General features: G+C 41.8%; 1 protein-coding gene across 3 annotated transcripts; it reads right to left on the reverse strand.

The window, feature by feature from the left end:
• Window positions 1–32,888: 32,888 nt before the first annotated feature.
• ZFX (zinc finger protein X-linked) lies at window positions 32,889–60,686 on the reverse strand. 3 transcript variants are annotated; one of them, XM_054005945.1, is made up of 8 exons: window positions 60,591–60,686; window positions 54,739–54,827; window positions 53,645–54,208; window positions 43,926–44,075; window positions 43,570–43,713; window positions 43,339–43,473; window positions 38,685–38,825; window positions 32,889–36,702 (listed from the first exon to the last, which is right to left on the reverse strand). In XM_054005945.1, the coding sequence occupies exons 2-8, from the start codon at window positions 54,797–54,799 to the stop codon at window positions 35,516–35,518; spliced, it is 2,382 nt and encodes a 793-aa protein (XP_053861920.1). In that variant the 5' UTR covers window positions 54,800–54,827; window positions 60,591–60,686; the 3' UTR covers window positions 32,889–35,515. The 3 variants fall into 3 exon arrangements, with proteins under 3 accessions (XP_053861920.1, XP_053861921.1, XP_053861922.1); XM_054005946.1 differs by lacking the exon at window positions 60,591–60,686 and adding an exon at window positions 59,413–59,677; XM_054005947.1 differs by lacking the exon at window positions 43,570–43,713.
• Between the last annotated feature and the right edge of the window lie 262 nt (window positions 60,687–60,948).

Here is a 60,948-nt window from a genome sequence, read left to right on the forward strand (position 1 = left end):
TTTATCGAAGTCTGTGGTCATTGGGGGTTCTCTCAGGGTCTGCTGTGCCAGCGATCTGCAGAGCCGGGGCAGCACACAGAGGGAACACACGCATGTAGCCGACTGTTATCAACATTGAACAGAGCAGAGCACCAAACCGGTAGCATCTGACGACACGGGTGCAGGGCAGAAAAACGAGAATAGACTAAAAGAATAGACCAGAGGGTCAGAGTTTTCCCTCAAGATGTGACCAGCTGGCACATGTGGCACACCCAAACTGAGGAGGCTGACAAAAGCGTAACAGAGAAAAAGGAACTGGGTTGTCACCGGGGGTTCTTTAACTCCTGGGGGAATCTTTTTTGTTGTCTGTATTGTTACAGATATACTTGCTGACACATATTTTCAAATAAATTACCAAAATAATTGAAACTGGTGTGATTATATTGTGTTAGTTTGACAAATAAAATATGCAGAATTTAAAAATATTATGTGCAGATTTATTTATTTTTGGACACAGAATTTTTTATTTTTGGAACAGAATTTCCCCAGGAGTAACACATACTTGGATTGCAGTGCCTTTCACAGCGAGGAGACTTTTTTCAGTGGAGCAGGGGGGATGAGCAGTAGGACAAATATGTCTGGAGGGAATATGGAGTTTAATTTTTTTAAATGTTCTTTCCCAGAGATTCCTCTCCAGCTGCTGAGTAACTGTTCATATCTGCTCCTCCCTCCCTGCCCTGCACTTTCAAGACCCTGCATTACAGCCACTCTCTTCCTGGCTAAGGACAAAATCGAACTCTCTTCCAAAGCCCTTAGCATTGCTCCTTAATTGGCTGAAACAGTTGTTGTCAAGCACACTCTGATTAGGGGCTAAGTCTGCTGCTTCCACAGCACTCAGCGCCCTTGAGAGGTAACTCATTAAATGAATGTTCTATCTTCCCAAGGATTTCAGCAAGACAGGTATGGCTTTTCAGCTCCCGCTGCCCCCCGCCCAGGGGGAGGGGGAGAGAGAACACACCTGAGTGCAACTTCTAATACAATTTAAGGGGGAAAAAACAGATAAACCAAGCATGTAGCTACCACATCTAGAATGACGATCCTCTCAAGGACAGCCAGACCAAACATTAGGTATTTGACACATCAGTATGGAGCAGAAGAGTCACATATACTTAAGTATAATAGGACTTGTCAACACTGGTGTTTTAGCCCCTAGTGTAACTACATCAGCAAAAGAACTTCAGTAGCTAAAAACCCCTGCATTGACAAAGTCTTAGATACATACACACAAAACCAAAGCCACATCCCTCAGAATCTGCCTGCCAACTCCACGCAAAGTTGATTTTGGTGGATTTAATGTGCCTGTAGCCACGGGCTGTGAACTTCTGAGAGTCCTTATCAAACCCACTTTGTCCATTGTACAAGCAAGATGTAGCCATCACACAGGATGGAAGGTGGTCGGTGGGTTGGAGGGGAGTCCAGGTTGTTTGGGGGAGTTTAACTGTGTGTTTCCTTTTTTTGACTACCACCCCGGCAAAGTGAAATTAACTGACTTCCTATGCAACATTTGGAAAAGATATAATCGTCTTAAGGATTTTTCCCCCTGAAGTGACCAATAGATAACAAATAAAGACAATTCCCACTTATAAAACATTATTAGAGTTTGATTTATTCATCTCCAAGCCTGAAACTGTCTTTAAGTGCATGAGAAATTTAACTATTTTGGCAACATATTTAAAACCCACAGACAATGTATGAGTTTGAAGTGAACAGTGGATTTTTGAGTTAGCTCAAATACAATTCATTTATAAATCTATGGCTTGCAATTCATACACAATCTGAACCAACAGGAACAGCAGCAAGCGATCTAGCAGAAAAAAGCAAAAAAAGAACCAATGACTGGAAGTTAAAGCCAGACAAATTCAAATTAGTAACAGTGCGGATGATTAATTACTGGAACAAACTACCAAGGGAAAGGGTGGATTCTCCAACTCAAAGGGTACGTCTGCACTTACCTCCGGGTCCGGCGGCAGGCAATCGATGTTCTGGGATTGATCCCGGAAGTTCTCGCCGTCGACGCCGGTACTCCAGCTCGGCGAGAGGAGTACGCGGCATCGACGGGGGAGCCTCCCTGCCGTGTCTGGACCCGCGGTAAGTTCGGACTAAGGTACTTCGAATTCAGCTACGTTATTAACATAGCTGAATTTGCGTACCTTAGTCCGAAGTGGGGGGTTAGTGTGGACCAGGCCAAAGTCTTCTAATCAAGACTGGATGCCTTTCTAGAAGTTTAGTCAAACAAGTTGTTGGACTCACTACAAGGGTAACAGGCTAGCTGAAATTCTATGGTCTGTGTTCTACAGGAGGGCAGACTAGAGATGATCTAAAGGACAGGGGATGTATCAGTCAACTGCCCAGTTCTGTTATTTCCTCTGAAGCATCTGGCACTGGCCACTGTCAGAAGACAGGATACTGGGCGAGATGGCCCATTGGTCTGACCTAGTGTGGTCATTTTTATGTCCACCCGGCCTTAAAAAAAAAATTTATGAAAAGTCACAAAATGCTGTATTGAATATAATGGGGAAGATTTGTGTAGCTTTACCCACAACTCTCATTGTCCTCAGTGCAAATTGTGTACACACATCAGAGAGTATGATTTATAGACTCATAGACTTTAAGGTCAGAAGGGACCATTATGATCATCTAGTCTGACCTCCCGCATGATGCAGGCCACAAAAGTTGACCCAACCCCTTTCCTTTGACTCTGTTGTTGAAGTCCCCAAATCCTGTGGTTTAGAGACTTCAAGTAGCAGAGAATCCTCCAGCTAGTGACCCCTGCCCCATGCTGCAGAGGAAGGCGATTGGCTGGGTTTGGTGGCACTTCTGCCAGTCCGGGGGGAAAAAAAACAGAGACTAAGACCAGGGTAAAATGTTTTAAACATTGCCTGCACTTGACAGCTGTGTGTCATTCACAGCTCTTGGAGCCAAAGGTTCTGTGTGGGGACAGTGGATTCCAGTAGCGGGCTCCAAAGCTGATCAAGCAGCTGGCCAAGGCTCTGAGCAGCACTGTTAAAATGCCTTATGAATGAGTCCCCGAGCAGCTAAGGTGAGTTACAAAGCCCTCTGTGAAGTTCTGATTTAAGCGGGGCCATTTGATTAGGTTCCTGGCTAATAACCTTCCTTAGTGCTTGACAGAGGTGGCTGGTGTTCTCATCCTCACTGAAGAAGTCAGGAAACAGAGGCTCAGCGAGGTGAAATGACTTGCCCAAGAACACACAGTAAATCAGTGGTAGAGCTAGGACCTAACCCCAGATCTTCTGTCTCGGTGATCTGGTGCCCATCTAGCTGCTCAGGGGGATTGCTTTGCTTGGTTTTGGGTAGGCCCTCCTTCAGCACTCATGGGGCTGTTGGTCAGACTTGCACACACACCCTTTTTATTTCTGAACAGACACTACAGTGTCAGGAAAAACAACAAGGAGTCTGGTGGCACCGTAAAGACTAACAGATTTATTTGGGCATAAGCTTTCGTGGGTAAAAACCTCACTTCTTCGGATGCATAGAGTGAAAGGAACATTGGGGGAGGGGGAACACCAGGTAACGGTTAAACTTGGGCAACAAAGCCACTGACTAAATTTAAATTGCTCAGGACACAGCAAAGCCTTTGATAAGAGAACAGGAGTACTTGTGGCACCTTAGAGACTAACAAATTTATTAGAGCATAAGCTTTCGTGGACTACAGCCCACTTCTTCGGATGCATCCGAAGAAGTGGGCTGTAGTCCATGAAAGCTAAATTTGTTAGTCTCTAAGGTGCCACAAGTACTCCTGTTCTTCTTTTTGCGGATACAGACTAACACGGCTGCTACTCTGAAACCTTTGATAAGAGAATAACTTTCTAAGCAAGCCCATTCGCAGCCCAGCTCCTCATGCAAAAGCTAATCACATAGTCTGACTGCCATGGAAAGTCCCAAAGGAAGGCATTAGGCTCCAGCTGTTACTGACAAAGGGCATATGGGAGCTGCTTCCCTGTTAGAAAAGGCCTAAACAGCTGGATTTCCAAAGGAAGCTGTTATTCCACATCAGGATTTTAAACCTCAGAGAAGCAGCCTAAGCTGTTTTGCAGAGCTAATGAAGGATCCATGCTCCAGATGACTCGGATCATCCTGTACTTTTAAAAAACAATACATGGCCAGGGTGGGGAGGAGGAGGAAATTAGTTATTACTGTGTTCTCAGTATTACACAGTCAAGCTGTGTGCCTTTAAGTATTTGCTGTAAAATTATAGAAGTAAGCAATTTTACAGCTAGTCAAAGCAGCAAGAACAGACAATACTACAATAGACATGTTAGGATGCAGGCAATGGTAATAAAATAGGAAAAGACATACACGAATATGGAGAGGAGGGGACTAGCAGGAGGGGAAAAGCAGAGGGGTTAGGTGGACTAGCAGTTTGGCATTCTTTGAGCCATCTCACTATTTGTATCTGTGAAGGGGTCCCATTCACCACAGGTGTACCGCCTCATGGTTGGGTCTGGGAATTAGCTTTTGCTCCGTATGGTGCCCCGTTCCATCAGTTGCTCATACTGATGCCCTGTCTCTCTCTCAGTGGCTCGGGGCGTACCCTCATCATGATCTAGCCCTCTAGGCCTATGTGGGGTGGAAACCTTATCATAGCATCCATATGCATCTAGAAATGGGGTCCCAATTTCTTCAAATTCATATACAGTAATTGCTCTCTAAAGTGATAAGTTGTTCTTTCTTTGGCTGCTAACTGAAGCATGCAGTAGTTGGAAACACAGAAGCTGTAAGTCATTTATCGTCTTATACTTTTCATTGTCTTTTTTATGAAAATCAATAAAAATAATTTAAGAAATAAAGTAATGTGTTATTAGATGACTTGTCAGTCAGTAACTTTCTGTTGGGAAAGAAGCTCTCGGTTATAGCCTCCAGTCCTGTGTCTCTACTGTATCTGCAAGTATTCGGAGATGAAGGATGCTCTTGTGATTACAGTGCAGGCCTAAGTGTCAGAATATTTATGTTGTGTTTCTGGTTCTGCCAAATGACTTCCTACCTAACCTTGCACAAGTCATGTAATTTCGTTGTGCCTCAGTTTCCAATAATACTTGCCTACACTGCAGAGGTATTGCAAGGTTCAATTCATCAATGTTTGCAAAGCTTTGCAAATAGAATGTGCTATTAATAAATGAATGTTTCTTTGTGGCAAGAAGTAGACATGGATTTTCTATAGCTATTCAAATGAACTTGTATCCCTCACAGGCTAATATATGTTTTCCCCAAGAAATGTGTTGGACATACAGTTTACAGGAAATAGTTTTTTTTAGATTTGGTTCCCAGGTGGGGAAAGTTGGCTTTATAATTTATTCTGAAGTATACTACTTGAAACGTTATTTACACCATCTCCAAGAGACAATGCCAGTATGTGATCCTGGGTTGATGCTGGTTAAGGGATGGGCTCAGATCAGATCACTTCTTGCACACTTAGATGCCAGACCCTGCAGCTACAAAGCAGTCTAGACGGCGTGAAAGGCAAGAAGAGATGCAAAAATTCATTACCTAATAACTAAAAGATTAGACTAATACCAACTCTTTGAAAAATAAATAGAGCTAGTGCATCAAGTACAGCTTCTACATTTACAGGTTTCATTTTCCTCTGGTCTCCCCCACAAAGATATAACTGGCAATTCATTTCTGGTGGTTTCAGTAAATATGCCACAAAGATGCCACCTTCTCTCCTAATGTAGCTCTGTCTAGGGAAGTCTTTCTCAACCTTTTTAATACCAGGGACCAGCTTGCTGCCTTCCTAAACTGTCAGGGATCTCCCAGGGACCAGCGCCGGTCCATGGACTGGTTGTTGAGAAACACTGCCTAGGGAACCCTGACATTATACTGTTAGCAGCATTAGTACTCAGAGTCCCTTAACATTGAAGATTATGCATTGATTAAATTAGAGAAGACCTGCCAAAAATGACAGGCATTTGAAGTGGAATAAATGGAACTGCTATTGTCTCCTACATGAATATCTGGGCTGGCCTTTAAATTCTGTTTTACTTTAAAGCATTTTAGTTCCGCAGTTCACATATGTTAATTCTGTTGATTTTAGTTAAAAATTTTAATTCAACATTCTCTTTCAATACACACACCCCAATCATTTGTGGGACTGAAACGCGCAGTCTTGTGAACAGCTGCTTGGTGAAGACGGTTTAGAAAGACTGTTGTATGCAGGATCCTTAGGGAGCCAGCACCAAAACTAAACAGGGCTTTATAGACCTTGGCTTGTAGCTAAACTGTTTTAACTTAGGGTACGTCTATACTTACCTCCGGGTCCGGTGGTAAGCAATCGATCTTCTGGGATTGATTTATCGTGTCTTGTCTAGACGCAATAAATCAATCCCGGATCGATCCCGGAAGTGCTTGCCGTCGACGCCGGTACTCCTGCTCTGCGAGAGGAGTACGCGCAGTCGACGGGGGAGCCTGCTTGCCAAGTCTGGACCCACGGTAAGTTCAAACTATGGTACTTCGACTTCAGCTACGTTATTCACGTAGCTGAAGTTGCGTATCTTAGTTCGAAGTGGGGGGTTAGTGTGGACCAGCCCTAAGACCTGGTTTCTTGAACAAGGAACTGATGACCACTTACTTGGGGATGCTGGCACCTTCCCTTCCACAAGGAAGTAATCAGTTTCCAACACCAGGCCAGAGGACTCAGCCACCCCCTACTAGGTTTTACTAGCCATAAACATCAGTTGTCCAATGTGCAGAATGCAGCCACACTAGCACTTCCCAAATAGGGTGACCAGACAGCAAGTGTGAAAAATTGGGATGGGGGTTGGGGGTAATAGGAGCCTATATAAGAAAAAGACCCAAAAATCGGGACTATCCCTATAAAATCGGGACATCTGGTCATCCTATTCCCGAACTTCCACAATTTAAATAGACTGCTCTTGGGAAAGGGCAAATAGCTGATTTTCATATTTGACATACTTTGAAAGTTACATGTTCTGGGCGTGGGCCTGCACTTTGAACAAAGGTTGGGCTCACTATTTTGAGAAAGAGTAACCCTCCCATGGTAATAAATCCTAGCCCTACTCTGCATTCTGGATATAATGTTCAGATATTTTAATGGGAGTATATAGGTAGGGTTCAAATTACGTGCAAGCTACAAACTAGGGAGAGCATTTCTACTGCCGATGCATGTGATGCATTTTACACTAATCACTAACCCCAAATCTGGGGCTGATTTCTAGTTACAGCTCCCTGAGTAACAAGCTAGAAAGGTTCCTTTTGTCTCAGGTAGCATGTGCAGCAGTGCACTCATTGATTACAGGGATACACCTACTAAACCCCATCAAAACCACAAAGCAATCTGAAATGATGGCGTGGTGGGGGATAAAGCAGGGAAATATGCTCTGTGGTGCTCCCTCTGCAGTGTCTGGACATTTGCGGGCAGAATAGCGAGCTGAAGTGAGCCTTGCTTGAACTCAAGAAAGGAGGTAAGTGGTGTTTGTTTGACTCTGGTTATAAAAGATGGCTGATGATGATCACGCTGCTGCTGCCCAAGGTTTAGTGGAAAGATATTTTTCCAAGCCACATTTATGAGAGACAAGGTGGGTGAGATAATATCTTTTATTGGACCAACTTCTGTTGGTGAGAGAGACATGCTTTCAAGCTTCGCAGAACTCTTCTTCAGGTCAGTTGTGCAAGCTCAAAAGTCTCTCTCACCAACGGAAGTTGGTCCAATAAAAAGTACTACCTCACCCACCCTATCTAGTATTGTGAGACCAACATGGCTACAAGAAAACTGCAAATCACATTTATGTCTTTCCAAGCTTACTCCTTTTTCACACTACTGGTGTTGTAGCAATGGAAAGGAGGTGTGAGCTCATTCAATTCCACAGGATTTTTGCCTGAGTAAGATCTGCAGGAACAGGCTCTCAGGGAGAAAGTACATCCAGGATGTGGAGTTTACTTTCAGCATCTGCAAAGCCAGTCTGAGCCCTGCTCAGGAGTACAGTTCCTCCGTCCTTTCACTGAAACGCTGCTTAACCCTGGAACTGGATATGATTAAACTTCTGTGTTTCTTTTAGTCTCGCTTTCAGGACAAATTTGTCCAGTTCAAGATCTCCTCCTGGGCAGCAGGGAATTGATAGATTCATAGGTTCCAAGGTCAGAAGAGACCATTATGATCATCTATCGGACCTCTTGTATTACACAGGCCACAGAGCTTCCCCCAAAATAATTCCTAGTGCAGATCTTTTAGAAAAACATCCAATCTTCATTTAAAAATGGTCAATGATGGAGAATCCACCATGACCCTTGGTAAATTGTTCCAAAGGTTCCTTACTGTCACTGTTAAAAACGTATGCCTTACTTCCAGCAATCTGATTTTGTCCAGCTTCACCTTCCAGCCACTGGACTGTGTTATACTTTTCAATGCTAGATTGAAGAGGCCACTATTAAATATTTGTTTCCCATGTAGGTACTTACAGACTGTGATCTAATCACCCTTTAATCTTCACTTTAAGGTAAATAGGTTAAGCTCCTTGAGTCTATCCCTAAGGCATGTTTTCTAATCCTTTAATTATTCTTGTGGCTCATCTTTGAATCCTCTCCAATTTATCAACATCAGTTCTGGTGTTCACAGTTCAGGAAGGAACACAATATTCTAGCAATGATCTCACCGGTGCCAAATACAGAGATAAAATCACTTCTCTACTCCTATAGAAGATTCCCCTGTTTATATATCCAAGGATCACATTCACCCTTTTGGCCACAACAGGACATTGAAAGAAGAACAGGAGTACTTGTGGCATCTTGGAGACTAACAAATTTATTAGAGCATAAGCTTTCGTGGGCTACAGCCCACTTCTTTGGATGCATAAAACATAAAGCAAAAAAAACATCACATTGGGAGCTCATGTTCAGCTGATTATCCACCACAACCCCCAACTCTTTTTCAGAGTCACTGCTTCCCAGGATAGGGTCCCCCATTGTGTAAGTATGGCCTACATTCATTATACTTTTCAGCTGCTATAAAATGTACTGTTGGCAGCTTTGATTTTCATGAACCATTTTCAAAACAGCTGTTAGGCATTCCTCCTACATCTCATCATCTAATTTCAGTGAAATTTATAGCAGCAGCATCTTCATCTGTTGCTACTAGAATTCCTGAGAAAAGAAATGCTTTAAAAAAAAACCCCACAACAGATGTATTGTGTGCTAGTGACATTTTAATGGTTACATTTCTTTTCCCAAGAAAGTTTGCAGCTCAGATGCAGCAAGGAAGGGCCTGCTTTTTACGCACATCATTCATATTCCCAATGTCGTGGCTCCCTAATCCTTTATTTTATTAAAATCTTTTCATTCTATGGGATCAACCATTGTTTTCATGTTTAACTTGCGCCTGAGATACAGCTCAGACCCAAGCATGCTGTTTGTCTGTTAGTTCCCATGGTAGCATCTATTAGCTCTCAACTACTCAAACACCTTATTTTTCATTTACCTCCTCTAGCCACTTATATTATCTCCTCCTGCCACCAATTTCCTCTCTCCTTGCATTTGACAAGCCATCTGGCAGCTTCACATAGCTGTACACACCAATCTCGCAGCTCTTCCAGCATGCCTCACTTCTTCTTGATGGTTGGATAATATGCTATACATCTAGCCTTCAGAAATGTAGACCCAAGGGAATAATTTAGAGACAATCATTTACTGAATGGTATTTGCTTCTTTTTTCTGTCCTCAAATTGTCCGCAAGCAGTTTACAGTTTTCTCATATTTACTTAATGGCATTTAATTCTCACTTTGCAGATTGTGAGCAATTAGTTGAACGGATGCAAATTTTTAATCACATGGTATTTTTATTGGACATACAGGTCACATGGTATGTTTTGGTTTCCTGACAGGATGAGTGCAGTTCTCATAGCCAGATTTCCTATGCAAATACTCTCACAAATTCTAAAGTTACTTTCCACAAATATTATTCAATATTTGCTTTGACGTTACTGTTGCTAAAAATATTCCTGTCCATAAAACCCGTTGCATAGAATAATTACAGTAAACCGTATTACCAGCTCTCACGATCTTATCGGAAGTCTTGTGATACTTGACGTTTTTCTTAAAGCCCCAGTTCCTGAAGTAATGAGATTCAAAAATCAGAGGGCAAATAAAAAGAACCCAATTTTTAAAAAATCATTTGGTTGCAGGTGCTGAGTCATGATTTTTGAACACTTGGGGCTGGCAATACTGAGAAAAAATGCCATAGAAGCACATTTTTTTTAAAGAGTTGGAATATTTTTGCTTTAAATATTCAACCTGTTCTTTTTTTAAAATTGTATAATGCATCCCCTGTTTAAAAACTTGGGGTTATATTGTCCCAAAACACAACATTGGGCCTTATTAACATTATTATTAATTTATTACAGCCTCAGCCTGTATTAACTTGCTCTGATTTCCCCTCCAAGTCTGGGACCGATTGAATCCAAAACAGGGATGTTTTGATGCAGCTATTTGCATGCTGCCTGCAGTTCACATTGGATAAGGCATTCTATATCCAGGTTTTTTTTCACTCCAGAAGTGGCTGCATTTCAGTGCAGAATAAAATTATTTCTATATACAAAGGTCACAGAGCAATTTGGGATCCTGTGAGATGAAAGATTCTATTATAGTCTGTGATTCTGTAAGGAAGTCAATGGGATGCTCTACTGACACGTTTGAAGTTAGACACATGCTTAGGCACCTTGCTGAACTGGTTTCAGAGTAGCAGCCGTGTTAGTCTGTATCCGCAAAAAGAAGAACAGGAGTACTTGTGGCACCTTAGAGACTAACAAATTTATTAGAGCATAAGCTTTCGTGGACTACAGCCCACTTCTTCGGATGCATCCGAAGAAGTGGGCTGTAGTCCACGAAAGCTTATGCTCTAATAAATTTGTTAGTCTCTAAGGTGCCACAAGTACTCCTGTTCTTCTTTTTGCTGAACTGGGGCCATAGTGAGCACAGGTAGCATCTGCTAAGGTTAAGGTGGAGTTCCAATACCTGTTCTTCTCTCTCCCCCCCGGCAGTTCTCCCCCATACAACAAAAACAATTGTATTGTATTGTATTAGAGAAATAATACATGATCACATAGTTGAAGACTATCATACCACATACAGTGTAATATACAAGGAGACAAAAATAATTTTGCATGTTAAACCATAAAATTGGAATATCTTGACGTTTGAGTGCTTAGCTGTCATGGTGGATAACCAGCTGAACATGAGCTGTGGCCACAAAGGCTAATACGATCCTGAGATGCACAAACATGGGAATCTCCAGTAGGAGAGAGACCTCTGTATTTAGCACTGGTGAGACCACTGCTGGAATACTGGCTCCAGTTCTGGGGTCCACAATTCAAGAAGGATAAATTGGAGAGGGTTCAGCAAAGAGCCACAAGAATGATTAAAGGATTAGAGAACCAGGGCTGGCTCTAGCATTTTTGCCGCACGAAGCAGAAAAAAAAAAAAAAAGCCGTGATCGCACGCGGCGGCAGCTCTACCGCCACTTCATTCTACGGGCAATTCAGCGGCAGGTCCTTCGCTCCTAGAGGGACTGACAGCCCTGCCGCCGAACAGCCGGACATGCTGCCCCCCCTCTTCATTGGCCACCCCAGGCACCTGCTTGCTAGGCTGATGCCTGGAGCCGGCCCTGTAGAGAACATGCCTTGCAGTGATTGAACTCCTTGAGTCTATCTATTTATCTTAATGAAGAGAGGATTAAGGGGTGACTAGATCACAGTCTATAAGGAACAAATATTTAATACTTATTTTTCAGCCTACCAGAGAAAGGTAGACACAATCCAATGGTTGGAATTGAAGCTATACAAATTCAGATTGGAAATAAGGCCTAATTAACAGTGAGAGTAATCAACCATTGGAACAACTTACCAAGAGTCATGGTGGATTCTCTATCACTGACCATTTTTCAATCAAGATTCTAAATGATCTTTTAGGAATTATTTGAGGGAAGTTCTGTGGCCTGTGCTATACAGACGGTCAGATTAGATGATCACAATGGTCCCTTTTGGCCTTGGAAGCTATGAATCTATGGACCTTGACAGTGCCTCAGTATAGTTTTTTGCATGCCTGTGTATCCATGTATATCGTATATACACAATCATTCAAATAGCCATCTATATGCCTACAGGCACATGTGCATATAAATATAACTATATTCAGATATATACTAATCAATAAGAATAAAAATACAGAACAATAGAAATGTAGGGCTTGAAGGGACCTTCAGAAGTCATCAAGTCCAGCCCCCTGCACTGTGGGAGGACCAAGAAAACCTAGACAATCCCTGACATGTTTATCCAACCTGTTTTTAAAAACGTCCAGTGATGTGGAATCCACAACTTCCCTTGGAAGCCTATTCCAAAGCTTAACTACCTTTATAGTTAGAACATTTTTCCTAATATCTACCCAAATCTCCCTTGCAGCAGATTATGCCCAATTATTTCTTGTCCTACCTTCAGTGGAAGTGGAGAACAATTGATCGCCATCCTCTTTTTAGCAGCCATTAACATATTTGAAGATTGTTATCAGGCCCCCCCTTCAGTCTTCTTTTCTCAAGACTTAACTTACCCAGTTTTTTAACCTTTCCTCATGGGTCAGGTTTTCTAAACCTTTTATCATTTTTGTTGCTCTACTCTGGCCTCTTTCCAATTTGTCCACATCTTTCCTATGGCGTGCACTCAGAACTGCACTCAGTACTCCAGCTGAAGCTTCACCAGTGCCAAGTAGAGCAGGACAATTACCTGTTAATACACCCCAGAATATTAGCCTTTTTTGCAGCTGTATCACATTGTTGACTCATATTCAATTTTGATCCATTATAACCCCAGATCCTTTTCAGCAGTACTACCACCTTGCCAGTTGTTCCCTATTTTGTAGTTGTGCATTTGATTTTTTTCCTTCCTAAGGGAAGTACGTTGCACTTGTCTGTTATTGAATTTCATCTTGTTGGATTCAAACCAATTCTCCAATTTGTCAACGTGATTTTGAATTCTAATAGTGTCCTCCAAAGTGCTAGCAACCCCTCCCATCTTGGTGTCATCTGCAAATTTTATAATCATTCTCTCCACTCCGCTATGCAAGTCAATAATAAAAATATTGAATAAAACCAGACCCAGGACTCACCCCCGTGGGACACCACTAGACACACCCTCCCAGTTTGACAGTGAACCATTGATACCTACTCTTTCAGTAGGTTGTGCATCCACCTTATAGCAGCCATCTTGATCACATTTCCCTAGTTTGCTTATGAGAATGTCCTGTGGGACTCTGCCAAAAGCCTTACTAAAATCAAGATATATTATAAGAACATACGAACGGCCACATTGATTCAGACCAATGGTCCATCTAGCCCAATATTCTGTCTTCTGACAGTGGCTGGAGCCAGATGCTTCACAGGAAATGAACAGAACAGGGCAATTACTGAATGATCTATCCTCTGTCATCCAATGCCAGCTTCTGGCTGTCAAGGTTTAGGAACACCCAGAACATGCAGTTGTATCCCTGGTCATCTTGACTAATAGTCATTGATGGAGCTATCCTTTATGAACTGACATAATTCTGTTTTGAACCCAGTTATACTTTTGGCTTTCACAGCATCCCTGGCAATAAGTTTCACAGGTTGACTATGCGCTGTGTGAAGAAGTACTTCCTTATGTTTCTTTTAAACCTGGTGACTATTAATTTCATTGGGTAACCCCTGGTTCTTGTGTTATGTGAAGGGGTAAATAATACTTCCTTATTCACTTTGTCTATACCATTCATGATTTTATAGCCCTCTATTATATCCCCTTTTTGCCATCTCTTTTCCAAGCTGAACAGTCCCCATCTTTTTAATCTCTCCTTATGTGGAAGCTGTTCCATATCCCTCATTATTTTTGCTTCCCTTCGCTGTACTTTTCCAATTCTAATTTATCTTTTTGAGATGGAACAACCAGAACAGCACGCAGTATTCAAGGTGTAGGCGGACCATGGATTTATATAGTGGCATTGCTGATATTTACTGTCTTATTATCTATCCCTTGCGTAATGGTACCTAACATTCTGTTAGCTTTTTTGACTGCCACGGCACATTGAGCAGATGTTGTTAGAGAACTATACACAATGACTCCAAGATCTCTTTCTTAAGTAGTAACAGCTAATTTTATATGTATGGTTGGGATTATGTTTTCCAATGTGCATTTCTTTGCATCTATCAACATTGAATTTCATCTGCCATTTTGTGCGATCCCTTTGTAACTTCTCACAGTCAGCTTTGGACTTAACTACCTTCACTAATTTTGTATCATCTGCAAACTTTGCCACTTCACTGTTTACCCCTTTTTCCAAATCATTTATGAGTATGTGGAACAGCACTGGTCCTAGTCCAGATCCTTGGGGGACCCTGCTTTTTAACCTCTCTCCATTGTGGCCACTGTGACTGACCATTTATTCTTACTCTTTGTTTCCTGTCTTTAAACCAGTTACTGAGCCATGAGAGGACCTTCCCTCTTATCCCATGACTTCACTTGCTTTGGTGAAGGACCTTGTCAAAAGCTTTCTGAAAGTCCAAGTATGCTATATGCATTGGATCACCCTGTCCACATGTTTGTTAATCTCTTCAAAAAATTCTATTACATTTCTGAAACATGATTTCCCTTTACAAAAAATATGTAGACTCTTTCTCAACAAGTCATGTTCATCTATGTGTCTGGTAATTCCTTTCTTTACTATAGTTTCAACCAGTTTGCCCGGTACTGAAGTTAGTCTTATGTTCCTGTAATTGCCAGAATTGCCTCTGGAGCCATTTTTAAAAAATCGTTGTCATATTAGCTATCCTCCAGTCATCTGGTACAGGGGTTGATTTAAGTGATAGGTTACACACAAAACTTAGTAGTTCTGCATTTTCATATTTGAGTTTCTTCAGAACTCTTGGGTGAATAAGTCCTGGTTACTTATTACTGTTTAATTTATCCTTTTGTTCCAAAACCTTCTCTACTGACACCTCAATCTGGGACAGTTCCTCAGATTTGTTACCTGAAAAGAATGGCTCAGGTGTTGGAATCTCCCTCACATCCTCTGGAATGAAGACCAATGCAAAGAATTAATTTAGTTTCTCCTCAACGGCTTTGTCTTCCTTGAGTGCTCATTTAGCACCTTAATGTCCAGTGGCCTCACTGACTGTTTGGTAGGCTTCCTGCTTCTTATATACTTAAAAATAATATTATGCTGTTAGTTTGTGTCTCTTTTGCTAGTTGCTCTTCAAATCCTTTTTGGCCTGACTACTTATACTTTTACACTTGACATGCCAGAGTTTATGCTCCTTTCTATTTTCCTCAGCAGGATTTGACTTCCAGTTTTTAAAGTATGCCTTTTTACCTCCAACCACCTCTTTTATTCTATTGTTTAGCCATGGTGGCATTTTTTGGTCCTCTTATTTTTTTATTTTTTATTTGGGGTATACCTTTAATTTGAGCCTCTATTATGTTGGTGATTTTTAAAAGTTTCCATGCAGCTTGCAGGCATTTCGCTCTTGTGACTTCCTTTTAATTTCCGTTTAACTAGCTTTTTCATTTTTGTGCAGTTCTCCTTGTTGAACTTAAATGCTTTGTGGTGGGCTTCATCCCACACAAGGATGTTAAATTCAATTACATTATGCATAGGGGCCCACTCTGTGGTTGTTAGCTGAGCACCCACCAGCAGCCCCTCTATCGGCTTCCCCCCCCAACCCACTAGAGGGCCCCGTGGATCAGTGCCTCCCGCGAACAGCTGTTTTGCGACATGCAGGAGGCTGGGAGGGAGGACGCAGCGTGCTTGGGGGAGGGGGCGGGACCTTGGGGGAAGGGGTGGAGTTGGGAACCCCTTTGTTCCCTTGTAGCCCACTTGGCCATGCAGTTAGTCCTCTTTTGTCTTATTTGTTCCCAGATTACTGGGGAGGTGTGTTTGGTTGGTTTTCCAGAAAGGGGAAAATAGCAAAGAGAAAATGTTCATAATTCTGTAAAGAAAATGAATTTCGATCCTCATCCCTTGCATATTATTCTTGTAAGGGTGAGATATGAATCAATCTCCATTGCTGCATTTGTTCATAGCAGTAAAGTGATAAAATGTGGAGTGCTCTGAGATTAGAAATGTAATTGTGTAGACATAAAAATCCCATCCATAACCATCATATAGACACTTATCTCAAGATGACTATCTGTGTCCTTCAGAGCAATAACTGTAACAACTGTGAATGTAACAGAGGGAGCTTAAATATTATGACTCATTTCTCTCTAGCAAGTCTAATACACTGCAGAGAAAGCATATTGGACATGACATAAGGGACTCTCAAGATATACTGGCAAAACTTAAAGGCCATTAAAATAAAATACCCACCATTACTGCTGTTCAGATATTCTTCAACTTCTAATTTAAGGCATAAACACCAAAGATTGCAATTGTGTGATTCTCTCTGCTATGTAGTATCTATCTAAGAAAAATGTCTATATTTTCCACACTATTTGTGCTAGAGGAGTAAGGGAAATAAACCAGGCTGATAAAACATGTTATTTTTATTGTCATGGATAATATTAATATTTTGTATACCATTGAAGCTGTTAAATGTATTCTTTACACATAAACACATGTGAAATTTCTTCCCTGATTGTACCAGAAGAACTTAAAATACACTTACCCCAAAAGGCAAAACACAGTAAGTTTGTTAGAGCAGGGGAGTGGGAGTTTGGAATCCTGGATTCTGTTTTCCACTTTGCCACTGGTTTGGTGTGTGACCTTGGAATTGTTGCTTAATCTTTGTGCTGCCACCTATAAAATAATACTCATTGTAAAGCACTTTATGATCCTTAGATCAAAAGTACTTAATACATTAACATTATTGTTATTAAAATACATAGTATGTACCATATGTGGCATATTTCTAAAATTTAAAAGGCAATAGATATAACTACAGATACAAAATGAAAAATATATCAAATAAATTGTTATTACAAACTGTTCTGGGTACAGGGGAGAATACAATTAAGAAGAGTTCTGTAGGAATACGGAAAATATATTTTTACAGGTACATCTTGAGATAATGAATTTTCATTATTTACGTTTGTACTGAAGAAAAGGGGGCTTTCAAAGACTGCTAGATTCCCTTGGCACGTTCCCTGCTTGAAGTCTGTTACAGGGATAATTGAAACTGTCACACAGTATGAAAAAAAAAAAGACCCAAATCAGGTATTATTCTTCAGTCGAAAGCTATACTATAGTTTAAATTAGCGAGGTGCTGCTGAACCCTTATTTAAAATGTGGTTGCACTGACATCCCAAGAAAAGAGTTTCTTTGTTTAATTGCACTGTCAGTGCAGCACGCTTTCAGCTAAAACCATTTGGAGTTAGACCTTTTAATAGAAAGTGACAATTTAAATTGCCACAATAGCAGCATACATGGTGCTTAAAGTCACTACTAAACTGTCATTGCAGTTGGCTCCAGCCCAGTTTGTTAAAGCTAAAGAAAAGGTGGAGGGAGTGAAAAGGAAATTAAGTGATGAATCATTATTAATTCATTTGGTATTCGCTGTAATAACATTAGCTGTGATGAACTCGGCTGGCTGTACGATGGATGCAACATGTAATTCCGTTCTAGCTTTGCACTTGTGAACATTCATTGCTAGTGAACTGGGAGCATTGACGTGCACTTGTTTTTCCATAGATTGATATTCTGCTGTCATCTTTCGCTTCCATAGCCCATGGAGTGGGCAGATTTTACCCAGTGTGCTTACCTGAGCTCAGTTAAATACCATCTATGATACTTCTAACCTTCCCCCTGAATTATGAATGATATTTCTAAGGTGCTCATCTCTTGGAATTTGGTTGAGGGGTTTTTTCCCAAGGTTCTATCACTGCATCATACCTCACTACTACTCTGGATGCATTTTATGTTCCTTGTGTTCATTCACTTCTTTCTGAGCACTAGTATAACTAGGGCATCTAGGGGATGACACTGCCACGTTTCTTACGAGCTAAGCCATCTGCTAACAAGGTCATATAAAAGTTTCAAGGTTAACTTGCAATCATCTCTTCCTAAATAGACCAGGTACTATGAGACGTTTGTGTAAGGTAACTGTCATTGTACTATGATCTGTGCAGCTGTTCAAATATTAATAAAAATAATACATAGTGCCCCAAATTTACACAGCACATTACACATTTTGAGCCAAAAAACACATTTGCCTCATGCAAGTAGTCCCATTGGCTTTAATAAGAATATTCATGGGAGCGAGGTGAGTGGAATTTGGCTCATAGTGCAAGACATATGGGACAAAATTCTCATCTGCACCCAGTAAGTGCGGGGCACAACAAAGAGAGGGGATACAAAAGAGCCTTTCATGCCCTCAGATCCTAGAGCCAGTTCTGTGCCAGTCTGGGACGTGGAGTTCTTTAGAGCAGCCTGACAGGCTGTTCTGGCAGCTGAAGATTGCTCCATCCTTCTCTCCCCTTTGGAGGCAGGTAGCATAGAGCCACTGTCACTGGAGAATAAGGTAGCCTAGAGACAGCTATCCTGCTGAGGAAGAGACAGAGCTCAGAGAACACTGAATGGGGCTTCTACCCCACGGGGATTTCCTGAAAACCATGGGATTGCAGCCAGCACTACTCACAGATTCCCCAGTTCACTAAGTGGCCCTCACTAACCAAACAGTAACTGCTCCTACCTGAGGGAAGTTGGAGTCAGAAACTTTCAAGTATAAACTTGCAGAATATCTTTTGTCCAAAGGGAGCTGTGAGTCTTAAGTCTCACAGTTCAGGGCAACTGCACCTGGATTCCCCCGTAGTGGCTCAGCTAGGGCACCCCACTCTGAGACTTCCAGCTCCCCAGCCATTGCCTTTCTTAGGTAGAGACCTGTCTCTCTCTTCCTTCTGAGCAGGGTATCTCTAGGCTGAACAGTTCCCTGCCTTCACTGTGTTATTCCCAGAAAAAGACAGTCTACCTCAGAGGTCGGCAACGTTCGGCATGTGGCTCGCCAGGGTAAGCACCCTAGCGGGCTGGGCCAGTTTATTTACCTACTGACGCGGCAGGTTCAGCCGATTGCGGTTCCCACTGGCCGCAGTTCGCCGTCCCGGGCCAATGGGGGCAGCGAGAAGCCGCGGCCAGCACATCGCTCGCCCACGCCACTTCCCGCCGCCCCCATTGGCCCGGGACAGCGAACCGCGGCCAGTGGGGACCGCGATCGGCCGAACCTGCCGCGTCAGCAGATAAATAAATTGGCCCAGCTTACCCAGGGTGCTTACCCTGGCGAGCCGCGTGCCAAACGTTGTCGACCCCTGGTCTACCTCAACAGACCGTCTTGTTTTCTTTTCAAAGACTAATCACAGTGTAACTGCCCACATTTAAGTTACCACCTAATTATTCTAAGCAGGAATTTTATTCTTAAAGCACTATAGAGAAACTATTAAACCATTAAAGGAACCTACACGCATGCTAATAAGCTCACCAGACATCACCCCCTCCAACATGAGCACTGGCAGCTGCAGTCCTTCAAAACCACACCAAGGGCTTTCCCTGTGATTCATCACTGTCTTTACTCGGAATGAGAACAACCCATGACTCTGGGAGTCTCTCGCTTATCCAGTTGGGATGTTTGAAAAGCCTGGGAATAGATAATCAGCCAATGGGTCTCTCCTCAAAGTGCAGTATCAAAGGGATGGATTCCAGGTAGATCGTTTGCATTTCCCTCATCCCCCAAATATTTCCTAGGAAATCCACTTCTCCCATGTATTGCCCCCAAAGTCCATTGAAGTTCTTAATATCCTCCAGAGATTGATTAATCACGTTCTTCCTCCTAAAGAAGTTCCAGACCATCCCACAACAGTATATAAGCATTTGCATGTTCAATACAATGGACTCCCAAAATACTTATTTAATTCAATAAGGTTTAACTTAATTCCATCAGATTTCTCCAGGAAAATTGTTATATTTGTCACACTAAGAAGCACCTCTGAAAAACAGGGCCTTAGGTGGCTTATGTTGGACTTCCAGAAACTGAAGGACACACAATTGTCATCACTTCTTTTATTCTGTTTTTTTAACTTTTTCCATACCATGTACCTTTGAGTGTGTGTGGGGTAAACTTTTCTATTAAGATCCAAATGATCTCCCATGCCAGATCCCGGACAATGACAAAGGTGTTCAATAAAACCAGGCCTAACGATCCCTCAGCACAGTTTCCACACACCCCCACCCACTTCAATACCTTTTCATATATCACAGAGGTGGCCAACCTGAGCCTGAGAAGGAGCCAGAATTTACCAATGTACATTGCCAAAGAGCCACAGTAATACGTCAGCAGCCCCCCATCAGCTCCCCCAACCCGCTCCCAGCACCTCCCACCCGCTGGCAGCCCCATTGATCAGCACCTCCCCCTCCCTCCCAATCAGCTGTTTTGTGGCATGCAGAAGGCTCTGGGAGGGGAGGGGGAAGGAGCGAGGGCATGGCAGGCTCAGGGGAGGGGGCGGGAAGGGGTGGAGTGGGGACAGGGCCTGTGGCAGAGCCAGGGGTTGAGTAGGGTTACCATATTTTAATTTAAAAAAAGGAGGACACTCCACAGGGCCCCGGCCCCGCCCCAACTCCACCCCGCCCCCGCCCCTTCCCCAAAGACCCCACCCCAACTCTGTCCCCTCCCCTGAACACTCCGCCCCCTGCTCCTCCCCCTCCCCTGCTTCCCGCGAATCAAATGTTCGCGGGAAGCCTGAAACAGGGAGGCAGCAGGTAAGCTGGGACTGGGGCTGGGGCGCGAGGAGGCGCGGCCCAGTCCGGCCCCCCCGGCCGAGCGGCTCCCTCCGGCGGCCGGCCGGCTCCGGCCAAGAGGCTCTGGCCCCGGCATCTCCCGCCCAGCTTGGCTCGGGCCCTGGGGCGCCAGCCCTGGTTCCGGCCGAGCGGCTCCGGCCCGCCCTGGCCCCGGCGGCTCCGACCTAGCTCGGCTCGGGCCCCGGTTCTGGCCGAGCGGCTCCGGCCCGGCACCGGCCCTGGCCGAGCACCGGCAGCTCCGGCCCGGCACCGGCCCTGGCCAAACACCGCCGGCCCCAGCAGCCCGGGCACCGCCGGCACCAGCGGCTCGGGCACCGCCGGCCCTGGTTCCAGCTGAGCACCGCCGGCACCAGTGGCTTGGGCACCCCCAGCCCCGGTCCCAGCGGCTCTGGCCCAGCTCGTCTCGGGCCCCGGTTCCGACCAAGCGGCTCCGGCGCAGCACCGGCCGGCGGCCAAGCACCGCCGGCCCCAGCGGCTCCAGCCCGGCCCCAAGCCCCACGACCCCTCCCTCCCTATTTTCCCAGACATGTCTGGCTTTTGGGGATTTCCTCCCGGATGGGGATTTGAGGACCAAAAAGCCGGACATGTCCGGGAAAATCCGGACGTATGGTAACCCTAGGGTTGAGCAGTGAGCACCCCCAGCACATTGGAAAGTTGGCGCCTGTAGCTCCAGCCCTGGAGTCGGTGCCTATACAAGGAGCTGCATATTAACTTCTGAAGAGCCTCATGTGGCTCCGGAGCCACAGGTTGGCCACCCCTGATATATCACCAGGCTTGGCTTGTGCTTCAATCCGACAGTTTAAATCGACCCGATGGGCTTCAGATCCGCACCCCTCCGAATGAACTTTTCATGACATGATGACAATATTCTATTGTTATATCCTATGAGACGCCCACAATTTGTGAGAAGACACATATAGCCTGAAGTCCCACTTTCAGAGACCAATCTTCCATCCAATTAAACACATCATGATGTGATTCTTCTTCTTCTTTTCTGAGTGTTGAATTTAAATACCAATTTAATAATTCTTTGGATTTCTATACAATACCTCTAAACCAAGGATCTCAAAACATTTCACAAATAATCCTCTCCTGCTCTACCTCTACAAGATAGGTAAGTATTATCTAGGGCTGTTGATTAATCGCAGTTAACGCACACAATTAACTCAAAAACATTCATTGTGATTAATTGCACTGTTAAACAAAAGAATAACAATTAAAATTTATTAAATATTTTTGGATGTTTTTCTACATTTTCAAATATATTGATTTCTATTAAAAACACAGAATACAAAGTGTAAGTGCTCACTTTATATTATTTTTATTACAAATATTTGCACTGTAAAAATGATAAACAAAATAAATTGTATTTTTCAATTTAACTCATACAGGTACTGTAATGCAATCTATTTATTGTGAAAGTGTAACTTACAAATGGAGATTTTTTTTTTGTTACATAACTGCACTCAAAACCAAAACAATGTAAAACTTTAGAGCCTACAACTCCACTCAGTCCTACTTCTTGTTCAGCCAATCGCTAAGACAAACAAGTTTATTTACATTTATGGGAGATAATGCTGCCCACTTCTTATTTACAATGTCACCTGAAAGTGAAATCAGGCTTTCATATGGCACTTTTGTAGCTCGTGTTGCAAGGTATTTATATGCCAGATATGCTAAACATTCATATGCCCCTTCATGCTTTGGCCACCATTCCAGAGGTCACGCATCCACGCTCATGATGCTCATTAAAAAAAAAATGCATTAATTAAATTTGTGACTGAACTCCTTGGGAGGAGAATTGTATATCTCCTGCTCTGTTTTACCTGCATTCTGCCATATACTTCATGTTATAGCAGTCTCGCATGATGACCCAGCACATGTTCGTTTTAAGCACACTTTCACAGCAGATTTGACAAAATGCAAAGAAGATACTGATGTGAGATTTCTAAAAACAGCTACAGCACTTGACCCAAGGTTTAAGAATCTGAAGTGCCAATTTCCAAAATCTGAGAGGGACGAGGTGTGGAGCATGCTTTTAGAAGTCTTAAAAGAGCAACATTCAGATATGGAAACTACAGAACCTGAACCACAAGGTTCTGCTGGTGGCATCTGACTCAGATGATGAAAATGAACATGCATTGGTCCGCTCTGCTTTGGATTGTTATCAAGCAGAACCCATCATCAGCATGGACGCATGTCTTCTGGAATGATGGCTGACGCATGAAGGGACATATGCATTTTTAGCACATCTGGCACATACACTTCTTGTGACGCTGGCAACAACGCCATGCAAACACCTTACTTTCAGGTAACACTGTAAACAAGAAGCGGGCAGCATCATCTCCTGCAAATTGCAACCAAACTTGTTTGTCTGAGCGACTGGCTGAAGTAGGACTGAGTGGACTTGTAGGCTCTAAAGTTTTACATTGGTTTATTTTTGAATGCAGTTATTTTTTGTACATAATTCTAAATTTGTAAGTTCAACTTTCATGATAAAGAGATTGCACTACAGTACTTAGATTAGGTGAATTGAAAAATACTATTTCTTTTGTTTTTACAGTGCAAATATTTGTAATCAAAAATATAAAGTGAGCACTGTACACTTCGTATTCTGTGTTGTAATTGAAATCAATATATTTGAAAATCTAGGAAACATCCACAAATATTTAAATGGTATTTTATTATTAACAGCGTGATTTATTTTTTGAATTGCGTGATTAATCACAATCTATTTTATTAATTACGATTAATTTATCATTTGACAGCCCTAGTATCATTTTTTACAGAGATGGGGAAACTGAGATACAGGGCACTCAGATGATTTATCCAAGGCCACACAGCAAGTTTGTTGCAGACACAAGATTAGAGGTCTCCTGAGTCATAGTTCAATATACCAATCACTACACCATGTCCACTGACAAGAAAGAGAGAAAGACGAAATTTAAAAGCATTTGTTGGGAAGTAAAAAATATTTGAAATTAGCCTTCTGGCAATTTCTGCCTCTCTAGGAAGTACACCATAAAAAATAAGTACCCTTGAGCAAACAGGGTATCAAATATCAGCTCCATTGGATCCTCTAAATAAAGAGAGATTAAATCATCCGCTTCCTGTATTTTTGGCTGGGCCAGTTGGTAAACTAATGCCATCCACCTATTAAGAAACAAAACTACTATATAGCTGTTTGCGTGTGGTTTTATACTGTATTGCCACCTAGTGGAAAAGACTTTCAGATTTCTACAATCTATCAGATTAAATTAAGGATCCTTACTTGGTCTTTCATCCTCCACTTACTTAATAAAATAATTATTGTTTACACATACTTGAGCACATTAATTTATTTTAAGAAACAATCCACATGAACCTGTCTGAGATCAAAATTTCATAATTCAGCTTTTGGCAAAACTGCATAAGCCATGCATAAGATTTTGGCTAATGGAGTTTAAGATTCTTTGTTTTTAAAGAGAGTACTTCCTCTGAAACAAGTGTTTACTGACAACATTTTGATAAATTTCTGAGGAGAAAAAATATTTAACATTAAGCACAAGCTCCTCTTCTACAGAAAGAAGTAAATTTAGGATTTATTGCTGCTGACCCTGTTAACACTAACTCCAATTACTGGACTGTGAGCTGGTTTGATTTCATAAATGAAAAAGGATCAGGCCTGGTCAGGAGTTAGATATGTGATTTTCCTCAGCCCTGGGATCAGGGGACCGGCTACTAGAAATTGTGCTACTTTATGGCACTCTTCTCATTGCATCAGGACTTAATCAACTTTCTGACCCCCAGCATAGTGTCGTAGGGCTCTGTACTGCAAGGGTCCTTCTGGGTAAACTGAAATAATTTTATATTCTAGGAGTGCAATCCACTCAGGTGCTTAGGTGCCTAACTTCCATTTTTGGGCACCACTGCGATCCACAAAACTCCCACTCCGCTGCTCCTAATGCTGTTGGCTCCTCAACTCACTTGGTGCCTAAGTTATTGCCTCTGCTCACCGCTGCCTGGACATCTAAGTCCCACTTAAGCCGCAGAGCGATTCATAGGTGTTCAGCTGCCTAAGTTATTTGCGGGGGCCGGATCCTGTGGGCATGCTCAAAGTTCACAAAAGACAACTGGAGGAGGATGTGTTCCCTTGTAACCCTTAGGCTAGTGGTTAGGACAATAACCCAGGATGCAGGACCACCATCACCTCTCCCCAGTTCAAGTCCCCCCTGCCTGATAAGGACTTGGTATCTGAACAGCGAACTACCACCTCTCAGGTAAGTGCCTGAATCACTAGGCTATAGTCATTCTAACTCTAGCTGTGGCCCAATTAATATTTAATGAAAGTGGAACTGGTTAAATAGGAGAGATTATGGGGGAGACACCTCAGAATCCTCCATATCCTAGCGGTTAGGGCACTCACCAGATAGGTGACCAGGACACTAAGCTCCCTGTAGTCACACCTTACACACTACTGGAACAATCTTTTACAAAATATGCCTTGTCAGGTGTTATTTGAAAACTAACAACTCACTGATTGGTAATATTCTTGCATGATGTATGTATGCAATGGGTATTAAGTTATGGAAATATGTTAGAATTCTAACTAAAGTGTGTGTAAACCAGGTATGTCAGGGGGAAAGTTTTAAACAGGTCTGTCCTAAACAAAGGAATGGTTTTGCCCACCTGGGAGTTATTTCCAAAGTATGTTGAAAGACAATGAGAATCTATATACATATCACGTAAACACACCCATCAAGCCACAAGGGGGAGAGGCAAACCTCTCACTAACAGTGTGGGGAAAGACAGCCTGGCGTCTACATCAAGCAGGGGAGAGAGGCTTGGTCTGGGATTTACTTTGCAGAAGTATCCATTTAAAAGGTTTACTAGTGATAAGCAACTGAATCAACTGATTGTATATAACATTGCTGTACTATCAGTTTGTGCAGAGTGAGGTCTTTTCCGAAAGCCTATGATGCTGGTGATTAATGTCATTGTGAATGGTATATATTAACCCTCTAAAAGGAATTATGGATACTCATTGATATTAGGCTGTTCAATCTGCCTAGACAAAAAGGGAACGTCACAGCTGTCTCCCTATGTTATTTAAGGATGGTAGGATTAAAACAATGGAAGCCCCAGGAAGGGAAAAACAGCATGAAGTCATCCTGCCTCTTGAAACAAAGTCACTCAACTTTGGAAGATACAAACAAGCACAGAAGACATCTTTGGCATCCATCACTAGACAGACACAAGGGAATAGAGTTCTTGCAAGCTGAGAAAGGTGGGTCCTTCAACCAAAAAGGGGGTTTGAAGTTTCTGGGAGCTGAATATAGGTGAGAAACACACCTAGGCAGAGATCTTTCACCTAAAAAGAAAAGTTAAGCAAGCACCTTGTACTTCTGTGGAAGGTCCTGACAGAGGGAAAGTCAGCCCTGGTTGGGAAGGAGGAAGATTGGCGAGATAAACCAGTTTGAATGAAGCCTGTACTTTGCTAAATTAAGTTTTAGACTTTTAGATGCACATTTTCACTTTTATTTGTTTGTAACCCTTGGTAACTTTATTCCTTTTACTTGGAATCACTTAACCTATTGTTAATCCATTTGTTCACTAGTAATCTAAACCACCAGTGCTGTGTTTCAATTTAAGTAAATATTAACTCCAGTTAATGTGGCAAGCTCTTGGGTTCTGTCTCTTTAGAGGAACAAATGGACTTTAGCGTTTGTCTGGACTGTGCAGGAGAGGGCTGGACATTGTAGAGTACACTATTTGGGGAAAGTTCAGGACGGTAAGTGTGTTGGGGTCACCTTGCTGGTTGTAACTAAGCCTGGTGGAAGCCAGAGTGGGGCTTTGGGGCTGTATACAGGCTACTGGAGTCAGAGCTGCTGAACCAAGGCTAAGCACACAGATGCATCACAGCAGTGGTGGATTAGCCACCAGGGTCTGTGCCACGGGGCCCTGGCCGACTGGGGGGCCCCAGAGCCCCAGGCGGACAGTAAAAGCCCCCACACCCTGAGTCTCTTCCTGGGCAGCAGTGCCAGGTGGATGTGGCAGCCTTGTGCAGCAGCAGCAGGGGAACCCCAGTGCCCCCGCCCCCCGGCAGGTGCAGCAGTGTGGGAAGCCCCCCCCTTGCCCCAACACCATTCCCTGGCGGCCGTGCCAGGTGCAGCAGTGGGGGAACCCCCACAATCCCAGACCCTGCTCCCCAACAACAGTGCCAGGCACGGTGGCAGGGAAAGCCCCCAGCACCCCCCAACCCCATCCCTGGCAGAAGCTGAGGGGCAGTAGGGGAATCCCTAGCCCTGGGATCCCTGCTGCAGCCCCAGGACCGGAGAAGCTCTCGTTATCGCTGCGGCCTCAGGACTGAGGGAGCTCTCACTCCCCGTTGTGGCCTGGGGCCACAGCGGGAGGATAGAGCTTCTCCAGTGTTGGAGCTGCAGTGGGGGGGGCTCTGGGTGGAAGGGAGCAGAAAGGGATGGGGCCGTAGGCATAGTCACATGTGGAGGGGGCGGAACCACAGGTGGAAGGGATAGGGAGGGCCCCCCGGGAAGGAGCCCCCCCCACTTGCTCTGGCCCAGAGCCCCAGGAAACCTTAATCCGCCTCTGCTTCAGAGTGTGACCTACATGCTTAGTGGCTGGTTGTGAGCATCCCAGGCTTGGAGCTACAACACCAAAGCATTGTGAGACAGCCAGGGCTGCAGGGCAAGTGATGACACAACCTCTTACTGAATTCCATCACCGAGACCAAAAACTGTTCAAATCCCTTCTCCTACTCAGAAGGAACAGGGCCTCACACAAGGGGTCTCACACATCCTGTACCTGAGTACCTATCCACTAGTCTGAAGGCTATAAGGGAGGCTATAATGAGAAGGTCTTCCTTCTCCTCCTCCTCCAGAACACTATCCACTTAGACCCCCCCTCACATGACTTGGATGGCCAAGCATCTATTTTCTCTCAGTTTGTGAATTGTTTGCAGAGATACATGCCTCTCTGCAGCCCAAACTTAGCCCTAATTAAGGGCTAAACCAGTGACTGTATAGTGTGTCACGTCTGCAGCTAAGTTAAGAGAAGAGGTTTTTAGTAAAAAGGGGAGTCTTACTTTAGCCTTTTTCTTCTTCCACTCATGATGATAGAAACTCTCATACCTGCCAAGCAGGCAGCTGTTCCTTTTCTCCAACTTGATCCAGAGGAAGGAAGACAATCTGTCAGCTGCTTCCCTCCAATTATGTCATTAGGTCCTCACAAACTCAGCTGTAGTTACTTTAAGAAGTCAAAGGTGCAACAGCCACCAGGAAGTGAGGCAATCTGAATAATCCTGCTTTGTAACAGAACTGCAGCAGCTCATTTCTAGAGAAGCTTTAGGCTCACATTTTCCAATGAATATTGCCTAACTTAGCAATTCAACACCACTGCCTCCCCCACTCCATTATTCCTGCCAGACATTTTTATTTTTAGAGAAATCCAAATTCAGTTGTCCTGTGAGCAGATACTACTTACCATGTCATAGTGGTCGGTTCCTCCTACTCGATATCCATAGATCTTGATCAGATATATTTACCCTAGCACCAATAAATGAGCCAAGCCTACAAAACAGGAACATACTGAAGAACACGTCAGGAGTAGGGAAGGAGTACTTTTGGCTCAAGAACTGTGAAGAGCCATCTTCAGTATCAATATCCCTATAAATCACTAAACTCTGCTTCTTCAAAAGGTATATGCTGTGATATAAATAGCTGCTGCTGAATGGCAACATAGTGGAAATTTTTGCTTAGGCTGTAGTATTGTGCAGTTAGATTTATTGTAGGAGTTTCATGCTTTCCATTGAGGTGTCTGCTATTGATCCCTGTCAGAGAGGATACTGGAGGTGATAGATAATTCTGTCCTAGTACTTCTCTATGCCCAAAATATGATCTGTCCTAAAGAATCCAAGCTGTGCTTTAGCAGTGGCTTACCACAGTCAGCCCCAATTTATTATTAAGGACAAATCAAGGAATGGAGGATTGATTGAGTTCTGAATCAGTGCAGTAGGATTTCTTTTGACGAGAAGATTGGATGCCAGAAGTGGACCTGAAACCTAATTCAGATGTGGAAGGGAGGGGGCGCTGGCTTTGGGTCTGGGGTGTCCGTCAGGGCACATGGTGCTGATTGTATCAGAGAGGCTAGTAAAAGACATACTTCTCTGAAGTGCTTTCTTGTCATAGTGTCAGTCATTATCTTCAGGGACAAGGTCAGGAGCAAGAGAGGCAATTCTGAAGTAAAATACCAGGCAGTGGCCCACGTTAATAACTACCAGTTCTTCAAGTCACTCAGTGTGTGAGGTGGGCAGAACTTGAGATTTGCAGCTGGGAGCCAGCAAGGAGCCCATTCAGGTCCAACTAGGCCTCTAGAACCTTGGCATGTGACCAGTTTTACCTCACTGCAAAGCAACTAGCCCCATGAACATTCTGGTGTGTGTTGAGGAATTTACTCAACTCCACTTGAGAGCAGGTGTGCACCCTCTTAGATTTTGACTTATTTCCCAACTGCATACCATATACTGTGGTATAGCGGATACACCACGAGCTGGCATCACATGTATTTCGGGTTGTTTATTGAGCAGTCCACTTTACAGAAAAATACCAATTACCAGAAGCCTGGTAATGGGTTTTAGTTAGACTATTAGAGGGATGGTCTCTATCACAGCAATTAAAGGGTCAGCAAGGGAGGATTCAGATAGAGTTTGGAAGTTTAGGAGTCTACAAAGAGGTTGTATGGGGGGAAAGAGCCATGAAGGATTTAGGCACCTACATCCAAAATTTAGATCCTCAAAACCCCTCTTTAGCAGCTAACCCCACAGGCACCCACATTCCCTAAGTGTATCAGTTTCCACGTCCCCATAGAGGCCTAAATTTCCGCTGGTGAGCATGCAAGCCAACTCAGTTCTGATGCCCAGCACCTAGCATCTGCCTAAGTAGGCATTTGCCTCACCTATCTTGGCTGACGTGCTAGGCATGCTCTGAGCATGCTTACCAGATTGAGCCCCCACACAAAATGATGGTGGTGTCCCTGCTCCCTTTATGTGTGATCACCCAATGCTTAAAGCTCTCATGCAGGCTATGAGAAACTCAGGTTCAAATCCCCCTCGGCCTGATGTGAAGCAGGAACTTGAACCTAGGTTTTCTATGTCCCAACCACTAGGCCATACTGGGCTTCTACTGCTCACCTGTGGAAAGCTGTTCCAATTTTTTATCAACTACATAGTCATTGGACCAGAGCATGCATGAGAATGACTCTATAGCCCAGGGGTTGGGGCACTCCCCATGGAGGTGGGAAATCCAAGTTTCAACCTGTTTCACTATTTAATTATTTATACAAAGTGGAACAGCTTCAACAGGAGAGACTGAGGGAGCCCCACCTAAGAATGCCCCATAGGACAGAAACTCCAGGAGGGCACATGGCTATGAATCACAAGTGGAAGAAAGTGTCCGCTTAACTCTCTGAGGGTTGGAGCTTAGGTCATACTCCTTTCCTCAGGATTTTTTATTGGCTAGCTTATTAGCTGTTCAGTTTATTGGCTTTTGTGAATCCCATTCTTAGGCATCCAATTATCCCCATGCCTTGTATGGGGAGCCTGGGCACCTAACTCAGGGTTTTGGATTCTAGTAGGCTGCAGGGCACCTAAAAGAAAGATGTTGCAATGCCTATGACTTGTTTGTGGATCTTACCCTGAGTGTCAAAAGACCATAGTGATTTATACTACCAGAGTGTAAGGAAGCTGGGATTGGCCTAGTCAAAGCAGTACAGACTAGCATAGTGCAGAAACTTGTTTGTCAGGCCATTCTTTCTTCACAGGAAGTTACCTTGGAAAAGGAAACCAGTTCATGATGTAGAAGAGCACATATTGTTGAGGTTTTCCTGGTGAATTAGAATCTCATCCATTCAGGATAGGAGTGACTACATCCACAGCACAGCTTGGCTTCTGACTATCGAAGGTGGCATCTGAATGCAGAGAAGGGTATAGAGATCCCCTGACAGGAATGATAATTCAGTGGTATAAATTTGCTAAATTCTTCCTGTTTATTTCTTCAGGCTCAAGAGAACGGATCCCAGGAGCTGGTGGCTAGACATGTGGGCACAGTATCGTGCATTTAGCCACAAGTAGGTTGCCAGTTCCCCAGGAAGTTCACAGCTGGGCCTCAACAGTAGGCAGCTCTGAGTTGGCCTGAATGGAGGAGCATGAGGTGGGGTTAGCAGATGCCCCTTTCATGCTTGCTGGGCTGGGAGAAGCCATGTGAATAGATCGGTGTACACCTAGAGGAGGGGGAGGGGAGAACTATCTGGAGATTTAGTGAAGGGGTGGAGTTAAGAATTAGGACAAAGATTAGGGAGTGGAGCCAAGTACTTTTCCAGGGGTAAGTGTAACCTGGCCAGAGATGCCACAGTAGAGGGTCTGGAAGGGGAGCTACCTGGCCTTTGTGAGGGGACAAGGCCAGGAGAGGGGTAAATTGGCTAGTAGCTAAATTAGATGAGTGGGTAAGGATGAGGATTTCCCATCACAAAATTTCATGTTATTCCAGGAAGAGGTGGTATACTTCTCCAACTGAGAAGTGGGTATGATTCTGGTGGCTATTAAGGAAGGAACTGTTAATAGTCTGGATGGCGGGAAGCAGCCAAGGAAATTGCTGGCACCTCCTTGTGACAGATGCCCAGTGTATGTACTCATTCAATAAGGAGCCAGTTCCCTGGAAAACTGGCATTGGAAGCAGACTAGACGGCATCTCCTAAAGAAGCTGGGGAATTGGGCTTGGGTCTCCTAATATCTGGTATAGTGAGACAACTCTCTTTCTCACCTCCTTAACCCTGTACAGTACAGGGGGAAGGCAATGGGGTCCCAGCAATGGTGTTGGGGCCAAGGTAATGGGGTCCCTAAATCCCCAAATAGTTCCCCCCAGGTACTCACCAAATGGAATAGAGGGGTGGAGAGCAGATCACAGGTGGTAGAGATTACACTGGATGACCTGAGTTGGATGGGTTATTGCTGGCTAGTTCCCAAATATGTTACTTAATAAAGTTGCAGCCACAGTTGCCAACTTTCATACTGTAAATAAGCACCCCAATTTTCACAATAAGCCAAAAATCAAGCTAATCCTATTTCAAAACAAGGCCAAAACAAGCCAATCTCTAAGAACCCCAACACTCTATGTGCCTAGATCTCCCCAGCATGCAGTCTAGGATTGTGATGGGCCCACTGTGCACCCCTGACTCTCTGCCCCCCTTACCTCCCCTTGGCCCTGCTTGCCGGGAGCCGATCAAAAAAAGAAACTACAAGCCAAACCAGCTACAAGCCAAAACTAGCCAACAAGCAACTCGCAAGCCAATTAACCCAAAAACAAGCCCAATTTCTGCATTTTTTCACAGGTTTGGCATGTCTGGTTGCAGCCTAGTTAAACCATATTCTTGGTATCTTGGTTTTTCTTCCTGCAATGGCCAGGACAATTGATTAGATCTCCATCAACCCACCCATACACAAAGTCATCCATCAGTAAGAGTCCTGTTAAAGGGTACTAGTTTGAAGTGTTTGGCATTTTGATTATTAGACATGTTCTCTCTAGGCCCCCAGCGGATAAATGTTTCTTACCTTCTCTGTAATCTAGATGTTATTTGTGTGTGGTCCATTTAGTTTAATTATGATAGCTGCATATGCTGTTCCTTCTGGAAAATAACAAAATAAAAATTATCCATTGTCTGGATATTGTAGTAGAACTTCACTTAGTACTTAACCACTTTGTTGGAGGAGACTGACATTTTAAAAACAGTTTAATAGAAATTAATCGTTTTAATGAAATGGAAATAGAAGTTAAGTGAACTCAGAGGACCTGCCCTCTTAGGGTCTCAAAGTACCTGCAACCTAAGCGTAAGAAATGATCAAATGCCCAGGAGTGAAGGACCATTAGCATTCTATTTGCTTCACAAATGTAAACCGTTTAAACACTTCGTATCCAGTACTGCACACAAGTTGAGAAATGGGGGAATAAAAATAAACATTTATGCTAAATTATTACTTTTTTTTAAGTGTGTATCATTAAGTAATATTATCTTAGTACTGGAACCAAGTAAACTAAACGTTTGTTAACAAGAAAATATTCTGATTTTTATTTTTTCACGTTATTATCAAGTACACAATTACAATAATGTCACACATCCCTATATGATTCTATGTATTTTGTTTTTTCTTTTTCTTTTTTACAAAGTGTACAGAGGGAGGGACATACAATATTTAACAGGGCATTTCTACAGAACAATAATTTATATTGTGTCCTTGTAAAAATCTGTACCTTTTAAAAACATTTAACTGAAACATCCATTTTATAGCATATGCTAATCAAATTATTTAAGAATTAAAACTAGTCTGTAACTAATGTCAGTACATTAACAATAACTACAATTTCATTTTCTCTTTATACAGACAAATACATTTTACAAAATCCACTTGACCAAACCTTTAATTACTCCTTTAAAAAAAAAGGTTTCAGTATTGTGCTTTAAAAAAAAGTGTGTATGATTCCAGACTACATAAGAGAAATAAAGTGTGTAAAGTGTTTGTGTTCTTTGTCTTTCAGCTTATTTAAAAAATATATAGTTCAAAATGGCTGGAACTTCTCAATAATATGGTGGGAATTTATGTGGAATTTATAGTTTTCAGCTTTCCACTTGCAAAACACTTAGAGAGAAAAATCAATCTGAACAAAGACATTTTGCAAGATTTCAATAGAAAATGTGCACCAAGTTTTCACACACTATGGACCCGATCCTGCAATAGACAGCTTTCAGGCAGACTGCTGTGACCACACAGATTCCCATTGAAGTCAGGCACCGGAGTCTGCTCCCCAGTTACACATGAAATTATCAGGATCTCTTTATTATTAGCAACATTAGCCAATATAGGACTGGATCAGTACGTCTGGCACTATTAATCAGACATCACAAAAAAGTATGGGGAAAAACAGCATTAGAAAGCATTAGCCTTGCCTCAAAAGACAAGTCCACGTTAAACTCAAGTGTTTACACTTACAATAAAACATATGGACTGGCTGAGCGATAGTTGCAGTTCTCAATAAAAAAACAAAATAGTAAAGATTTAGGACACAAACATCTGAAAGAGGAAAACTCATTCACTATGGGTCTGATTAAGGACTGAAAGCCAACTTCTGCATCCCTTGCTCCCAGTGAGTAGTCCTATTAAAGATAATGGAACTACTATCAGTAAGTGCTACTTGGTGGGATTAATGCTTGCAGAATCTGACTAATCCTATAGTCATTTGGAGCCACATCCTACAATCCTTACTCAACCAACCACTTACTTCAGTGGGAATTTGAATAAGGACTCCAGGATCAGGCCCTAATACATGACTTGTAATTAAGCAATTCAGTTTTGTTTTACCTTTTGTCATCTCAAGATACACGACTTTGTATCTTACACATTTATACAGCAAATAGTAACCAATATTGCATTGCAGCTTTATCTTAGTAATAGACTTCAGGGTGGTAAAATTACATACTACTGTAATGCTCTCCCATTTGTTTATAAACAGACTAGAAAAACTGGGTTAATTCTGGATACTAAGTATTTAATAAACAACGTTCTATTTAGAAACAGTTCTGCCTCTGTCAATTTATTTTTACAAGGATATCTGCATGAAAATTGGATCTCTGTTCCTTAAAAATCATCTGCTCCTACTATTTCCTACTTGAAGTTCTCTCTCTAAATAATACATTTGCAAAATTATCTGAGACATCTGTTGGACTTTAGAATAAAAGTAAAATAATTCCCAGCAAAAATGTGATTTGACCCAAATACTGCTGTTTCATGTTGTTATACATAAAATCATATTCAATTTGGGGGTACACTTAGCTGTACACACAAGAAGTTGCAGCCGATCCAGGTAAGTGGAAGACCTATATTTTATGTTTCCAATGTTACTCAGCGGGAAGTTGGGAAAACCGAAACTCTTTTGTGATACATAACCATTCAAAGACAAAGAAGCACAGAGAATAAACATAATACTTATGAATAAATTCTTACTCCAAAAAGTGTAAGCATTGAAAAAATGCCCCCAACCATCATTTTTACTTATTATAAAGGGAGGAATGAGATCCTTTGTAAAGGAAACCTGAATAAAAATGCAAAATGTATTTTTTGTTCAGCAATATTAGATATAACTGCTCAAATGGAAAGTTTTTAATTTGCCACAAGTTCTGTATACATTAAATAAGACAAATAGGTTGGCCCTAATAACATTATTCTTGACATTAAAATTCTCCATGTTCTTTTGTACATGTCTGACAATTTTAGCAAGAGAAAATTTAAAATATTTTTAAAATTCACAACAAAATTGTATTAACATGGACACTGTGAGTACCAACAAAGTCAGTAAGATAAATGTTTAAATAAGCTATTACGGTTGAAAAATTCAGTATGAGACAGGGTTTACTTTATTAAATGCAACTTTATTGTTGCCATCTTTTCCTCATTTATTAAACAAACTGAATAGAATTCAGAACACGCTATTGAACAAAATGTATAAAAGTCAACTAGAAGCAATAATCCTATTTGTATACAGCAATAAATCAAATGCACAGTATTTTTTATTTATTTTTTTTTGTGATCGCAGGTGATTGGCTTTAAAATAAGCTGACTGCCTGAAAAGCAATATCCTTTACAACTCTAAGCCATAAGTCTGTAAAAGAGACTTTAAGGCAGCCCAATATCTTTATGATGCCGCATAATGTGCTGGTTCTTCTCTGAAGGCCTTCGGAAACCTTTCTTGCAGTATTCGCAACGGTGAGGGTAGTCTTTTGTATGAATAGAAATAACATGCCGTTTGAAGCCTGAGGCATCTGTAGTGCTATACTCACAGTACTCACATTGATAAACTTTCCTGCCACTGTGTGTTTTCATGTGTTTTTTTAGCTCATTTTGTTGCCTAAACCCTTTTCTACATCTCTTACACCTGAATGGAAGATCCTTTGTGTGAACTGAGAGAATGTGGCGGCTTAGAATAAATGGATCCGCAATCTTAAAGTCACAATGTCTGCACTGGTGCAATTTTTTACCCTTGTGGGCTGCCACATGTTTTTTCAGTTCTGAAGGCCTATGAAAGCCTTTATCACACATATCACACTTGTGAGGGTAATCCTTTGTGTGGACTGAAATTATATGCCGTTTCAAATCACTTGAGTTTGAGCTCTTGTGGTCACAATGCAAACACTGATGTGTTTTGCTTTCTTGATGCATAAGTATATGCTGCTGCAGCTCTTTGGTATCTGAAAAAGTCTGAAAACAAATATCACACTTGAATGGCATTTCCTTACTATGTTTAGTCTTTACATGAGTTTTCAAATTAGAAGAGTCAGCAGACCTGTAATCACAATACTGGCACTCATATGGCTTTTCACCAGTATGGATTCGCATGTGCTTCTTGAGCTCTGACGGATGACGAAATCCTTTGCCACACTCTACACAAATATGAGGGAAGTTCTTGCTGTGGACAGCCAGAAGATGACGACTCAGTAACCCTTGTTCCGCTGTCTCATAATCACAGAATTTGCACTTATGCATTTTGTTGGCTCCTTTGTCCCTATGCACCATCTTGTGAGTAAATAAAGCTCCTGCATGAGAGAAACTTTTCCCACACTCATCGCATTCAATAAGCTTTTCTGTTTTGTTAGTCAGCTTGTGACTCTCCAGGTGGTTATGTAAACTTATTTTTTTATTGGTAGTGTAATCACAGTCCGTGCATCTGTATTTCTTCTTAGTAAGAAGGTGCTCTGGATGGTTCTTCATGTGCCTTTTCAAGAAACCTCTGGATTTAAACTTCTTTCCGCAAATCATGCAAGGGTAGACGGTCAAAGGATGGCCATCAGGGCCAATGATTATTGCTGAAAATAAACAAAGTATCATGAAATTGACCGTCAAACATTCTACTTCAAATAATTTAATTAATAATATGTAACAATAAGTAGTACTGTTAAATAAATCCAAATTAGTTACTTCCATTAATGTTATTAAGTTCACTTTAACCACTATTCTGCACTAATCCTATAGCACTGATAGTCAGAATTTCCCAACACTAACAAGTGCAGACTCAAAACTTCCATATTTGGCATTACTGTCAAATATGAGACATACAGAGAGAAGGGCATCTTTACAACCAATGAATCAATGTCACACAAACTACATGAGAGAAATTTGTAGAAACTCAATAAGGAATAAGTTAACATGTCAGTGATTACAGGTCCTTCAACATTCTCTCAACATAGTCTTTAATCAGAATCGACATGTTTTAATAAAAAATGGAAAATGTATATTAAAGGACAACTTCTATGAACCAATGACACAACCTCACACAGCAAACTATTTATGCTCCCCATAACATTCCAGATTTCAAAGTTATACTTTTCAACAAAATGAATAAAGTTCATTCACACCACAAACACTCCTATGCAATATAATTTCTGTAATCTATTGTACATTCTGCTTGCTATGAGATCAGATAGCAGCAATGGACAGGATGGATTTTTTCATGTACGAATGGCAAGAAGTTAGCAATCGTTTCTTTCGGAAGCAGAACTTACATGTATCACCCATGTCTTTTTCTTCTCAAGATTATACTACTATAATGAAATCTACATAGGTTTACACATTAAAACCACCCTCAGACTGAAGTTGGTACAAAACTCATCAGCTCACTTGTTAAGCGGAACATCGTCCTGTGAGCATATTACATTGGTGCCACATGAACTGCACTAAATAGCCTAAGACCTACGTATCTGAGAGACTACCTCCCTCCTGATGCCATATGTCATGGTTACAAGCAGGAGAAATGTTCAAGCTGGACTCCTCTTGGTATGAATGGGAGTGGGTCAATGGGAGAACATTTTATATAAGGGCTCCTCAGCTTTGGAACTCATTCCCTCATCTTTGTCCAAATTAGCCTGAATTTGATTACCTTCTGGGAACTCTGTGAAGCACATTTTCCCCCAAATAAGGGAGAATTAACTGGGTAATTGGTGGTGCAAAAGGAAGGATTATTTCAACCTCTAATTTGCCTGGTCTGCTATGTGGGGGCTACATGAAATAGAACTGCTGCAGCTTAGTTACAATGGAAAGGAATTGTTGATATTTGTATTTTAAGTCAAGAACACCTAAATAAATGGAGAGGTGCTCTTTTTACTTCATTAGAAAAATAAGTAATTCAGTGAAGGTAGAAGCCTACTACTGTCAACACCATGCAGCTGCTCTTATGGTTTCAAGTAAAGATTCTGGAAAAACCATTAGGGCAACTTATTTCATAATTATAGTAAATTTAAGAGATACATGAGAGAACATGTATAGAATTTATACCAGATAAAGTAACTTATGATACTCAAACTTCTTTAGTTACTTGTTAAATTAACTGCCATAACTAACTTTATTCAGTTTATTGTATATACAAAAAAAGACAACCAGCTTTTTAGAAAAGTACCATTTACAGCAATATTTTATTTGGCCAAGATCAGTTTTTGAAAAAGGTTGTATATGCTAGTCAATTCAGATTTAACAAATTAAATGTATAAGAATTTAACTTTTTGCCACAATATTGCTTTTGTTTTGTCGGAGAAGGATTCACTTCCATTTGAAGCTGTGATGTTAAGTTTTAACATTTTTATTTCAGACTTTTTAAAAGAAAATACAAGTTGGGTATGTGAGCTGAACAACTTGCCAACAAATCCGAGAAGCAAAGTAACCATATTCTCTCTAGAGAACATTGTGTCTTCAAGACCTCAGTGGCAATGCACATTTGTATATGAGCATCCATATGTCTCTATCAAGGTACTTTTATGGCCCTATCACTAAATTACCTAAGCATCTAAGTACTCACCTGTTTGGTACTGCCTGGATTCAGGTCTCCTCCTTTTCTTTGGTTTTTGTTTAGCTAGTCTCCCAAGTCCAGTAGACTCATCTATGTGCAAGAGAGCACTTGCAGTGCCATTCCGACTTTCAATCCCATCAGTATTATTACCTAATAAAATAGATTAAAATTACCTACCATAGTTACTCTAAAATTTATTTGGACTATAGAAACTATAATGATAAATGAAAAATAGGCAAGAGAACCTTTTAACTTGATAACTTTTAGCTAAACTATGGTAATGTTGTTAAACCAAAAGGCCATTAAAATTAATTGATCCACAAGCACTCTTCATATTATACGACAAAATTTAGGACTAAAACAACTGTATAACTGAGTATAAACTGAATGGTGCAGATACTGGATTTGTATGGGGAAGGATCTGGATTCAAATCCAATGTAGTTTACAGAAGAAAACAGAAGTCCATTTCACAAAAAAGTTTCTCTCTTTCTAATCTCAATATTGCATTTTAAGAAAAGATTTTCCCATACATTTCTGGTTAGTAATTCTGTACAAAGAATTTCTAATCTCAGGGAACAAACGCAAGTCATACGTTTTATACCTGATGTCCATTATTCCATCAGGGTTCAATCCTGTAAGACCTCTGTGTGTGAATGCCCATTCTGTACAAGCCAACTGACTTGACTTGAAGATAATGAAAGTTCCATATGCAGAGAATTTGCAGGGTTGGACCTTTAATTTGGGAGTCATTGCTGAATGTGCCAGAGACTTTAATAAGAACTAAAACAACATGAATATACATAACTCACACTCTACGCAAATCTGGATATTTAACTTTGTACAAATTACTGTAGATACTCGTTCATAAGCAGAATTTTTTTAATAAAAAAGGGAAGCACCAGAGGAGGGGGTCGGCTTATGAACAGGTATAGAGAGGGAGAGGTGGGACAAAGCCCCTCCCCCCAACAGAGGGAGCAAGAAAAGGCAGCACAGCCAGCAGAGACAGAAGGGAAGAAGCGGGGCCAGAGTCTCTCCGTTGCTGGCCACGCTGCTCTCCCCCCAGCCTCAGAAGCAGCTGCAGCTCCAGGGCTGGCAAGCTGCAGCCACGCCCCCCAGCCCCGCCCCCCAGAGCAAGCTGCAGCCGCCCCGCCCAGCCTGCCGGAACAGCTCCAACCAGGTCAGAGACATCCTCCCCTGGCCCTACCCAGATAAGGTGGGAAGGGATAGGATGCGGAGAGTGTGGGGGTCCTGGGCTAGGGGTGGGGTCATGTGGGGGGTGGTCACAGGGGTTACTCCCCTGACTCCCAGCTTCTCCCCCCCAAATAAATTTCCCCACCAGTTGCTGTCCCGACCCGTCAGGGTAAGCAGCTGGCACACCGGGATGCTTTGTTTACTTAGGTTTACTTCCGTGCCTGCGGACACTCGAGGTAAGGCCCCCCAACGGCTTATCCTGATGGCCCAAGAGCCAAAGTTTGCTGATCCTTGAATTATAGAGTCCGCTTATGAATGGGTTATAAAAAATTTCCATTTTTACTTATCCATCTTGGGGGGGGTTGGCTTATAAACGAACCGGCTTATGATCAAGTATATACGGTAATTTTAACGAGAGTGAACAATACACTCAACACTCTATAAAACAAAGAGGAGGATACCACCCATGCCCCAAGGAGCTTACATTCTAAATATACAAACAGTACCAGAATGACATATAACACACCAGATAATGCGTTTAACTACAAGTGAAATCATTAAGATTTGTTTTTTATTTAACAACACATCTTTTGTTGGTTGTTTAACACTGATAAGATTTTGTGGAATATGTAAGCTTTAAGGAGTGGTCTCACGAACAGTGGTCTCTTTATGCTCCAGGAGAGGGAGGCAGTTCAAGGTGGAAGAGGTAGCATATAAGAAGATGTGAAGACAAGAATGGGAAGAGGACAAAAGAAGCAGCTAGATAAAAGTAAAGAGTTGAAGTGGGTTTTTAGGAATGAATGAGAGAAAAAAATGCAGGCAGGAGCAAACTCGTGCACAACCTGAGGATTCTAAACTTCATGTATCAGCTGAGGAAAGCCAGAAAAAGGGCTGAAGAGTCTGTGTGGCAGGTGACAGATGATTTTAGAAGTGAGAACCAATTTCACATCTGACAACAATAAAACATAACTGAGCTATGTACACAAAAGTCCTTACAGATTATGACATGACAAAATTGGACCTAAATGTTCTCAAATACAGGAAACTGTTTTCCCTACTTTCTAGAATGGAAAGTAGTTGAGCCACTGAATTCTGCCACATTGCAGCAGAAAAATAATAAAATGTGATTTTTTTTTTTTTAAATCTCCCCAGTAACATTACCTCCATCACTCTTTCCTCCTTTGAACCTGTCACTGACTTTGAGGTTTCTCATCTGATATCCTCTAAGCCCTCTTCAACCTGCCCCAGTGACACCCAGGCCTTCCAGGCCATGACTTCTGCTCCCCTTTTCTCACCTCTCCCATCAAATCCCATATCCTGACAATACAAGCACACTACGGTTTCCCACGTCCTAAAAAATCTCCATTTTAGACGTATCACCTCTCTTTCTGACTACTGTCCTCCCTTTTTTCCTTCATTTTTAAAACTCACTGAATGTGCTGTCTACAACTGTTGATTTGAGTTCTTCAAACTCCATTCTGGATCCCCATTGAAACTGCACTCACTGAGATCTCATATGAATTCTTCATGGCCAAATCTAAGGTCTCAACTCCACCCTTACTAATCTCTCAGCACTTTTTAACAAACGTTCTCCTTCTTGACATATTTGTTCTCCTTGCCTTTAATGTCACCATCTTCTCCTGGTTCTCTTCATCTTTTCCAATCATTTCCTCAGCATTTCATTGCCCCTTTTCTCTGACATTACTGACACCACCACCATGTTCTATGTCACTTAGATCTGTAATCGAGATGTCAACTTTTATTCCACTCTCTCTCTAGCTCCACACATCCAAAATATATTCAAATCTTGCAGCTTCGTCCTCAGAAACATTTTTAAGATCTAGAATTTTCTCTGTCTGCACAACTAACACTTTCATCCAAACCCTAATCATCTATCTCCTCCTTCTCTATCCTGGAAAATCCACTTCAGTCCACTCAAGTCCATCCACATAGGAGTTAAGATTCTGCCCATATTGCTCCTCCTCTTTTGAGTACATCCACTGACATCTCTTTCCCATCAGAAATTCAATTTTCTTCTCATCTTTTAAGGCCCTTCATTACGCTGCCCCTACCCACTTATCCGTTCTTCTATCTCAGTGTTTCCCAAACTTGGGACGCCACTTGTGTAGGGAAAGCCCCTCTCGGGCCGGGCCGCTTTGTTTACCTGCCGCGTCCGCAGGTCCGGCCGATCGCGGCTCCCACTGGCCACGGTTCGCTTCTCCAGGCCAATGGGAGATGCTGGAAGCGGCGCGGGCCAAGGAACATATTGGCCTCTGCTTCCAGCAGCTCACATTGGCCTGGAGCAGCAAACCGCAGCCAGTGCGAGCCGCAATCAGCTGAACCTGCAGACGCAGCAGGTAAACAAAATGGCCTGGCCCGACTGGGGCTTTCCCTATACAAGCGGCGTCCCAAGTTTGGGAAACACTGTTCTATCTTACTGTGTTACCTCTCACCTCATCTCTTCCAGGTTGCTAATAATGCCAGCCTCGATTGTACAGTCATTACCCTGTTGTTCTTCAAATCCCTCCTCAACATTCACTTCAACTGTGAGGACTACGTGAAACTTTCAACTAATAAAAGACAGGTAGGTATACAGAAGGGATTTTTTTTTTTAATGACTCACAGCTACTCAGCCATGTGTTCCTATCACTGTTGCCTTTATCCTTCCTCCTTCATTCTTTAGTTTGTTACACCACTTGTTGCAATTTATTTAAAAGTATACTGTAAACTCTTTGGGGCAAGAACTGTCTCTTGCTATGTGTTTGGACAGCACTTAGCATACAGGGTCCCCATCTTGATGAGGTACCTGAATGCTTCTATAACATAAATACATAAATGATCTACTCCAACAAGGAGAAAAGTCAGTTCAGATCTCAATTAGTGCCTAGATACCAATAATCAAGAACAACAATTCTGAAATATTGGAGAACAACTCTGAGTTCTACCCAAGAATTATATAAATGGAAATTACAGTAACAGTGTCCCCTTCCTGCTTGCTTTTTAAAAGTATTTCATTTTCCAAGTACCAGACTATATATTTATGCACTCATCCAGGCACCCCAAAATAAAGTCACACGTTGCTTCTCAGCTAAGATTTACATGAATCCTACAGTTGTCACTTTTGACAAAAATATTCCTCTCTCTATATCCAAGCCAGCCTTTATTGTACACCAAAACTGTGAAGGCCAGAGGTACTCAAGATACAATTTTTCAGCTGGAAGACTGTGTACTTCTTGCTGTACCTCCTTCTACATTATTTATATGAAGGAAATGCCTGTTAAAATGGAAACAAAGAGAGGCTTGCTTTAAAATTTTCATCTTTCTTTTCAGGAATCTGTTTAGAGATGTATGGGTGACAGCATTTTGGAACTGTAGGACACACAATGCCATGACATTCTGATTGAAAATGCTTTTGCAGATATTTTGCTACCACCAATCCCAGTCTTGAAGAAGTGCTTGTACATGACCTACCATAAGCTGCTGCCCAAGCTATGGGCATAAAAGTTTTAATTTCAGTGTCATCAATTTGCTGTTCATGGGCCACTGCTGCATCTTCTTCCCCTACAATCACTTCCATATAAACCTCATCCGCAAGTTCTGCAACATCTAACAGAAAAAGAAATTAAGAATAAGCAGCATTAATAATAATTTCACATAATTGAAAATAAAAACCCTGTCCCCCAAAAAAGGCCACCTACTTACTTAAATCTTCATCTTCATGCTGAGAATCATTTACAGTCATGTAAACCATTTTTTCCCTTGGAATACGAACACTGCTGTTTTGATCAAGTAGTCCCACCCCATGATCATTCTCAGATTCACTCTCCACAATGTCTACTGTGCCTCCTAATTAAGAAGACCAGAATAAAAGTGTTTTTTTAAAGTACATTTCTACCAAATTACATTCTAAACTGAAAAATAATATAAAAAATGTTTATATTCTTTAACATGTAGAATCCATGGCTCTTCACAAATGATTTGAGAAAAACCATAGTCTCAGAGTATACAGGATTTCAGAAGTCAAGTTAGAATATTTTAAAATGACCATGCTGATTTACCTAAATCATCTTCTCCAGGATCAGCTTTGAAGATATATACTTTGATGACTTCTGGACAAATGCTGTCCACTTTACACGGATCACTTTCTGAATCTGCTTCCATGGTAATTTCAGCAGAACCTTCATGTTCTATCTTCCCAGTATCATCCACTACAAAGACACATTATGATATGATCACACAATCTATACAAACAGCTGCAAATGAGAGAGGATTCACTTTATCATTTCAGTTTTAAAATGGTTAAAAATGAAAATAAATTTACTGGTTTGACACTGGAGTGGAAGAAGCCACACAAAGAATTGCTTAAAAAAAAAAAAAGGAGAGAGACGGAAGCAAATCCAAGACACAAGATTTTCATCATCTAGATAAGATAAAAGTGATAAGCTGCATCACTCTATTAGAAAAAAAGGCAGCAGCATTCTTGCATTACTTGATGAAACAAGAGCAGCCCGTATGCCCTATTTCAACCCAAGCTAGCCAAAATATATTGGTGATGAAGGCAGTAAGAGAAAGGAAACAGCCACAGTGAAGAACACAAAACTGCTTCACAACTTCTCTAGGTTGCCCTTCCTTGACCACTAATATAGAGAACCAGTACTACAATTTGGAGCAAAGAGGAGAAGATGAATGACAACCATCAGGAAATATCCCAAAATAGCAAACTGCATAAGAGGGGGAAAAAACACATACTAGTACTTATTCTACAGCCCAGGCCTCATACACTTCTTCAATTTTTAACAACTTTCTCCCCTCCACATACACATCCAACAAGCTATTAACTCCCTTCCTGTTAAGAGCTGTCCTTTACTCCTCTCACCTCTCCCATAAGGCCACATATTACAGATGTCCCTTCAGTTGAGAACTGGACCTAGCTCCCTTCTAAGCCTATTCATACTGCTCCTTTATTTGGCTAGAAAGGGGATTAACTACATTAAAACACTAGGTCTGTCTTTTCCCACTAACCAAGAAGCAGCATTTTAAGCAATCCCAGACCCTGCCTGCTCATAAAAATGGGACCAAGTTCAGTTTCAAACTAATGAATTGCCACTCTAACACTGACAAATTCTAATTCCATTAATTCCTGTCAACTTCCCCACAGAGAGAAATTTAAATTGTATGGAGTATTACAGTCCTATATCCATTCCCCACTATTATTTTGAATTCATTGCAAAACAATCTCTTAAAGGAAGACTGTGCCTGTTCCATTTCTGCTCCTCAATGGACTTCCTCCAAGCAGCAGAATGAAAATATAGTTCACACACATATACCCACATTCATGTGATAAATTTATTTTCCACGCAGTTTTTAACTGGCTCACCTGCTCTCTGCCCACTAAGCCACTAGTACCGGTAGTGCTTCAAACACGGCAACTTATAAGCAGCTTCAGAAATCTGACATCTTTTTAAAACACATACCATAAGAAAATATTTCTTCGCCCAAATGTGGCCTTTTATCCCAAAATATTAATTTCCACAGGCTCACAAAGTCCATTATCTCACAACCCTACAGGGATTTCCCATTTCCAACAGGATCCAGCATTTCTTCTAGCACTGGCAGAGTCCAAAGAACTGGACTTAAAATATATGGCATTATGTACAATAAATACTTTAAGTCTCTTTTTGAGGTTTTTATGGCTCCTTCAAAGTCATGTATAGTTTGGAATCATGGTAACAAAAGGCACAAATTTTAGAGGAAAAGAAATGCAAAACAGTACCAATAAAATCTTTTTAAACACTAAAAATTTTCTAATAGCTTTCTGTAACATGTGGCATATACAGACTACGTGATGTCATGGTATAAAAATCTTATTGGCTCATCTGGAATGATCTGCATTAGTCAATCATGGTTTTGCCACTCATGAACAACGCAGCCAGCCCGAGCATCATGCTGACCTCCTTTGTAAAGTGCCTTGAGATCTACTGATGCAAAGCGCTATACAAGACTAGGTATTGTTATTATTAGTGCAATTATGTCAACATAAAACCTTTATACCACATACAATCGACGTATTCTGTCTCTCAGCCGTACTATACATACATTTACACATGCATAACATTTCTCAACAAGGAATGTAAATTAGTAGCTATCACTATTTGCAGAGAATATTATGCATTATATTACATCACAAAATATTAAAAATGTTCTTTAATCTACTAGTCCCATCACTAGAAATGGCAGCAGGAATGCACCAAACACTATTTTTTCAAGTGAATGATGAATGAACACTGCATAATACATTGCTTCCAAAGTCCCAGAAAACCAAGAGTACTATCTGAAATGCCTTTAGGAACAAGATCCTAGATCAAGAGAATGTCCTTGTTAACATAGCTGTAATGAAACTCAGAACCTTTTAAACGGAGAAAAAAGGCAAGACATTATGGTGATATGTTATTACAGATCACTTTGAAAATGCAACCTTACAGGAGGTGTTCTCAGCTACCTGGATGTACTTTTATAAAAAATTCCTTGGAATACACGAGACCCCAACTATAAATAAAATTCTGGCATGGAGGGGAAACGTATTATCATCATTCCTCAAGTATACTTTTTGTTTTGTTCCTTCTGTAGGATTTAATTACTCCCTTCTGGATTGACTATCAGCACTGTCCATCTAGATAGTGCTTTCTCATCAATAAGGCTTGATACTGCACCACTGAAGTCAATGGGAAATTTGTCACTGACTTAAATGGATGCAGGAACAAGTCCTTAACAAGGAAAAAAGTAACTGAAGGTTCTAGAGTCCACAATACTATGTTAGGCAGGGATTGTTTTTGGTTTTCTTTTTTAAAACAATTAACTTCTAATTGTAGAGTCTGGTGGTTGTTTTTTTTTTTTTGTTTGTTTTTTTTAAATAATGTATAGAAGGTTTCTGGCTTACGAATCAGAAATTCAGTTCCTTCTCCAGATAATGGATAAGGTCTTCCTACGCTAGAGAGTAATCTTTGTGAAAAATGCAATTTTAAGGCAATTGGTGCATATTTCAATGTACAAAATTATAATTAGTTCGTTTCCTGACTCCCCTTCACATTATATATAAACCTCAGATATGACTCCTATTTAATAAAAGTATCCTTTAATAATCCTATTTAAGAAACAAAACAAAAACATGCCAAACTTTTAAAATGTGAGTATGTGTAGAAATATAGGACCACATTTTCCCCTTGGAGGAAAAATTCCCACACATATTTCTGGGAGAGTTTGCAGCATTAACATGCTAGCAGTGCTTGGCAAATTAGAGAAAGAGTAGAAAATATGATAAATAGTGCAGTAAGTTCAACAGGAGAAAAGTGGGGAAGAAAGGATGAGAAAAGAGTAAAAGAGAAGACAAGATCAGAGATAACAAGGAAAGAAGGAAAAGGAAATCAGAAGGTGAGATGGAAACAAGGGGGAAACAAAATATATCCCAGCAGGAATAATACCATTTCCCTCTCCAATTGGCTCTATATATAAAGCATGTTTCCACTGAAGTATAGTTTGGCTGCAGCTGCTGGCCATTGTCTGCTATCCACAGTGCAGCTGGGTGGTTGATTAGTGATCAAGACATGTAGTGTGCCTGCCACACTGAAGCATCTATCTATACTGGTTTATTTGGGCTTTGGTATCATCGTTGTAATTACACCTCTACCTCGATAGAATGCTGTCGTCAGGAGCCAAAAAATCTTACCGCATTATAGGTGAAACTGCGTTATATCAAACTTGCTTTGAACCGCCGGAGTGCGCAGCCCCGTCCCCCCGGAGCGCTACTTTACTGCGTTATATCAGAATTCGTTGTTATATCGGGTCGCATTATATCGGGGTAGAGGTGTACTTATTTTAGGGTGCAGTCTAAAAATGTTATTTTGGTTACATAGTGATTTTTTTTTTTAAATGAAAACTTTCCACGCATTTTTCTGCTTTTCAACCTCAGTTAGAGAAAATGTGGTTTACAAACATCAACCTGGTCAATGTTTAAAATGTGAAGCCTCTTAGATGCTTGAATTTTTAATTCAAATATATGACCTATCCATGGGTACTACCCCACACCTGTCTTACCCATGAATGCGCCAAACACAGGATGCTGCCATTTTCTTATATTCTCCCTCCTGGAAGTAAAAAAGGAAAATGTGTTCCTATCTGTTAAATTAATTTCTCAAAGAATGCATGTTCACTTGCTGGTGGTCTTCAGAGAGCTCATGATCACATGACACTGGCTCTTTTCTCATTTTGTTACTAAATTTACTCTAAAAAATGGCAAAAAATACACTTTCCTAATGTTACTTTTCTATGTATGCAATTGCTATAGTTGCTACAGTGATTTTACGTGATCACAAATGGAAGAGGAATGTGGACTGCACAATTGTGTGCAAAGGTAGAAGTGGTCCATCAAAGAATCTGTTAATGTAGTCCACAACATGAAAAATTTTGAGAACCCCTAATCTAAAGCATATCTAGATAGTCTCCATATGGAGGAATAACAGTAAGACCAAGAGATAATAAAGGAATGACTAAGAGCAGTACAAGGAAAAACAAAATATAGCTTATATATTAATAACATTGAATTAATCTGTTAATTGTCTACTATACTACTACCGTAACGTGAGTGGACAACGGAAGCGTTATAAGGACTTGCTGAAGGACAACCTAAAAAAATGTAATATTGACATTGATACTTGGGAAGACACTTGCCCAGGATAGTTTAAAATGGAGTGAAGTCCTACGTGATGGTCCCCTGCATTTTGAACTTGCTCGCCGACAAGCCGAAGAGGGCAGGAGGAAGGAGAGACTAGTCTCCAGTCATGGTCAACAGCCTCCTGCTGAGTCTGAAAAAATCTGTCCTCATTCAAATAGAACATGTGGTTCAAGGATTGGTCTTATTAGCCACTGGAAGACCCATAACTCCCATGGAAGATGATCAGACTTGGTAACAAGTCATCACACATCATCATCATACTACTACAGCATTTGCCTCCCACCAAACATTAAATCTAAAATGAAAACTTCTTATATATGAACAAATTGCACTACAAACTAGGTCAAAATGTGACCCTGGAAAGACCAAATGGTATAACCTTCTTACATTTCTCTACTCCAAAAATATACAAATTGGGCACAATTCAGGTGCCATCCTTTTACATCTACATACTAATCAATAAATACCACATCAATACAGTCCTTGAATCCAAAAAAATAACTCCACATTTACATCAATTTCACTAAGAATCTGGCCCCAAGTCTCTGGAGCCAGTCTGGAACAATAAGAACAACATGAGTTCTGTCCTTACATTGCCAAAGATTCTCACTATCACAGGTAACAGACAAAATACTTAGGATAAGTTGTTTGCCAGCTTCTAGAACAACTTGCTTAGTTTAGTATTTCCTTAACGCAAAAGGTTGTTGCATTCTTCCATAATGTTTATACTCAAGTAGGTTCCTAAACAGGCTGTATTTCCCAAACTGACTTTTCGCTCAATCTGTACATTTACACTGTTTATTTGTATTGCAACTGAAAAGCTAGACTTTCTGTACACTGAAATGGCAATTTTACTTCCTGATGTAGTCTAGTATATCTTGTGCCCACTTTCTTTTCCACACAGAACACTGTTATGATGGTATCCAACACAATGCCAGGCCATCCTGACATTTCTTTAATGGTAAGATGACACTGCGAACTTCCTACAATCCCAAGAAACAGAAATCTATCATAGATAAATTTCCCAGGACTCAAGACTGGTATCTGTCATTAGTCGGTCTTGGTGGGCTCTACAGCAAAGTAGCTCCAATTCCCATAATTTGGCTCCTGTCTACCCAGCACAGTAAAAACTAAGCTCTTGAATATTACTCTTACCAACATACCCTAATGTCTTCCACCTTATGATCAACATGCAGTGATCTCATAAACATTCTTGGCCAGGACAGTTACGCACAGTACCATTATAACGGTTAAATAGGGTCTGACAGCAAATGTTACTTTTTTGAGGGAAAAAACTATTGTGTCTTCCACCTTTAAGAACTTCCTCAAGAAAAAATAGCTCTGTACTCCCAGGGTGTTGATGAAGACAGCCTGTAAAACAAAAACATTTTTTATATCTGCTACAAAACCATGATTCTTCAATACTGAAGTCATATGGATTATGGTTCTGTTGACTAGGTCCATTGCTCTTGACCTTATAAAAATATCATCCAGGCGGATGGGGAAGAATGTGCCCCTTCTAAACCTAAGTAATTATACAATCACTGTTACCATCTTTGTGAATACCCTTGGTTCTGAAAAAGTCCTGTACTGAAAATGTTGGTTCTGGTACATGAATCAAATATTTCTTACTCTAGGCCCGATTAGGATGTGAATGTAATGTGCCTGCTGTATCTGTTAACATCATATAATTTCCTAGATTTCCGGAATACTAGACCAATACAAAGTTTCCTAGGTTAGCCTTCATCTCTTCAGATTTCCTATATTGATTATTTATATTTTACCATTCTTATTGCACAAAATATACTTAAAACATCCAGCACAACTTCTCTTCTGATGGAGCTGTTTCTATTGCCCCTGTTCAGCCACAAAAGCTAATTGCATGTCTCCTGCTTTGACGAACTGAGTAAAATCAGAAATGTAGAAACCTTAATGTCAGTTGGATGTCCAGCTCTAAGTTACTGTCCTCCCTGATAAACTCAACATCTTTCTGTCTATGGCCATTTTTTAACATTTTACTAAAATGTTACATTTCCATGTAGGGAGAAATGGTTTTGCAAATCATAATTTTGGTCTATGGCTAGAGGAGTCGGGTTGATGTGTGTCTGTCCATAATCTGTCTCCTTTTGGCCAAGATCTATCAAGAGTCCTCCTTAAATGACTTTTTCTGGCATGGATAAAAGGAAAAGTGTGGTTTATCAAAACCCTTGGAATCCTTTCCCATGCTGCTTAACAGCTGATAGTGGTTTTCATTCTCTGCTTAGGGATCCAAAGGCAGAGTTGAGTTAAATAGCCAGGACCCAGTTCAGATCAAACAACTGAGTTTCTGAGGGCAATCAAAGACAGAGTATCTACACAAAAAGAGGGTATCACTAGTGGTAAGAAGCATTATCTTGGAAATGGAATGCATACCAAGGAAATCAAGGCAGTCTCATATACATGAGAGATTTAATTTGTAATGGGATGATTCAAACAGTATATAAATTTGCTGAAGGAAAGTCTCACAGAAAGGAGATCACTAAGACAGGTACCATCAGAAAGAAAAATGCAGGTTCAATCCATAAATAGGAAGAAGGAATAAGAAAAGCATGTGTGGAGCCATTCAATTGTTAGACACTCCTTCAACCATTCTCGCCTGAGCAACAGCTAAACCAATCTTGAATAATGAGATGATGATCAGATTGAGAAGAAGCCAGGTACAAAGAGTAGCCTATCCAGCAAAGGAAAAACAATGAAAGGGAACCAACAGACAGAAAGAAGGTGGCAAGTGATCTTACCTAGGAATTCCATTGAAGAATATGGGACAGATAACTTGTGACCCATATAAAGTGATCACAGTAATATTCTGCCTCTCAAGTGACAGAGCATAATACAAAGGGCAAAAGTATTCCTAAGAAAACAGGAAAATGTCGATGTATTGTAGTATACATGGAAACCGGCAACATTTAGATACTATGATGCAGGTACCTTAGATTAAGTCAACCTCGCAAAATTCTACTCACCCATTTGCCCAAAATGATTAATTTAGATAAACATAATTGAAAAAAGTTGTGATAGAATCAAGGATGATTTCAGGGATTTGGGGAAGGGGGGAGGGAATCAAAGGTGAGACTGATGTTGGTGATCTTCTCTGAGAGCCATCTGGTTCCAAGTGCAACTGAAGAAGATTGAGCCTGAAGACCAAGACAGACATACACTGCAGATGTAAAGAGGAGAGCTTTGAATTTAAAAATCATTTGATTTTTTTTCTATAATGAAGTGACTATTCAGATTAGACAATCTCCACTCAACAAGAGGGAGTACTAATCTCCTGACTTCAAAACCAGTATAACTTGTTAGGCAGGCTTTAAACACAGTAGAAGGTAATGGAGGAAACTTTCATTTAACTCAAATTCTAGAATGTACTTTCAATTCAAAATATAAAGGAAAACAACAGATACACTTTACAACAAAAGATGAATATAAAATACTAAATTTACTTAAGTACCTGAGCTAGAAGGGCCAAATATATTACAAAAATATTTAAAAACACATTAGCATTTAATAGCAATGAAAGTAAAGAATCAAGTCAGTGGAGGAACCACGCTAGATCTACTTCTTACCAAGCAGAAGTAACTGACTAAGAATAAAAAACCTTGGTTCGGTTAAACATGATTAGGCTCTCTCATGTTGTCAAATCAATTACTCTCTACAGTTAAGAAGTCCAAAAGGATGGTTTCTTAGCTAGGGACCATATTGATCTCCATATTGATTTAAAACACAGCTACACAAGGATATTCGACACTAGGAAGTCAAATGTTAGGGAATTAAGAAATCAAGTGATCATGGAGGCAAGGAGAAGAATTATGCAAATCCGTAAGTGCGGAAAATGATATTATAGTTAAGCCAAATCAAACTAAAATTCCATTAAAAAATAAATATTCAAAAAACAACTAGTCAAAGAACCTGTACTGGAAATGAAGCAAGAATCAATATATTAAGTCAGTTAAGTTCCATTATTTGAGTCATTAAAATCTAGACAAAACAAATAATCCTGCAAGGATCAACGTAAATGGGCTAAATGATACAATATGTCTGTTTTATTTCAATGATTCTATGACAAAAACCCATTTAATAGCATTACTTTCATAAATTATATAGGAGCCAAGAATGTTAATCAGATTACACCATTCAAATCAGTGTTAGTTTGAGCAAAGGGTTATTTCCCACAGGGGAATTAACTTTATGATTTGGTGGTGTCCCTTTTCCCTCCTTTTCTCCCTCCCTTCTTCCCTCCCTCACACACACTCACTCACTCACACACACTCTCACACGTTTCAATACTGCAATTCTAATATACCATTCTACTGGTACAAAGGGGCTTAAAAAAATTCAAAAACCAAAATCTTGAGTTCAAGGTAGCTTCCCAATTATGTGCAATAGTGGCTGTCCTTTTTGCTAATTGTGTGCCTTCTCATGGTCAGTTTATTCAAGAGAAAAAACATTCTAGTAGAAAAGAAAAAAGTTATTGCTACATGTATTTATATATCTAAAAGAGGAGCTTAGCAAAAGCATTAAGGATAATATTTCAGATGCAAGACATTTTTCAAACTGCAGAAAAATAGAACAGTTCTGTGGCTGTCCCTCTTCCACTTACATGAAACCATTCTTTTGCTTTCTTAGTGATTTTGCAACATATACTGGAGCAATGCCAGGTTTATTTCCTATAGTTGTTATTAAGTAAGTGGCATTTTACATCTTTGTTACAGAAACTATTCATATAAAATATTGTTCTGTAAACTAATACATGAGTATTTTATTTTAAAAGGCTTATTTTAATAATCAGATAGCTGGAAAAACTACTTTATCTATATGAGCTTCATAAATAAACCACCTCAGCAGGAACACAATTATAACTGAAAATATTCATGCATATTTATGAGACTTTGTTTTTATAACTATTTCAGAAAACTCTCTCTCTGGCATTATTTAAAAGGAACAAAAATTTTTGAACAGCACCCCAGTCAATGTCATTCACTCTATCTTTTACTGCTTTCCCCATAAACTTACAGGAAATCATAAGGTAATCTTCACAGTTGCCCTTATCTTGGTGCTGCACGGGGATTCCATTGGCATCGATCACTGCTTCTGAGGCACAGTCTGCTACCAACACTTCTTCAGAAACTACATCTTCTCCCAGACTATCGGTGACAATTTCTGCTTCTACAACATTATCATGAACCACATGTTCCACATGTCCAACTTCAGGTACATGCATTGATTCACTTGCCAGTACATGTTCTGGTATAGACAATGCTGCTGCTGTTATGTCAGAAGCTAAAACATCATCTGGAACAGTGCAGTGTGCTAAAGAAACCTCATCAGCTACCTCTGTGCCCAGTACTTGTTCAGGAATAATGACAGTTTCAGACACATCTGCCTCTTCCATGATATCTGAGCATTGAACATCCTCAATAACAACATCCTCAATGACATCTTGGATGACTACAGAATCTGGATCATCAGGAACAAAGTTATGCACAGTTATGTCTGAGTCCACCACATCTGAAACAAATACTGTTTCTTGCACTTCCACAACAATCTGATCTCCATCCATATGTGCTGCATCTGATCCTGAAAAATATAATTAAACCAATGTTTAAAACATCCACAGTAATTCAAGGAACATGGCTGATATTTATGGGCTGTAAATTATTACAATTTGTCTTCAGATTATAAACAACGTATCTATCTACCACAAGCATTCTGGTATCTTTGACCATATCTATTTAGAGAGAGACAGGGCAGTTGAAAAAGCACTAGAAAACTGTTACTTTCTTATTAGCCGCTGACATTTCTTCGACAAATTAACATAGACCAGTTTTCTAGCATTCAACTAAAAGAGACCATCATTTTTTTTATGGATAAGGTCAGCCATTTTTGAGCTTCTGCCACAACCCCCAAACACTTCTCCTTTCAGAGTATCCTGTAGCCAATACATTTTAGTTACATTGTTCTGAACTAAAAATAAAATCACAAGTGCAGCATTCAGTCCAAAAATAATAATAAAACAGCCCAGCCTCATTCAGTAACGACAACTGACTGGTTATAATCTATTTTATGTTTAACATGAAGGGCCTCATATGCTTTATCTGCTGTCAGACCTGTTGGGTCAAAAAACGCATTTGGCTCATGTGGCTGCAGTTCAAGTCCATCTTCATCCATGGCCTTTAATTCTCATCAGTCACAGTGCCTGAAAAAAATAAAGAACAGAAAGGTTACTTGCCCAGTACTTGTAGTTCTCTGAGAGTTCCCCATGCATATCTCAAACTCTTATTCAAAAAGTGAAATCCTAGCCCCATTGAGGTCAAAGGCAAAATGTCCCTTGACCAACATTGGCCAAGGTTTTCACTCAAGGTGCCTGTACAGTTCCTAAATCTCTGGAAAGCCATACCCTTTGGGACTCTCAAAAGCATCTCATGTGACTGAACATTCAAGGCTTGAACAAAGGGTAGATCACCCCTAAACACCTCAGTTCATTTTTCCTGAACCTCTTATTTCAAGGAGGTATAGAAAACTCTGAGGAAGATGGGCAGAGAAAGTGAATACATACAGATATTCCCCAAAGAGAGAAACCTCTGCAAATTTCCACTCATGAGAGACTGGTAAACAGTACAACCCAGATGGATGATGGGCTGAGGAGTTCTCAAATTAATAATGATTACAAAATTACTCAAGGTGAGTAAAGGTAGATGTCTAATAGAATCAGAAATGGACACTGCTCTGGGGTCGCTTATGTTCACAGCCTTTGGCAGCCAGAAAGGAACTAAGGCAGCTAGGGCTTGAATCTCATACCTCCCTCGGGGTCCCAAATGGTCACTGCCACAAGGTTCCAGACCCCCCTGTCACAGGCACTTTGAATCTCATGAGTGAGATTATGCAGAGGCTCCCTGGAAAAGCATCACCCATTTGCTTTTAGACTAAAAATACCATCTGGTCTCAAACATTATCAAATTTAAAATTCTATCAACTCTCTATAGTTTGAGAAAACGTCAAAACTTATTTGATGAATAGTAACTGATCTTAAATCACTCTACCTCCCAAAAAATCTAAATACTAAAAGGTTAAGAAATTCTCATTACAATTTACCCCTCTAATCTTAATTCTGCCCCCTTGCATATATGCATTAGAATTAGGGTTGAGCAAACCAGTCTGGACTAGTCCCTTGAACTTAATCCAAAATAGGGGGATTTGATGTGTAAGACCAGGAAGAGGCGACAGAATCTCCTTGAAGATTTCTTCCAATAAGAAGAATCATATCAGTAGGTGGAAGGCATGTGGTTTTCCTCCCTCCAAATACTTTTGCCAATTATGGGCAGGAACCCCCACTATCATCATAATGCCTTATTACAATGCATGAGCCCAATATAAAGAGTTAAGATTTTTATGGAAACCTAACTGAAAACTTCAACAATTTGTTTTCATTCTCCATCTTTCCTTTATATTAATTAAGTTTTTGCATGGGGGAGTTTCTTTATTTGATAAACAAACAAACATTCCCAAATACCCCCCCCCCCCAGCCAGAAGCAAATATATTCCAACCCCATCATTGCACAACCTAATCCTCTGCTACTCCCAGCTAACAAATCCTCCTGTTGAGAAAAATAATGTAAACAAGTTGGGGGGGTGGGGGGGGGAGAGGGAATGTAGCCAGAAATTAAACTATGAGAACAGCAGCTGCAGTCCGATGTAAAAAATATACTTTTTTTCATGGACTCCTTTGTTACTTGGAGAAGTCCAGTTGAACGACCCTAGATTCTGAAAAAGGATCTGCACTGACAAACTGTGGAGGACTGTAGTCCAAGGCTCCCCGATCTTGAAAAGGGATCTGCACTGACAGATTGTTATGGAGTTCTGTTGAAATCAATCAGGCCATTTTGAATGTCAAGATATTATGTCAATGGCACTCTGCACTGATGTAAGGGTCTGCCCAAGCAGATCCCTCCACAGATCTAGGACCCCAAATACTCATTAGGAAGAAACTTTTTTAGCTTTGGATCTAGGAAGGATCACAGATTTGTCAACTTTTGTTATCGTAGAAAAGCAAGAACTCTAGCACCCCAGGTATTCTAAGACAATCATTTATTCAAGTATTAATCACCAGTCCCAAATCTGTTCAGCTTTAGTAATTGAACAAGTTCAGGTCTATTAAGTCTATTAAGAATTTATTTCCTATAATAGTATGTTTTCCTGTGGTGCCTTCTTATAGTTGCTTCTTTTCCCTCTCTCTTTCTCCACTTATTCGTATCTCTCGGTATTTCCCTACATTATGTTCTCTGCTGTCTTACCTATATTTTCTCATACTACACCCCCAGTCATTTATTTCTCTTTTCTAACTTATCCTCTCTAACATACCCCTCTATGCATCCCCCTCATTCATGCACACACACAGGACTTGTAAATGTATCAGATACCTAGTAGCAAGAACTAAACCTGCTAGCCAAAAACTGACCAAAAAAAAAATGGAGTGACCTGCTCTGTCCCCAAGCAATGCCAAGTAGAAGTACTATTTCTGGATCCTACTTAATGGCTCCATCTTATCATATATATTAACCTTTGATAAGTTAGAGTCTGATGACTTTGAAGCCCCAATTCCCACTGGCTGCTGGAAGGAGAATTCACGCTCTCTATTCCCCACTCCCACGCCATGGCCTCCTTGCTCCTGTGATGGGTGTTATCCCATCTGTTATCCTATCTTTCCCACAAATTTCTGGCTACTGCACAGGGAGGTCTCCATTACTCAGCTTCTCCTTTTGGGTCCTTCTCCCCTAGGAATAACTCTATTGCTTTCCTCTACTACTGTTCTAAGTTCCAGAAGTGTGAACTGACCTGATTCTCATCATTATTCAAGGCTGCCCACAGATTCTGAGTAGCAGCAGTAAAAACTGACAAGTCTCTGGTCAGTTCTCACCCTGATGCAACTTAGTAAAGACACCAACAACAGTAGAGGTGCTAGAGCTGTCCTTCTGAAAATTCAGGAAGACAGTACTTTATTTGTTTAATTCTGTTCATGCTCAACCATTGAGATCAGAAATTTTGCAAAGGAAAGGCTTACATTCTGCAAATGTTGATTTCAGTCATCTGAGAAAGCTTTCCAAGCAAGTGGATTTTTAAGATTTAGTGTGGTGAATCAAGGACAGACTTTCTACCACTTGTAACTTGTACAACATAGAAGTTTTATAATTTTTTTTTAAAAAACTAGCCTCTACTGGAATAAATAAGATTTGCCTCAATACACTTTAAGACCCCAATCCTACAACTAGATCCATGCAGAGACCTCCACACCCATGTGGAACCCCAATGGCTTCAAAGAGCCTCTTTGCAGGTATAGTGATCCCCCTGCACAGTCAGATCCAACTGAAGTATCAGGAACTAAGTCAGTTTCATGTGGCTTTAGAATAAATATGACCTTAAATATTGCAGTTTAGTCTGTAAAGCTAAACTATAAAGACAGCTCTAACAGGATGCTTATAATATCTGCTTACATAAGCAATATAACTTTATTTGGGCAAATGAAAATCAAGGCAAATTTCTGATATAAGGACAGGTAAGAAAAAATATATTTGGAATACAAATGATATTAAAATGCTAGCAATTCAATAAAAATACCCTACAAAAGAAAATGCTTCATTTCCCAAGATGTTATTTACATCTTTCCCCATAACTCTGACCTTAAATACAATCATTCAAGAAAACAATGAATGGAGAAAGAATATGTGCAGGAGAGAGTGAGATTGTAATATGACATTGAAACATGCGAATTCCATTACCCAACTCCCTTCCAAAGGAAGCAAGAGGGGGAAGACTAAGGCCTGGTGTACACTACAAAATTAGGTCAGCACAACTACGTTGTTCAGCGGTGTGAAAAATCCACATGCCTGAGCAGCATAGTTAAGCTGACCTTAAATTCACATGTAAAATTCTTCCATCAACCTAGCTACTGCCTCTCAGGTGGATTATCTACATGGATGGGAGACTATGTCTTGTCAGCATAGGTAGTATCTACACTGAAGCACTACAGCACTGCAGCTGCAGGGGTCAGGGCCGGCTCCAGGGTTTTGGCCACCCCAAGCAGGCAAAAAAAAAAAAAAAAAAAAAAAAGCCGCGATCGTGATCTGCGGCGGCAATTCAGCGGAAGGTCCTTCACTCCCAGCGGGAGTGAGGGACCGTCCACCAAATTGCCGCCGAATCGCTCAACCTGCCGCCCCTCTCCGGAGTGGCTGCCGAAGCACCTGCTTGCCAAGCTGGTGCCTGGAGCCAGCCCTGGCAGGGGTGCCGCTAGTGTTTTAAGTGTAGACAAACCCTAAGATACAGCAAAATCATTTCTCCATCCTTACAGATGAGAACAACATACAAAAATCATTCACCCACCTCCATTCCCATAAAGATACCAATATACAGAGCAAAATCTCCCTCATCCCTATACCAAATTTTTAAAAAGCACAACAAAATCCTGACCCCACTTCCACTGGTGAAGAACAATCCGCAAAATTCCCTACCTCCCATCCCCAGTGAAAGACCCCCATCTACATCAGAAGTATAACTGAGTCAGGAGAACCAATTACAAGATTTTTCCCTGATCTGGTCACATCACAGTTTGAAAAGTAGTGTAGACGGGATCTAACTGTGTCCCCATAATTGGGTTAAAGCCCTGAGCAGTCCAATGCCTTAGCCTACAAGCAACTTATCACTGTGTTTAAACCAGGTTCCCCTGCCAGACTTGATCATTGAGACTGTACCACACACACACAAAGGAAAAATCATGTTCAAAATTACACCTTTATAAAGCAAGGGCTCAACTTCACAAATAAGTCCTAAAACCATGAAAAATGTTCCAAATACGATTAGCTGCTTGTTTCTTTTTCTGCATCTCCCTCAGTTTGGACAGTAAAACCAGCATAGTTTCCCTGTGGCCTACAGCCAGGCTCCAAACTCATTTTCACTCTCATGCCTTAACTCAGTGCTGGATGTTGGATTTGCAGACACTGGGCAAAAGGATGTTTCCTCTGGATTAAGAAAAGAGGGTGACGGGGATGTTTTGGGTCAGACTGAGTCTGTGCTGATTTTAATAAAACCTAAATCGGGGAAATATTTAGCCCCAAGTATCTTTCTGAAACTCTTCAGTGAAGGGGGCTCTCCAGCCGGGGCTGGGGGAGAACTCACTGCCCCCCATAGGCGGGCAGCCATTCTTCCCAGCGAGGGGACCCTTTCCCGGGCTCCCCTTCGCCCGCAGAGCCCCCTGGCAGGGCAGGGAGCGGCGTCGAGGGGACCCCGCTCGGGGCTCACAACAACTCAGCGTTGCCGCGCTCAAGGCACCGCCAGGGGGGAGGGGTGTGTGTCGGGCTGCAGCGCGGCGCGCCCTGCCCTGCCCCCTCCCGAGGGTGGTGGCGGTAGGGCGGGCGGGCGCCCTCCTCTCTCCGCAGTGCGGGGCGCATTGCTGGCGGCCCTGGCGCTGCAGGGGCCCGGGAAGCCGCCGGGGGCGGACAGCGCCAGCCCCTGTCACGCAGCCCCGGGGAGGGGGGGGAGGCAGCGGCCGAGGAGCGGGGCTGGGGCCGCCCTCGCTGGCCCGGCCCGCACGAGGGGAAGCCTGGCTGCTGGGACGAGCGATTAATTCAAGATGGCGGACGGCGCCCTGCCCCCGCCTCTCGCAGCCTCTGTGCCCCGCCGCCATCTTGTCTCCTCCTCCACAGGCTCCGCGAGTCCCTCTCGGCCGAGCTCGGGGCCTAGCCCCGCCGCCCCCCGGCCCGGCCCGGCCCAGACCCCGCTCCCCACACGGCGCGGCCCCGGCTGCACCGCACCCAGTCGCGCTGCGAGAGCCCGGCTCGCGGCCCTGCGGCCCGCTCCTGCCGGAGCCCTGGCGCGGCCTAGCTGCGGCCTCCTCCGGGCCTGCACTGCGGCGCCGCGCCGCGGCCTGCTGCGGGCACGGGGAGGAGAAGGCCCGGCCCGCGCTGCTTACCGTGCGGGGTGGCGGGCGGCGGCGCTCGGCTCGGGGCGGCCTCTCGCAGCGCGACTGGGCCGAGCTCGGCGGCGGTGGCTGCGGCGGGGCGGGCGGGAGGGGAGGGAGGGGCCGAGCTCGGAGCTGAGTGGAAGCGGCCAAGCTCCCCGGGCCGGGCCCGCCGTCAGCACGTCACGTCACTGCCCGAGAGAGACCCAGGAAAATGCGGAAGGGAGACGCCGCCGCCGCTGCCTGCGCCGCTCCTCAGGCCAAGCGCCCGGGGCCGCGGGCAGCGGAGCGGGCCCGGGACTCGGCGGCGCCGTTGCCGGGGAGGACGAACAGGAGGGCGGCGGCGGCTCCTCCTCCGCTCCAGCTCGGC

Source organism: Malaclemys terrapin, chromosome 1 (assembly GCF_027887155.1).
Source record: "Malaclemys terrapin pileata isolate rMalTer1 chromosome 1, rMalTer1.hap1, whole genome shotgun sequence".
Taxonomy (NCBI): Eukaryota; Metazoa; Chordata; order Testudines; family Emydidae; genus Malaclemys; species Malaclemys terrapin.

Coding starts and splice junctions, on each gene's coding strand:
- ZFX (XM_054005945.1), bottom strand. CDS start 54,799: ATGGATGAAGATGGACTTGAACTGCAGCCACATGAGCCAAATGCGTTT. Junction 43,474..43,569: donor GCATGAAGATGAAGATTTAA/GTAAGTAGGTGG, acceptor TTTTTCTGTTAG/ATGTTGCAGAACTTGCGGAT. Junction 38,826..43,338: donor AGCTTGGGCAGCAGCTTATG/GTAGGTCATGTA, acceptor CTATTTTATTAG/GTAATAATACTGATGGGATT.